This window comes from Gymnoscopelus microlampas (genome assembly GCF_963454915.1).
Source record: "Gymnoscopelus microlampas genome assembly, chromosome: 20".
Taxonomy (NCBI): Eukaryota; Metazoa; Chordata; class Actinopteri; order Myctophiformes; family Myctophidae; genus Gymnoscopelus; species Gymnoscopelus microlampas.
Genome location: NC_139957.1, coordinates 26857357 through 26929445, shown reverse-complemented (window position 1 = coordinate 26929445; position 72089 = coordinate 26857357). Strand labels below are relative to the sequence as shown.

Sequence of the window (72089 nt, the reverse complement as noted above, 5' to 3'; positions counted from 1 at the left end):
CCCACAATGTATATTATTATGTATATGTAATGAAACATGTACCTAAATATTTCTGTTGCTGTTAGATTAGATTAGAGTACCTACTACATTAAGTAGAAACATGTCTAGGTTTGCAGGATGAAGGATTAATTTAACTGTAAAAGTAAACAGTACATTTAGAAACTTCATCCACCCCATACAATACATCCGTCTGCAAACATTTGTTAATACCTATGCACATAATGATGAACCAACACGTAAAGATCCATGTGCCAAAACATGTGCTCTCCACAAACAAGTGTATGGCCAACCCAGCAGTGCAGAAACTACATTATACGAGTGATCATATTCTACAGATGGCTGCTCCTGCTGGCTAGAAATAGATGAGCGGAAAGTAGACTGTGGAAAACAAATTAATTAATTCTGTTACCCAGGATGCTCCAAGGTAAACAATTAGCTTGCTTTGACGATAATGCTTTTCACACAATGCATAACAATTTCATACCAACAGATGCAGTTATTTTTGTAGACTCTGTTGTGCAATTAAATGAAGCTACGGTAAAGTAAAATAAACCCTGCTAATGGTATTAATTTAGATATATTGAATGATAAACTATATATAATGTGGTTTTGTGAGGACAACTCGCATATTGATATAATAGGTTTACTGATGGTTGTGACATGGCAACAGGTTTGGTTTTACAGGACTAAATCTGTTTTTATGGCTCACCGCTGCATGTGTGTGCATAGACTAGGTCAGGAATAACAGAATCCCCCAATGGTACATAAAAGCAGATCTAAGTAGGGGGAGTTGGGGAAGAGGTGGGTGTATAAAAGCAGCAAAACTGGGGTTGAGTATGGCATAGAAAATGCTTGTGAATGATGATTAGTTTTTGCTCTCTAAATGTGAGCTACAGTAGTGGTCCAATGAGCTTAAGCCATTCAGCTTTTCCTGAACAAAATTGCATTGCTAATTTCTGCACTGCTGGGTTAAGATTAAGATTAATTTAAATACAATAACATTTAAAGTATTCATGCCTTAGTATTAGTATTCAAGACCCAGATTTTGCAATCACTGTGAAATTACTGTGTAAGATGATTTTACAAATGAGCTCTCCTAAACCATAGCTTTTTGGCATCAAGATCAACCTTCATAAATCACCCTTCTGTTTTGGATTGTGTTATTAGCTTAAGATATGTGTTATTAGCTAAATAAAATCTATGTTATTATAAATATGTGCAACCAACACAGGATTTATGCAAAATATGTTTTTTTTTAAAAGGATCTGCTACAATTGATTGATGACAAAAATACAATATTAGAAAAATTTTCAATCTCAGTCTACCCAGATGCAGTCAGCCTGAGCAGAGTTGGCATTTGAAAACAATATTGTATCTACTTGAGATTCCTGTCACAGTGTTCTCATCCCTCCTCATCTCTGTCATTCTCTGTCATGTGAATAAAGCTGTGAATGACTTACAGTGATATGAATTCATATGTATGAGCCCCCCTAGAAATATCAATACCACCATCTTACAGTATGCTCTGCATGCACCATTTGCAGCCTCACCATACATCACATCTTTCTCAATGATTGTCTCCTTCGTATGCAACACAACTGGCTATTTTTCACATGTGTGTGCTTGTATGTGAACACGGGTGTCCTTGTTTTACAATGTTGTTTGATGTTCATCGTCTGTGTGTGTGTGTGTGTGTGTGTGTGTGTGTGTGTGTGTGTGTGTGTGTGTGTGTGTGTGTGTGTGTGTGTGTGTGTGTGTGTGTGTGCGCGCGCGCGTGTGTGCACGTATATGTCTGCTCATTTGTATTGACGCGAAAAGCCAATGGGACTTTTAAAAGCAACTCTAAAAGTACTGCGTTGTCTGAGAGATCTACGCTGCAGTGAGAGCCACTACTGGAAAGAAGTAAAGAGAGAGCATTGATTTACTAAGAGAGTGAGGAGGGGGGCGGCGGCACAGAGGGATGAATGAAGATGGGAAGTGGAAAGTTTTAAGAGCAAAGGCGAGAAAGTGAGAGAAAAAATAGAACCAGGTGATATGGATAGAATATAACAGGCTGGGAGAGCAGCAGAGCGCCTCAAACTGCACCACTCAAATCCTCCCTTCTAGAACACACTCACACACACACACACACACACACACACACACACATATATAGTTATTTAGTATGCACGCACACTCAAACACCATCTTAGTTACATACTAATACTGTAGTCTTTCTCTCTCTCTCTCTCTCTCTCTCACACACACACGTTTCTTCATGGTGACCTACATATACTGTAGGAAACACACGCAAGCACCCGCAAGCACGCGCACGCGCACGCACGCACACACACACACACACACACACACACACACACACACACACACACACACACACACACACACACACACACACACACACACACACACACACACACACACAACATTCAGTTCCCTACATTAACCACATCATAAGGTCTATTAGTGGAGAAATAAACAGTGTCTCTCAGAGTTAAGTTTGATGATATCATTATCACTTATTTGCTCCCAGCTGTCCCTGCTGGTCTTTCACTGTCTGCATATTATCAAAACACCGTAGGTGGGACATTTGGGTGGGCAGAGATGAGATGATATGAAATGCCTCACAATAGAACTAATGACTCACAGAGTTTTACCATAATGTGACCACTGGAGGACACTGTTGTACACACAAACAATTCTCTCTGTACTAGTTCAATGAGAGAGAAAAATAAATAAAAATATAGCTGCAAGCAGCGATAATACGGGGCCAGTGAATAGAGAGAGAGAGAGAGACATGGAAACGGAATAGATTGAAGAGAGAGAGAGTGACATGGAAACAATAGATTGATGAGAGAGAGAGAGATGGAAACATAATGGTTTGATTGGACATCTCAACCTATTGCCATTAACAGGATTCAAACTCTCAACCTTCAGACTAATAGGCTGCAACACTACCTATAGTGCTATAGCTTTGTCCAGGCTGATATTGTCTGTTGAAGATCATACACTCTTGCCTTCTTTCATGAACCAAGCCCCTGTTTCACTAACACTAAGATCACTCGTTCACAAACCATTTACCAATGAAGAAATTGTACATCTCCTCAGAACCAAAACTAGTGAAAGTAGCCGATCTACAAGCTCACAAACCATGAAAAGTTGTGAGATTGTAGATCAGCTATTTTCAGAATGAAGTATGTCATACGTTGAAAAAACGTACTCTCAAATAAGCATTTCAGGTTATCTTTACCATTTGCACATGTATTCATTGATACAGTCATGTTGTTTGCAATTTTAAGTCTGCATCAAGTGAGGCTTGAACTGGCGACCTTGAGATTGTGAGGCATTCATTTAAGGGAGACGCCATTGGCCCAACAGACAAGTAACTGTGAAAAAGGAGATCACACAGATGATACAGTTTCACGCAAATAGCTGAAAAATCCTGGGTTTAAGTGTTTTTCAAACTGCTCAAAATTGCGGACAATCTAAGGGCGGAGCTTACTGGTCAAAGCGATAGATGTGTTCCTCATGAGTCAAGGCACAAGTGTAAGCAAGTTTCACGACTTTCGGCCAAACGAGGCATGACTTTTGCCTGTTTAAAGTTTGCATTTTCAAAAAATTGCTAAAGCGCCCCCCTTTGGCCAATTGGAGTGAGATTGGTTTCAGTGATATTTGGAATGACCCTGTACATTTCTGCAAAGTTTCAAAGAAATGTGAGTCTGCATGTATGTTTTAGGCACAGATGAATAATTTTCATAAAACTGTAATAGTTAAAATCTATCTCCTCCTGGGATTTTTGAGCAATCTGCACGAAACGTTTAACACTTGAACTTTGGACCACTGCCTACAAAAATTTCCAACAGATTTTCCATAAGTGAAAAAATGCAGAAGTTAGGAGCCAATGACTGTTTTTCATATAATTCAAAATGGTGGGAGATCTAAAGGTCAGAGGTCAAAAGTCAAACCACGAAAGTTGTCGGGCATGAAGAGACGCATGTGTGTATCGAAGTTTCATGGCTGTAGGTCATACAGGGCATGAGTTGTACCTGTTCAAAGTTGGCATTTTCAATTGAGTGCTATAGCGCCACCTTTTGACGAAAGATTGTGAGAATTATTTTTTGATCGTTTTTCATGACCATCTACCATATGGCCGAGTTTCGTAAAAAGCGTATGCACGGTTCAGCCAGAACTAAGATTAGCCTTGAATTGAGAGGGAGCGAAAAACAATTCGTAATATAGCTGCAAGCAGCGATAATACGGGGCCAGTGAATAGAGAGAGAGAGAGAGACATGGAAACGGAATAGATTGAAGAGAGAGAGAGTGACATGGAAACAATAGATTGATGAGAGAGAGAGAGATGGAAACATAAAGGTTTGATTGGACATCTCAACCTATTGCCATTAACAGGATTCAAACTCTCAACCTTCAGACTAATAGGCTGCAACACTACCTATAGTGCTATAGCTTTGTCCAGGCTGATATTGTCTGTTGAAGATCATAAACTCTTGCCTTCTTTCATGAACCAAGCCCCTGTTTCACTAACACTAAGATCACTCGTTCACAAACCATTTACCAATGAAGAAATTGTACATCTCCTCAGAACCAAAACTAGTGAAAGTAGCCGATCTACAAGCTCACAAACCATGAAAAGTTGTGAGATTGTAGATCAGCTATTATGTCATACGTTAAAAAAACGTACTCTCAAATAAGCATTTCAGGTTATCTTTACCATTTGCACATGTATTCATTGATACAGTCATGTTGTTTGCAATTCAACTTAAAATATAGCTGCAAGCAGCGATAATACGGGGCCAGTGAATAGAGAGAGAGAGACATGGAAATGGAATAGATTGAAGAGAGAGAGAGTGACATGGAAACAATAGATTGATGAGAGAGAGAGATGGAAACATAATGGTTTGATTGGACATCTCAACCTATTGCCATTAACAGGATTCGAACTCTCAACCTTCAGACTAATAGGCTGCAACACTACCTATAGTGCTATAGCTTTGTCCAGGCTGATATTGTCTGTTGAAGATCATAAACTCTTGCCTTATTTCATGAACCAAGCCCCTGTTTCACTAACACTAAGATCACTCGTTCACAAACCATTTACCAATGAAGAAATTGTACCAAACCATGAAAAGTTGTGAGATTGTATCAGCTATTTTCAGAATGAAGTATGTCATACGTTGAAAAAACGTACTCTCAAATAAGCATGTCAGGTTATCTTTACCATTTGCAGATGTATTCATTGATACAGTCATGTTGTTTGCAATTCAACTTAAATGAAGTCTGCATCAAGTGAGGCTTGAACTGGCGACCTTGAGATTGTGAGGCATTCATTTAAGGGAGACGCCATTGGCCCAACAGACAAGTAACTGTGAAAAAGGAGATCACACAGATGATACAGTTCCACGCAAATAGCTGAGAAATCCTGGGTTTAAGTGTTTTTCAAACTGCTCAAAATTGCGGACAATCTAAGGGCGGAGCTTACTTGTCAAAGCGATACGTGTGTTCCTCATGAGTCAAGGCACATGTGTAAGCAAGTTTCACGACTTTCGGCCAAATGAGGCATGACTTATGCCTGTTTAAAGTCTGCCTTTTCAAAAAATTGCTATAGCGCCCCCTTTTGGCCAATTGGAGTGAGATTGGTTTCAGTGATATTTGGAATGACCCTGTACATTTCTGCCAAGTTTCAAAGAAATGTGAGTCTGCATGTATGTTTTAGGCACAGATGAATAATTTTCATAAAACTGTAATAGTTAAAATCTATCTCCTCCTGGGATTTTTGAGCAATCTGCACGAAACATTTTACACATGAACTTTGGACCACTGCCTACAAAAATTTCCAACGGATTTTCCATAAGTGAAAAAATGCAGAAGTTAGGAGCCAATGACTGTTTTTCATATAATTCAAAATGGTGGGCGATCTAAAGGTCAGAGGTCAAAAGTCAGACCACGAAAGTTGTTGGGCATGAAGAGACGCATGTGTGTATCGAAGTTTCATGGTTGTAGGTCAAACAGGGCATGAGTTGTACCTGTTCAAAGTTGGCACTTTCAATTGAGTGCTATAGCGCCACCCTTTGACGAATGAGTGTGAGAATTATTTCTTGGTAGTTTTTCATGAGCATCTACCATATGGCCGAGTTTCGTAAAAAGCGTATGCACGGTTAAGCCAGAACTGGCAAAAACAAGTATTTTTCAAACTGCTCAAAATTGCGGAAAGTCTAAGGGCGGAGCTTAATGGTCAAATCGATACGTGTGTTCCTCATGAGTCAAGGCACATGTGTAAGCAAGTTTCACGACTTTCGGCCAAACGAGGCATGACTTATGCCTGTTTAAAGTCTGCCTTTTCAAAAAATTGCTATAGCGCCCCCTTTTGGCCAATTGGAGTAAGATTGTTTTCAGTGATATTTGGAATGACCCTCTACATTTCTGCAAAGTTTCAAAGAAATGTGAGTCTGCATGTATGTTTTAGGCACAGATGAATAATTTTCATAAAACTGTAATAGTTAAAATCTATCTCCTCCTGGGATTTTTGAGCAATCTGCACGAAACGTTTCACACTTGAACTTTGGACCACTTTCTACAAAAATTTCCAACGGATTTTCCATAAGTGAAAAAATGCAGAAGTTAGGAGCCAATGACTGTTTTTCATATAATTCAAAATGGTGGGAGATCTAAAGGTCAGAGGTCAAAAGTCAGAGTGTGAAAGTTGTTCAGCGTGAGGAGACGCATATGTGTATCCAAGTTTCATGGCTGTAGGTCAAACAGGGCATGAGTTGTACCTGTTCAAAGTTGGCATTTTTCAATTGAGTGCTATAGCGCCACCTTTTGACGAATGAGTGTGAGAATTATTTCTTGATCGTTTTTCATGACCATCTACCATATGGCCGAGTTTCGTAAAAAGCGACTGCACGGTTCAGCCAGAACTGCGAAAAGTGGCAGAAGAAGAAGTGACAGAATAATGCGAATAACAATACGTGTCCAGAGCAGAGCTCTGGCCCCGTAATGAAGTCTGCATCAAGTGAGGCTTGAACTGGCGACCTTGAGATTGTGAGGCATTCATTTAAGGGAGACGCCATTGGCCCAACAGACAAGTAACTGTGAAAAAGGAGATCACACAGATGATACAGTTTCACGCAAATAGCTGAAAAATCCTGGGTTTAAGTGTTTTTCAAACTGCTCAAAATTGCGGACAATCTAAGGGCGGAGCTTACTGGTCAAAGCGATAGATGTGTTCCTCATGAGTCAAGGCACAAGTGTAAGCAAGTTTCACGACTTTCGGCCAAACGAGGCATGACTTTTGCCTGTTTAAAGTTTGCATTTTCAAAAAATTGCTATAGCGCCCCCCTTTGGCCAATTGGAGTGAGATTGGTTTCAGTGATATTTGGAATGACCTTGTACATTTCTGCAAAGTTTCAAAGAAATGTGAGTCTGCATGTATGTTTTAGGCACAGATGAATAATTCTCATAAAACTGTAATAGTTAAAATCTATCTCCTCCTGGGATTTTTGAGCAATCTGCACGAAACGTTTAACACTTGAACTTTGGACCACTGCCTACAAAAATTTCCAACGGATTTTCCATAAGTGAAAAAATGCAGAAGTTAGGAGCCAATGACTGTTTTTCATATAATTCAAAATGGTGGGAGATCTAAAGGTCAGAGGTCAAAAGTCAAACCACGAAAGTTGTCGGGCATGAAGAGACGCATGTGTGTATCGAAGTTTCATGGCTGTAGGTCATACAGGGCATGAGTTGTACCTGTTCAAAGTTGGCATTTTCAATTGAGTGCTATAGCGCCACCTTTTGACGAAAGATTGTGAGAATTATTTTTTGATCGTTTTTCATGACCATCTACCATATGGCCGAGTTTCGTAAAAAGCGTATGCACGGTTCAGCCAGAACTAAGATTAGCCTTGAATTGAGAGGGAGCGAAAAACAATTTGTAATATAGCTGCAAGCAGCGATAATACGGGGCCAGTGAATAGAGAGAGAAAGAGAGACATGGAAACGGAATAGATTGAAGAGAGAGAGAGTGACATGGAAACAATAGATTGAAGAGAGAGAGAGATGGAAACATAATGGTTTGATTGGACATCTCAACCTACTGCCATTAACAGGATTCGAACTCTCAACTTCGACTAATAGGCTGCAACACTACCTATAGTGCTATAGCTTTGTCCAGGCTGATATTGTCTGTTGAAGATCATAAACTCTTGCCTTCTTTCATGAACCAAGCCCCTGTTTCACTAACACTAAGATCACTCGTTCACAAACCATTTACCAATGAAGAAATTGTACATCTCCTCAGAACCAAAACTAGTGAAAGTAGCCGATCTACAAGCTCACAAACCATGAAAAGTTGTGAGATTGTAGATCAGCTATTTTCAGAATGAAGTATGTCATACGTTGAAAAAACGTACTCTCAAATAAGCATTTCAGGTTATCTTTACCATTTGCACATGTATTCATTGATACAGTCATGTTGTTTGCAATTCAACTTAAATTAAGTCTGCATCAAGTGAGGCTTGAATTGGCAACCTTGAGATTGTGAGGCATTCATTTAAGGGAGACGCCATTGGACCAACACACAAGGAACTATGAAAAAGGAGATCACACAGATGATACAGTTTCACGCAAATAGCTGAAAAATCCTGGGTTTAAGTGTTTTTCAAACTGCTCAAAATTGCGGACAATCTAAGGGCGGAGCTTACTGGTCAAAGCGATAGATGTGTTCCTCATGAGTCAAGGCACAAGTGTAAGCAAGTTTCACGACTTTCGGCCAAACAAGGCATGACTTTTGCCTGTTTAAAGTTTGCATTTTCAAAAAATTGCTATAGCGCCCCCCTTTGGCCAATCGGAGTGAGATTGGTTTCAGTGATATTTGGAATGACTCTCTACATTACTCTAACGTTTCAAAGAAATGTGAGTCTTGCATGTATGTGTTAGGGGCAGATGAATAATTTTCATAAAACGGCAATAGTTAAAATCTATTTCCTCCTAGGATTTTTGAGTAATCTGCACGAAACATTTTACACATGAACTTAGGACCTTTGCCGACAAAACAAAAGCGGCGGATTTTCCATAAGTGAAAAAATGCAGAAGTTATGAGCCAATGGCTGTTTTTCATATAATTCAAAATGGTGGGCAATCTTAAGGTCAGAGGTCAAAAGTCAGACCACGAAAGTTGTCGGGCATGAAGAGACGCATGTGTGCATCGAAGTTTCATGGTTGTAGGTCAAACAGGTCATGAGTTGTACCTGTTCAAAGTGGCCACTTTCAATTGAGTGCTATAGCGCCACCCTTTGACGAATGAGTGTGAGAATTATTTCTTGATAGTTTTTCATGTGCATCTACCATATGGCCGAGTTTTGTAAAAAGCGTATGCACGGTTAAGCCAGAACTGCCAAAAACAAGTATTTTTCAAACTGCTCAAAATTGCGGACAATCTAAGGGCGGAGCTTACTGGTCAAAGCGATACATGTGTTCCTCATGAGTCAAGGCACAAGTGTAAGCAAGTTTCACGACTTTCGGCCAAACGAGGCATGACTTATGCCTGTTTAAAGTTTGCATTTTCGAAAAATTGCTATAGCGCCCCCCTTTGGCCAATTGGAGTAAGATTGGTTTCAGTGATATTTGGAATGACCCTCTACATTTCTGCAAAGTTTCAAAGAAATGTGAGTCTGCATGTATGTTTTAGGCGCAGATGAATAATTTTCAAGAAACTGTAATAGTTAAAATCTATCTCCTCCTGGGATTTTTGAGCAATCTGCACGAAACGTTTAACACTTGAACTTTGGACCTCTACCTACAAAAATTTCCAACGTATTTTCCATAAGTGAAAAAATGCAGAAGTTAGGAGCCAATGACTGTTTTTCATATAATTCAAAATGGTGGGAGATCTAAAGGTCAGAGGTCAAAAGTCAGAGGGTGAAAGTTGTTCAGCATGAGGAGACGCATATGTGTATCCAAGTTTCATGGCTCTAGGTCAAACAGGGCATGAGTTGTACCTGTTAAAAATTGCCATTTTCAATTGAGTGCTATAGCGCCACCTTTGGACGAAAGATTGTGAGAATTATTTCTTGATCGTTTTTCATGACCATCTACCATATGGCCGAGTTTCGTAAAAAGCGACAGCACGGTTAAGCCAGAACTAAGATTAGCCTTGAATTGAGAGGGAGCGAAAAACAATTCGTAATATAGCTGCAAGCAGCGATAATACGGGGCCAGTGAGAGAGAGACAGACAGACATGGAAACTGGAGAGAGAGAGAGAGAGAGAGAGAGAGAGAGAGAGAGATGGAAACTGGAGAGAGAGAGAGAGAGAGAGAGAGAGAGAGAGAGAGAGAGAGAGAGAGAGACATGGAAACGGAATAGATTGAAGAGAGACATGGAAACGGAATAGATTGATGAGAGAGAGAGAGATGGAAACAGAATGGATAGATTGGACATCTCAACCTATTGCCATTAACAGGAATCGAACTCTCAACCTTCGGACTAGGATAAGGATAATTCCTTTTAACAGGTCGTTCATGAAAGTCCTTGTGGTCTTGTTATCAATGAGAACTTGTGAGCAATTAGGGGTTAAGAGTCTTGCTCAGGGACAAATTTCATTTCATCGACGCATATGCTGGGATGGCCTGGAATCGAACCTGGGGCAACCAGGGCCTCTGGTTCCCTAGGCGTGCTCACTAACCACCCAGCTATGGCCGCCCCATGATAGGCTAATAGGCTGCAACACTACCTATAGTGCTATAGCTTTGTCCAGGCTGATGTTGTCTGTTGAAGATCATAAACTCTTGCCTTCTGTCATGAACCAAGCCAACACTAAGATCACTCGTTCACAAACCATTTACCAATAGAGAAATTGTATGTCTCCTCGCTACCGAAAACAGTGAAAGCAGCCGATCTACAAGCTCAGAAACACGTTGCTATCTGAAAAGTTTTGAGATTGTAGATCGGCTATTTTCAGAATGAAGTACGTCATACATTGAGAAATCGTACTGGCTGAGCTCTGGCCCCGTAATAATAGCACAATAAGACATGTATTCAATGATACAGTCATGTTGTTTGCAATTCAACTTAAATTAAGTCTGCATCAAGTGAGGCTTGAACTGGCGACCCTGAGATTGTGAGGCCTTCATTTAAGGGAGACGCCATTGGCCCAACAGATAAGTAACTGTGAAAAAGGAGATCACACAGATGATACAGTTTCACGCAAATAGCTGAAAAATCCTGGGTTTAAGTGTTTTTCAAACTGCTCAAAATTGCGGACAATCTAAGGGCGGAGCTTACTGGTCAAAGAGATAGATGTGTTCCTCATGAGTCAAGGCACATGTGTAAGCAAGTTTCACGACTTTCGGCCAAACGAGGCATGACTTATGCCCGTTTAAAGTCTGCCTTTTCAAAAAATTGCTATAGCGCCCCCTTTTGGCCAATTGGAGTGAGATTGGTTTCAGTGATATTTGGAATGACCCTGTACATTTCTGCCAAGTTTCAAAGAAATGTGAGTCTGCATGTATGTTTTAGGCACAGATGAATAATTTTCATAAAACTGTAATAGTTAAAATCTATCTCCTCCTGGGATTTTTGAGCAATCTGCACGAAACATTTTACACATGAACTTTGGACCACTGCCTACAAAAATTTCCAACGGATTTTCCATAAGTGAAAAAATGCAGAAGTTAGGAGCCAATGACTGTTTTTCATATAATTCAAAATGGTGGGCGATCTAAAGGTCAGAGGTCAAAAGTCAGACCACGAAAGTTGTCGGGCATGAAGAGACGCATGTGTGTATCGAAGTTTCATGGTTGTAGGTCAAACAGGGCATGAGTTGTACCTGTTCAAAGTTGGCACTTTCAATTGAGTGCTATAGCGCCACCCTTTGACGAATGAGTGTGAGAATTATTTCTTGGTAGTTTTTCATGAGCATCTACCATATGGCCGAGTTTCGTAAAAAGCGTATGCACGGTTAAGCCAGAACTGGCAAAAACAAGTATTTTTCAAACTGCTCAAAATTGCGGAAAATCTAAGGGCGGAGCTTAATGGTCAAATCGATACGTGTGTTCCTCATGAGTCAAGGCACATGTGTAAGCAAGTTTCACGACTTTCGGCCAAACGAGGCATGACTTATGCCTGTTTAAAGTCTGCCTTTTCAAAAAATTGCTATAGCGCCCCCTTTTGGCCAATTGGAGTAAGATTGGTTTCAGTGATATTTGGAATGACCCTGTACATTTCTGCAAAGTTTCAAAGAAATGTGAGTCTGCATGTATGTTTTAGGCACAGATGAATAATTTTCATAAAACTGTAATAGTTAAAATCTATCTCCTCCTGGGATTTTTGAGCAATCTGCACGAAACATTTTACACATGAACTTTGGACCACTGCCTACAAAAATTTCCAACGGATTTTCCATAAGTGAAAAAATGCAGAAGTTAGGAGCCAATGACTGTTTTTCATATAATTCAAAATGGTGGGCGATCTAAAGGTCAGAGGTCAAAAGTCAGACCACGAAAGTTGTCGGGCATGAAGAGACGCATGTGTGTATCGAAGTTTCATGGTTGTAGGTCAAACAGGGCATGAGTTGTACCTGTTCAAAGTTGGCACTTTCAATTGAGTGCTATAGCGCCACCCTTTGACGAATGAGTGTGAGAATTATTTCTTGGTAGTTTTTCATGAGCATCTACCATATGGCCGAGTTTCGTAAAAAGCGTATGCACGGTTAAGCCAGAACTGGCAAAAACAAGTATTTTTCAAACTGCTCAAAATTGCGGAAAATCTAAGGGCGGAGCTTAATGGTCAAATCGATACGTGTGTTCCTCATGAGTCAAGGCACATGTGTAAGCAAGTTTCACGACTTTCGGCCAAACGAGGCATGACTTATGCCTGTTTAAAGTCTGCCTTTTAAAAAAATTGCTATAGCGCCCCCTTTTGGCCAATTGGAGTAAGATTGGTTTCAGTGATATTTGGAATGACCCTGTACATTTCTGCAAAGTTTCAAAGAAATGTGAGTCTGCATGTATGTTTTAGGCACAGATGAATAATTTTCATAAAACTGTAATAGTTAAAATCTATCTCCTCCTGGGATTTTTGAGCAATCTGCACGAAACGTTTCGTACTTGAACTTTGGACCACTTTCTACAAAAATTTCCAACGGATTTTCCATAAGTGAAAAAATGCAGAAGTTAGGAGCCAATGACTGTTTTTCATATAATTCAAAATGGTGGGAGATCTAAAGGTCAGAGGTCAAAAGTCAGAGTGTGAAAGTTGTTAAGCATGAGGAGACGCATATGTGTATCCAAGTTTCATGGCTGTAGGTCAAACAGGGCATGAATTGTACCTGGTCAAAGTTGGCATTTTCAATTGAGTGCTATAGCGCCACCTTTGGACGAAAGATTGTGAGAATTATTTTTTGATCGTTTTTCATGACCATCTACCATATGGCCGAGTTTCGTAAAAACCGACAGCGCGGTTCAGCCAGAACTGCGAAAAGTGGCAGAAGAAGAAGTGACAGAATAATGCGAATAACAATACGTGTCCAGAGCAGAGCTCTGGCCCCGTAAATATAGCTGCAAGCAGCGATAATACGGGGCCAGTGAATAGAGAGAGAGAGAGACATGGAAACAGAATAGATTGAAGAGAGAGAGAGTGACATGGAAACAATAGATTGATGAGAGAGAGAGAGATGGAAACATAATGGTTTGATTGGACATCTCAACCTACTGCCATTAACAGGATTCGAACTCTCAACCTTCAGACTAATAGGCTGCAACACTACCTATAGTGCTATAGCTTTGTCCGGGCTGATATTGTCTGTTGAAGATCATAAACTCTTGCCTTCTTTCATGAACCAAGCCCCTGTTTCTCTAACACTAAGATCACTCGTTCACAAACCATTTACCAATGAAGAAATTGTACATCTCCTCAGAACCAAAACTAGTGAAAGTAGCCGATCTACAAGCTCACAAACCATGAAAAGTTGTGAGATTGTAGATCAGCTATTTTCAGAATGAAGTATGTCATACGTTGAAAAAACATACTCTCAAATAAGCATTTCAGGTTATTTTTACCATTTGCACATGTATTCATTGATACAGTCATGTTGTTTGCAATTCAACTTAAATTAAGTCTGCATCAAGTGAGGCTTGAACTGGCGACCTTGAGATTGTGAGGCATTCATTTAAGGGAGACGCCATTGGCCCAACAGACAAGTAACTGTGAAAAAGGAGATCAGACAGATGATACAGTTTCACACAAATAGCTGAAAAATCCTGGGTTTAAGTGTTTTTCAAACTGCTCAAAATTGCGGACAATCTAAGGGCGGAGCTTAATGGTCAAATCGATACGTGTGTTCCTCATGAGTCAAGGCACATGTGTAAGCAAGTTTCACGACTTTCGGCCAAACGAGGCATGACTTATGCCTGTTTAAAGTCTGCCTTTTCAAAAAATTGCTATAGCGCCCCCTTTTGGCCAATTGGAGTGAGATTGGTTTCAGTGATATTTGGAATGACCCTGTACATTTCTGCCAAGTTTCAAAGAAATGTGAGTCTGCATGAATGTTTTAGGCACAGATGAATAATTTTCATAAAACTGTAATAGTTAAAATCTATCTCCTCCTGGGAGTTTTGAGCAATCTGCACGAAACATTTTACACATGAACTTTGGACCACTGCCTACAAAAATTTCCAACGGATTTTCCATAAGTGAAAAAATGCAGAAGTTAGGAGCCAATGACTGTTTTTCATATAATTCAAAATGGTGGGCGATCTAAAGGTCAGAGGTCAAAAGTCAGACCACGAAAGTTGTCGGGCATGAAGAGACGCATGTGTGTATCGAAGTTTCATGGTTGTAGGTCAAACAGGGCATGAGTTGTACCTGTTCAAAGTTGGCACTTTCAATTGAGTGCTATAGCGCCACCCTTTGACGAATGAGTGTGAGAATTATTTCTTGGTAGTTTTTCATGAGCATCTACCATATGGCCGCGTTTCGTAAAAAGCGTATGCACGGTTAAGCCAGAACTGGCAAAAACAAGTATTTTTCAAACTGCTCAAAATTGCGGAAAATCTAAGGGCGGAGCTTAATGGTCAAATCGATACGTGTGTTCCTCATGAGTCAAGGCACATATGTAAGCAAGTTTCACGACTTTCGGCCAAACGAGGCATGACTTATGCCTGTTTAAAGTCTGCCTTTTCAAAAAATTGCTATAGCGCCCCCTTTTGGCCAATTGGAGTAAGATTGGTTTCAGTGATATTTGGAATGACCCTCTACATTTCTGCAAAGTTTCAAAGAAATGTGAGTCTGCATGTATGTTTTAGGCACAGATGAATAATTTTCATAAAACTGTAATAGTTAAAATCTATCTCCTCCTGGGATTTTTGAGCAATCTGCACGAAACGTTTCACACTTGAACTTTGGACCACTTTCTACAAAAATTTCCAACGGATTTTCCATAAGTGAAAAAATGCAGAAGTTAGGAGCCAATGACTGTTTTTCATATAATTCAAAATGGTGGGAGATCTAAAGGTCAGAGGTCAAAAGTCAGAGTGTGAAAGTTGTTCAGCATGAGGAGACGCATATGTGTATCCAAGTTTCATGGCTGTAGGTCAAACAGGGCATGAGTTGTACCTGGTCAAAGTTGGCATTTTCAATTGAGTGCTATAGCGCCACCTTTGGACGAAAGATTGTGAGAATTATTTTTTGATCGTTTTTCATGACCATCTACCATATGGCCGAGTTTCGTAAAAACCGACTGCACGGTTCAGCCAGAACTGCGAAAAGTGGCAGAAGAAGAAGAAGAAGAAGAAGAAGTGACAGAATAATGCGAATAACAATACGTGTCCAGAGCAGAGCTCTGGCCCCGTAATAACTTAACTATGGATGTACCTCTCCAACCACCTCTGCCTCTCTCTATCTCTTATTGTTTCTCATTGTGTGTGTGTGTGTGTGTGTGTGTGTGTGTGTGTGTGTGTGTGTGTGTGTGTGTGGTGCGTGCGTGCGTGGCGTGGCGTGTGTGCGTGCCTGCGTGTGCGTGCACACACACACACACGTGTGTGTGCACATTCGAGTGACTGCACGTCTGCATATTCATGTGTTTCTGTGGATGCGTTTCTGAGTAGCATGTGTCTGTCTGGTGTGGGTATGCACATGAATGTACAGTAATAAATGAATAAATGTGTCCAATGTGTGTTGGCTTTTAATTTGAGTAAATCAACCAGCAATCCTCATATTCAGCCCTCACTGAGAGCTCCTGTATGTTCATTTTCTCAATTTCCTGGTGGCATATACACTTTCTGCCGCTTAAATGAAAAGAGCCTGCCATTGCCTGACTCCCCCCTTGTCATGGAAATGAAAAATATTGCTTGCCATGGCTGTCGAGCTCCATATCCTTGGTCAGACAATGCTGCTGACATTTCCTATAGGTGTTGTAATGCCCTGGCATTTAGAGAGACCGTTGTACAGCTCACTGCACTCTCCACACAGGAAAATCCTGAGTGTTAATTTAACTCATTAACCATTTCTAAACACTCAGAGCTACATCAGCACCATAGATTTTACTGTGCATGGTGCACGTATACTGTAGCAAAAGACTGAATGAAATTAAACCAAATCACAATCACTGTTTCCTTGACAACATCAATGTTGTTGACACCAGCGGGAATTGCGGTCTGGCATTTGTTTGACTGCTCATTAATAAGATACAACAAAAAAAAATACAACATGAGAGTAGTGACTGAATGGTGGCGGCCCAAATGATATTGGAGTGGAGTGTATTGTTTGTCACTTGCTGTGGGCTATTTATGCTGGTAGCCGATTGTATTATATTGAGTTAAACGGCTGGGCTCACAAGTCAGTGTTTCCCAATTATGGATCCGGGCACATTTTTCAATCACGGAACAGTTTTTATGGGTCACGACTCGTGACAATATTATGTTTTTATGTTATATATATGTGTATAATTTTTTTAAAGGATTTAATTTGTTTATCACTTTTTCCTGAAGTTTAAAATAATCTACATTTTCTTTTTTTTCCTTTTTTTTTAATCATTTTTATCCCGCGATTTTTGTAACCCATTTTTTTCACCCGGTGCCAATTTCCTAAGTGATCCTGGGCGCTACACCAGCCCTACACCAGCCCTACACCAGTCCCCCACAGCCAGGGAGGCCAGTTGCCGAGCTCATGCTTCCTTCAGTGCATGAGAGCCAACTGACCTTCTTGTCACCTGACAGGGGGAGTTTCCCTGGTTGGACGTAGCGCGTGGAAGGAACACGTTATTCCAACCAGTTCCCTTCCCCTCCATCAGGCGCCCCGGCTGTCATGGGGGAGGCGGTATAGCGACCAGGATTACTACATGTTTTTGTGAGGGTATTAACTACCCTAGGAGACATGGGGAGAACATGCAAACTCCACACAGAGTAGGCCCTTTCGCCAACCCCACCCTGGGTATGGGCGCTGATGACGCGGAGGAGAAGACACGCCCCCAGCGCCCACAGCGTCCCCGGCGGGAATCAAACCCAGGACCTTCTAGCTGTGAGGCGACAGCGCTACCGACTGCGCCACCGTGCCCCTTTATAATAATCTACATTTTCAAAAGAATTTCAGAAGAATAAAAAATGGGACAACTAAAAAACAAAAAATAAACTTGCTGACGTGGCATATATTTATAAATTCCTTTCACGTTTTGAAGTAGAAGTGATTGCTAATTACGAAGGCGATTTGTCTCACACATTGAACAATTGTATTTGTCTTGTTTGTTAACAATCAGCCAGACAAAGAAGCTTGTGACACACAGAGAATATCAAACACGCTTTTCAATTCATCAGTCAAGATTTCTTTTTTTGTGACTCAGCGTCCCTGTGCGGATTAGAGCAGTAGGATTCTTGAAGGGATGATGTTTGAGTGTTCTTTTGTTTTGAAAACTTGGGGGGAATGACAAAGCATGGTATCCGCACAGGACATGGTGAATCAGAAGAGATCTTATTAGCCTGCATCGATGTGGGTTCTTCCAACATTGTGGGTTCCCAGAAACACTGGAAATCATGCAAGTGCTATAACCATCAATTATCATCATGAGCTTAATTTTGGCTCTTGACAGTCAAAGCCCCTCTTCGGCGCTAGATATTAAATGCAAGGAAACTTCGGTTTCGGTCTCATAGAAGAGTTGCAGTGTGATCTTTTGTGGCAGTTTGCACAAAACCTTAGATGTTCTGCTTAAGATCTTACTTATGGTTAAATTGAATATAAGCAATACATTTCTTCTAAGGAAATCTTCTTATGTGCATTTTGAAGGAAAGTCTCAAGGTGCTTCATGTAACCAGCTTGCGTCATGTCTCCTGGGAATTTCTTGTCCAGGTTTCTTGGTTCGATTTGTACACTCTTTGGGGTTAAATGAACACTGAGGATTTTACTGTGTACTGAAAAGGAAATGTGTCTTCATTCCATTTAATGTAATGATAGGTTGTTCCATCATATTTGTGTTCTAGCAGCCTATGATGTCTAGTGCCGTTAGTAAGAAATCACAGGTAAAAGTCTCTCTCTAGTACCTCAGGTCTGCAATCATTTACCCTATCTTTTAGCATTTAGCACATGAACCCCAGTGTGGGGTTATTCTTAATTGGATGTACTGTAGAACAGCCTGTTCCTATTTGTGGTAGGCTACTTTTCAACTGAGACCAACGGTGTGCTATCCTCATCTTGCTGAAAGCAAGTGTATGGTAGAGCAATTTTTCCCAAACTTGGGGTTGGGACCGCCAGGGGGGTCCCCAAATAATTGTGGGGGGGTCCCCAGCTGATTAGCTTAATTTGCAACATTGTTTTCTCACACAACAGTAAAGAAACCAACATACAGTATACAAGTGTACAGTATACAGGCTATCTGCACATTTCTAAAGTTACAATTCAATGACTTTTAAGAACTTTTGAATACCAAATTGGCCGAATTGTCAAATATTACATAAGAAAGAGGCAAACATGAAACGTGAAAATAGCCAAGCTTGTAGTTTAGCTATGTTCACAATATTTATCTGTGGAACCGAGTCAAACTAAATGTAATGCCTACAATTCCAAGTGCTTGTCAGGGTGGGGGTCCCCAATTCAAATATGATTCTTTTGGCGGGTCACGGCCTGACAAGTTTGGGAAACCTTAGTAAGATTGGTTTGTTCAGGCTAACAACTGACTCCCTATTGCACTAGTTCACATATTTGTAAACTCAAATCATTAATGATTATGACAGACATTATTACAGTAGAAAGACATCATTTGAGGCAAAACGTGCTGTCTTTATGATTTGGTAAGTACTGTACAATAAATTATACATTCCACTCTAACATGCAATAACATGGTAAAGGAGAGTAATATAAAATAATATAATTGCTGAATGCTCATTGTTGAAAGACAACAGGAAAGACATTTTAAATGACAATGAGGCAGTCACTCATTTACTGTACTGTACTAGGTCATAGGGAATCTTAGTAGGATGGAATGGAAGTCAATCTCCCAGCTGCCCCCATGTATTTAATAGGTTGGATTTTAATCTTCCCATTGAGAGTTTAAGTGGCAAAGACATGGTTTCATCTGAACACTGGCTATGCAATTAATTGCAGTTTGGTCACTGAGGGCAGGATCAATGCGAAGGGCGCTATTGACGTCCCACTGCCATGGCCTGTATGTGCTTGCTTCATAAGTGGAGTCAAAGAAACCACCCACAATACTCTCTTCTCATCTTCTCCTCTTCTCTTCTCACACTCAATGTTCATATTGGTGTCATCTGTGGTTATGTTGGGCTTGTTTGGCTTGCACATCTTAGATGTGCAAGAAGTGAGGAAAAAGAGCTTTGGCAAGAGAATGCATTTGTTGTCTTTCTCCGCAGTTGCGTCATTTTGTTCTTAGGACCTTCTTGTGGAAAACCTTGTTTTCCACAAGAAGTATGCTGCAGCCTTTACACCACTAGAAGTCATCTGCAGTATGCATACTTGATGTTATTAAGTTCTCTTTTCTTCTCTTCTCACTTACACCGCTTTAAGTTGGTCTCTAAGACATCTGCAGTATGCATATTTTATATCATTAAGTCCTGGATGTCTCACAGTGAATGCAAATCAATTTTATCTACACATAGGGCATCTCTATGAAGGTGTACTGTGGAGCCAGCATCTGTTGCCTCCAGCAGGGATAAAAAGGTTCCTCCACAGCAGATGTAACCTTGTCCAGGCACCTGGCCATTATACAGTATATGAAGTTTATATCAGCATCAGTTCTCTTGCTGAAAATACAGTCTGAACAGTTTCTAGATATTATTTGTGGTATAGCCTACTAAGTCAGATAATAGCCACGTTTTTAAATGTACAAATACAGCTCATTCCATTATAACTATAGCACATCTGCCGTGGTTGGAGGCAGTCTCCCTACTGTTCTACTGAGAACATTCTTTTTTGAGACACTGGTGTCTCTAAAAACTCAACCTAATTTAATAGACTAATGGAGTGTCTTATAACCAAAGTTTATTTTCCACTTCATCTCTTCATCTCTTATGAATTTCATTTTTCGAAGTTAGTGTCAACCAAATATGATTTAAAAGGTACCATAAAGTATTTGGTCATTCGGTGTGTGTGTGTGTGTGTGTGTGTGTGTGTGTGTGTGTGTGTGTGTGTGTGTGTGTGTGTGTGTGTGTGTGCGTGTGCGCACGCGTGTGCGCGTTTGAGAGAGAACAGAATGGTTTGAACAAAACTGTTCAACTGTTCTTCCCCACTGTCACTAATATCATAATGTCACTAATGTCACTTGATATACTGTAACATTGTTGATGTACAACATAACCACTTACTGTAAACCCTATTATTAGTTGACTGGGGGCCCTGAAGGCTCTATACTTGGTCCGCTCCTTTTTAGGGTAATATTTGATCCAATGCAGGGATAAACTGGCAAGAAGATACTGGATAACATTATGAATGCTATTGAGTAGGCGAGATTTTTTTTTTTGCAAAATTGCATTTTGCACATTTATTGTTTGCGTATAAGAGAACCGTTATTGTACAAAAACAAAAAATCGAATATGTGTTTATTGAAGACAATAGAAGCTGTTACTTAGTAACCATTTAATTGTACCACAGTAAAATGAACACAAAAACAAACACTTCTACAAACACAATACTGAGTGATTGATTTGTGGCCACTTTGCTGTCCAATCTGCCTTGTGGAAAACATTTCCACAAAGCATGTTTCACGTGGTATCTCTGGTCAATATCTGTGACCTGGATATCCAGCTGATGTTGAACAACCTCCGTGTCAATAAACAGATTCATTACAAATAACGCCCACAGTCATAGTGCGCTAGTTTATCTATAATGCCATTGTAAAATCAGTTGACAATGTTACTGCGTGAATGTCAGGGAAAGTAGGTTGATGACTATCAGACTCTGACCTCTGCAACCGCATTTTGCACTGAGATGGAGCATTGAAACTGTTAGCTAAGCCCACTGCAAGAGCCAGGAAGCATTGTGGGTGGTGTTAACAAATAGGACAGACGACGGGAAAAAAATCCACCCATTTGAAATCTGTTCCAGTCAGCTTACCATGGTTCACTTGTGTGTGTCTATTTCTGATCAGGGTCCCAGGTTGGAGTCTGTACAGACACATTCACCAAAGCCAGTACGAGCAAAGAAAAAGAAGACTAATGATATGGCTAATCTACGACACCAGCCAAGTTCCAGAAATGCCTCATCCCGGCAGGACCGCGGCTCCTGCTCTTCCACTGCCTCTTGCCCTGTCTTCTCTGGCCCGTGCAGTGACCAGGAAGATGAGCCTCCACCACGACGGCAGTCTTCACCTACACTCCGTTGTTCACTTTCTAGTCTACAAAATTCTACCACCTCCAGCGCCAGGGGATCTCTTCCCTGCCTCCAAGGGTCAGCCCCTTGCCTCCAGGGATCTCTCCAGAGTCTTGAGGGATCTATGCCCAGCCTCCCAGGATCTCTGCCCAGCCCCCCAGGATCTCTGCCCAGCCTCCCAGGATCTATACCTAGTCTCCAAGGATATCTTCCCAGCCTCCAAGGATCTATACCCAGTCTCCAAGGATGTCAGCCCTGTCTCAAAGGATCTCTGCCCAGCATTCAAGGATCTCTGCCCAACATCCAAGACCTTCTGACCAGCCTCCAAGGATATATACCCAGTCTCCAAGAATCTCTGCTCAGTTTCCAAGAATCTATACCCTGTCGGAAAGGATCGCTGTCCAGCTTCCAAGGATCTCTGCCCAGCCTCCAAGGATCACTGTCCAGCCTCCAAGGATCTCTACCCAGTTTTCAAGGATCTATACCCAGTCCCAAAGAATCTCTGCCCAGTCTCCAAGGATCTCTGACCAGCCTCCAAGGATCTCTGCCCAGTTTTCAAGGATCTATACCCAGTCCCAAAGGATCTCTGCCCAGTCTCAAAGGATCTCTGCCCAGTTTCCAAGGATCTATACCCAGTCTCCAAGGATCTATACCCAGCGTCCAAGGATCCCTGCCCAGCCTCCAGGGATCTCTGCCCAGCCTCCAAGGATCTCTGTCCAGTCTCCAAGAATCTATACCCAGTCTCCATGGATCTATACCCAGTCTCCAAGGATCTATACCCAGTCTCCAAGGATCTATGCCCAGCCTCCAAGGATCTATGCCCTGCCTCCAAGGATCTATGCCCAGCCTCCAAGGATCTCTACCCAGTCTCCAAGGATCGCTGTCCAGTCTCCAAGGATCTATACCCAGTCTCAAAGGATCTATACCCAGTCTCCAAGGATTGCTGTCCAGCCTTCAAGGATCGCTGTCCAGCCTCCAAGGATCTATACCCAGTCTCCAAGGATCTCTGCCCAGTCTCCAAGGATCTATACCCGGTCTCAAAGGATCTCAGCCCAGTCTTCACAGATCTTTGCCCAGCCTTCAAGGATCTCTGCCCAACCTCGAAGAAGTTGTGCCCAGCATCCAAGGATCTCTGCCCAACCTCCAATACTCCTTACTTAGCCTGAAAGGCTCAAAGCGGAGGTCATTGGGCAGCTCGGACACACCCGACCCCAGTGAGCGAAGCTCCAGCCCAAGCCTACGCAGTGTAAGTGGCAGCTCCAGTGAAGATGACAGTAGTTGGGACACCAGTAGCTGGAGCTCAGGAGCCACCTGTCTCCTGAGGGTACCAATTAAACAGCACAACAATGAGGTATTGCCAGTCGACTCTGATTCAGATGGAAAAAATGGTGATCAAACTGTTCAAACCACTACGACCAAGGCTGAACCCGAAGTAATTTACCAAAATCTTATCTTTTCACAATCTTGGACTGAAGCTGGTGTCAAAGGAGATGGTGGTCCACATAGTACCTCCACAATACCAAGGAAGGAGAGTGGAGCCAAGATGTTGTCCTCATCTTGCCAGACCATAAATACAGCTCCATCCCATCCATGGGATCAGAGGGTAGAGAATAGTCTCAAGTTCTCTAAGTTTCTGGATGAGGTGACGTGTAGAGTAATGAAGTCCAGTCCAGGTGCTACTCAACCATTGTCTTCCAACCGACACCTCCGTTACCCATCTCCAGGAGCACCATCAAGGTGCCACCAAGTACAAAGTGCATCTACAACCCCATCAGGTCCAGTGCCTCTACCAGCACAACCAGGCTCCTGGAGCAGTCCACCAAGCTCGATTCTCAAGGCAATGAAGGAGTACAATTCAGGTGATTTTATCGGCTCCAGGCACCAGTGGAGCCAGACAATGCCCAGTTGCAAGGTACTAGAGCCTGGGGAGTTTTCAAGGAAGGTGAAGGGAGTGGTCAATTCTTACTCAGAGCGCAATCTGGAACTATGTACAAAGATCCAGACACAGTCATCCACCGGGAGGCTTTATCTGGAGACAGACATTGACAGGGTTAGACAACTGGATGAACTGGTAGCTAATGGTACTCTGGGGAATGACCGGAGGGAAAGAACACCAGAGAAGGACATGGAGAGAGGAAAGGAGAGAAAGAACAAGAGGGAGAGCATGCCTTTGGAGAGAGATCAGGGAACAGGGGTGGAAGAGAGGAGAAAGGAGAAGGAGAAGGAGAAAAGAGAAGAAAGCCACAGGGAGAGGGAGAGAGACAGGGGGACAGATAAAGGGAGGGCAAATGACAAAGGTAAAGAAAGGCCCAGTGGGAGAGACAGAGGCATGGAAAGAGGGAGAGAGAAGGAGAAGAGAGCGGTGCGGGGAATTCATGAGCCTCCCAATCCCAGAGGGACTTCCAATGGGAGGAGCAGTCCCCACCCCATCTTCAGCTGCACAGACGGATTGCCTAGAATGTCCTACAGGTCTACATCACTGCCCAGACCTCTTATATACCCTGTGAGTATACTACATGTCTGTGCAGATTTCCTCCTTTGATGGTCTTTAATGATTGGCAGCAGGTCCTTGCATTCTCATGTGGGATTACCTGGTTCAAAATGTCTGTTAATTGAGTTGTCTGTCTGTCTGTCTGTCTGTCTGTCTGTCTGTCTATCAAAACAAAGTGCGCCGAGCATTCATAACTGTGACTTAATGTGATTTCATTTATTGTCTTATTCTCTCACATTCCGCCGTTATAGCAGGCTTTGGCAACCTGACAGCCATTCTGTGTACATTCTAATATCACTGTTATGATCATAATAATAATCCTATCAAAAAGAACCACAGTACTATTACTGTAGCTGCACAGAAGCCATCAGCCTAGTCCTTCACATTTCATCATCAAGCAGTTAGTATATTGCTGGAAACTAGGTGCAGATTACACACATCCCTAATGGCTTCACTTGATCCTATCCAAACCAAGATATATTGCATCATATGCTTCCCTGTTAGCAAGAATATTATATTTTACGGATTTATAAAAAAATGCAAGCCTTTATAGTTCATCTGTTGCTTAATTGCATCTGACAGATTGCCCCCTTAAGACTTGCAAAACTGCATCCTCAAGAAGCAGACATGCTTATTCATTATGTTTATGTGTGGATTAATAGGGATGATGTAATCAAGAATAATAGCGAATGAACATAAAAAGAGATGTATGATGATTGCACACCAACAAACTTATACATGCCTGCAGTGCAGAATTAATCTTTTCTTGTATGCATTTCTACTGCCTGAATTTACTAGTTCTCAGAGGAATGCTACACTAAAAGTCTTCATTCCCTCTCATTTAAATGCATTTGCATTTTCTTCCCCTCTAAACATCCAGCAGAGAGATAGAAAAAAGAAAGAATTGGTCTCCTTGGCACATGACATTAAAAATACATTCACCCTTATTTACTACTTATTTACCCAGTGCCTAGAGTAAAAGAGAGAACGATAGCCTGGGTTTCAATACATTTCACTTTCCTGCCTACCTGTGTGAAGGCAGCTTATACATCAATAATTTAAACACCTCCATCATTTTGCGCTTTTGGGCTTCAGGCGTAGACATGCCACTCACTACCATGTAGCATGTACTATGGCCTCTCACACCCTGCTAAAGGGCTTGATATACTTTGTTGCACATGGTGTCGCGCACCAAAATTATTAGATCTACAAGCTCACAACACGTCGATGTGCGGCGTGTTGTGAGCTTGGGGACCTGCTATTTCCGGCACATGCACAAAACTAAGTGTACACACCCAGCTTAAGGGCACAGCACAGTTGCACCGATATATTGTTGCTGAATATGGAGTCAGGCAGACCTTGGCCAATATCAAACAGTAAGGAAACACTGCAATCATGGGGTGTAGCTTCCTGATTAGAATTCATTCAGTGGCTGGCAGCTCCCTAGCAACTGTTCGGTCCATGAGTGGGTGTATGCAATGAAGGAATACATTCTGTATCAAGGGAGAAAATTGCTTTACTGTAGCTTTTCACACAATTGAAGACTTGAGTGTGGATGAGTGAATTTACAAAGACGGTCTACTGCATAAATGATAAAATGATGGAGGGGGACAGGGGGCATTGGAGGGAGGGAATGAAGGAAAGAGGAAAGGAAGGACAAGCACAGTATGAATAGAAACATGGGCAGAATTCTCTCTACAGTCAGTGATTGTAATATATTCCACACACGTAATCAATAGGGGTCAATCTGTAGTACTATTATTTTCCAGTGTTAATCTAACTCTGATAAAATGGACCCAAATGGACATGTAACACTGAGGATTTTGCTGTGTAGACACTAACACCGTTGTAACTGATGTTACAGGGAGTACTGTGCATGTCATACATATGAGAAAGTAATGTCATGCAGCGAGTATTAACCATAGCGATATTGAGTCGGGGTTCCTTTTTTGAATAATAAATGCCACTAAACAGCGTGTCTCTCTCCAGAAGGAACCTATATCTGTGTTAACCACATATACTTCTATAATCTCGCAACATATTGTGACCTTCTAGATCTGCTATTTTTTTAATGTTTTCAATTTCAATTTGTGAAATCTTTTGAAAGTGTGTGAATTTCTCTTTATTTAAATTTAAAATTGTGAAAGATCTTGCCTATAATTAATAACATGCCCAAAAGGGACGCTAGGGTTAACATGGTTAACCACTTAAGCCCTCTATTCTTAGTTAAACTGACCCGGTTACAATTGCACTTGGACCGTTTTTTTCCCCACATACACTAAATCTCTTCGCCAAAAATAGTTCACAACGTGTCACGTTGTGAGCTTGTATTTGTAGATTGCTAATTTTGGAGAATGTTCCCCCCCAGAATAAGCAAGCTGGGGTTCGAGCGGCTAAATTAGGTTGCACATAAGCATTCAGTCATGCCTGGCAGGAACGCCTTTCCATCTCTCTAGGCTCTCCCTCCATACACATGGGTGGGGGGGTTTAGACGAATGGAGGGTGGGAGAGGGGATTACCGAGCGAGCATTGTCTCATTCAGTAGCTGTGGTGTGAGTCATCCTGCTGTATCACTCACTCTGTTTACAACGCCCCCACACAAGCACAAACCATATGTTGAGCAGACTGTGTACCTATGCCTCATATCACACCTCATTGAATCCTTGATTAGAACCCCCCTGGAGCTACGTGCACCGTCGTGCTCCTTCTCGAGCTTCTCGTTAACCCCCACACAACCCCAGGGTGTTGTGCACAAGTTGTGATGACGCAACATTGACTGCTGGTTTCCTTGTGTAGGAACACTAGGATCCTAAACTGCGTAACACAAGCCTAGAGTCTGGTCCAGGGGATCCATTGGGTAATTGGTTCTGCACCAAGAACTGCACCAAGAACTGTGTAATCTGTGTAATGCATAATGCATGTGCAAAAAGACAGATGTGCGAAAGGCAACAGACCGATTCTCACATTCATCTCCATTCCAGTGTAGCCTCATAAAGACATACACAGTACAGTACTGTAACTGTATACATCATGGAGTGGAGGTTGGACAGCAACTCCCCTGTGTGTGATAGTTTAGCCCTAAATACCCCCGCGACTCCAATCTCACTCTCTTACTTTACCCCATCAAACTTTCCACTTCATCTCTTCATTCATTCATCCTGTGTTTTCTCTCCTCCTCTCTCATGCTCTAGTGCTCCTTCCATACTGAGTCTGTCTCTCACCCGAGGGCACACTTTCTCTCCATTTCTGCAGCACACAGCATTTTCCCTTTTTTTTTTTTTACTGTTAATCTGTCATCGCCCCGTCCCACCCCAGTGTCTCTCCATTTACCAACTCTCTCCATTTCTTGCTTCTTCTTAATGCTCTCAATACTGATATAGTAATTTGGGGTGAGAGTGAGAGACCAGATTGTATTTGTTTGCAGAGCCACACAGCCACTCGGAGTGCTCGTTAAACAGCAGATAAGAGACACTAAACAGCGTGCAGGTGGCGGCTGGCGGCCCTGAAGAATCTGCTTGATAAATCTTTGATTCTCTCTTCTCTTCTTACCAGGAAGCTGATGGGGGGATGCAGTATGACACAAGGTTAGACACTTTCACTTTTCCTCCCTTTCTCCTGGCATTGACACCATACCCCCCCCCCCCCCTCTCTCTCTCTCTCTCTCTCTCTCTCTCTCTCCTGTTCTGCCTCGCTCTCCTATCACACGCACGCACACGGGGGAACACACACACACACACACACACACACACACACACACACACACACACACACACACACACACACACACACACACACACACAGTCTCTCTCTATCACTTTCTCTCCCCCCTTTACCACACGCCCCCTCCTGTTTCATTCAGCTCTCAGCTCCATCTCTCTCTCTCGGTCTCTCGGTCTCTCTCTCTCTCTGCCTACCAGCCTCTCTCCACTCAGAATCGGTGAAGGCTTTTTTTTCTAAATGCATGCCGCTCTGAAGGGATGCACAGGCACATGAATATTGTGATTTTATCTGCCGAAGATGAGGCGCAAAACACATAAACGGTAAGGCAAGTGAGACTGTGGAGAGGGAAGTGTGCATGTTTGGCTGTTACGAGGTGTACAGAGATAAGAGTGGATAGATGCCTTGCCACACTTGAGGATCTAAAGCCTGACTTATACTTAGTAACGCATCAGTGTCGCGCACCAAATAATCTGCTATTGTCAGCGTGCGACACCGGCGCGCAACTAAGTATAATCACCCTTTAACGATTGTTGGTGAGTGATCTCATACAGCTTTACAGTATCTGTTGTGCCATTCGGTCAATGTGTTGTGTAGTTGTGTGTCAATGATACAGGAAAGCCAAACTGCCACACATTAAGTGATATATAGACCAGAATAGTATGTTTGGAGCACATGATGACAGCTTTTTGCAGCACTTGTTTTTAACACAATAAGTACTTCATTGAGGTGTGTGATCGTGTCACAGGGTTGAGGTTCAGCATGTGAAAGGAAGATGGCATATTCAATACTATCCCATTGTACGTAGTTACAGTATACTGTATGAGCTTTGGCAAATACTGCTCAAATGCATATTTTGAGAATAACGAGGCACCAATTGTTTTGACAGCTTTCAATTAACTCTCATATTCATTCAGTGAGTGTGGCGATACCACTGAGATGCAATTATGGCAGAACAAGGGCACCATGAGTGCAAAAGTTGTTCTCATTAAAACAAACTCCCCACTTTATATGGAGAGAGGAAGGATTGAAAATCCATAATGAGAATGTAAGCAGAGAAGATTTGTATTACAGTTCAGAAAGGAATTAATCCCATTTGTAAATATGTATTTTGACAACAAAATGTCTTTAGAATGCTTTATAATATGCACAACGGTGAAATGTGACCATTACAGGTATGGGTTAATTGCTTTCACCTCCAGTCTTAACGTCCAGGTGGTGGGGAGAAATTGATTTAGGAAATGATGCCCATTTACTATTACAAATTTAAAGCAAACAGCACCTCTAATATAAGGTGCTGTCCAGAGGGAGACATTAGCTGGGGAATATTATGGACTGTAAGTGAGGTTCAAACTTTTGGAGTGTAGAAAAGCTTTTTAATTAACCTGGCCTAGAAACATAGAGAAAATGAGACCCATGGTGTCAAAGCTTTTTCACCTATGCAATGTTACTTTTCAGGCCTCTAATTAACATAATAACAGTATAGGTCAAAATGAATGGAAACATAGTCATTAAAAATAGGACTTGATTGAAATGGGACATTTACACTACATTAACGGTTTGCCTATTTAGAAATGCACACACAATTTCTACTGCTATTGATGTAGCAATGTAAAAGCTTGTTAGTTGTAATTGGTTATCATGTTTTGTGACAATACAACTCAGACATTTTAATCTATAGTTTGTCATTTTATATATAATAAAGAATAATTCTGGCCGCGCAGCGTAAAAATAAATAGTTGAGTATTTAGATAATTCAAATGATAGTATTAAGTTTCTGAGATGTCTTTTGATAATCCAAAGACTATGAATAAATCTGTTATATTCAACATCATTCCAGATCCTTCCTGAATATTGGATATTTATTTATAAGTTAATAAGCTTACCATAATTGCTCTAATAGTTTTACTTTCTCTACTGGTCATTTATTGTTAATGTCCATAGTGTCAATGTCTGTAGATTATGTTGCTTGTTTTGACAATTAGTTAATGATTAAGAGAATCAGAAGGAACAAATTGTTGAATTTGTTGTTCCAACTGCTTGCTAAGTCAGAAAGAGATACTGCAACCTTCCACGGTACATTCATTTAAAACTAAACACCAAAAGGGGTGTGGCCCCATGATAAAAAAAAATAACTAACTGCTATCTATGAAACCAAAAAAATAGACTCTGATGTCTTTGGTGAACTGTTTGGATCAGAAAATGAAACATATATCTCACCAAAAACTGACATAAACAAAACTATCTTTATGCAATCCCACCATGTGATTCAAATAAGTAGTTGCAATTACTGTTGAATAATCAAGGGATAAATACCTGTAAATATATACTATATGATTTACAGGACAATAATCTCTGCAACGGCTGCACTGGTAGAAAAAGTTATAAGTTATTCCACTTGACTTATCTCAACTTTTAATTGGGTTACTAGCCATGTTTCAACTAACCTTCATCAACTGCAGATCTAGCCATGATCCTCTTTGCCTCCAGCATTAATCCCTGTGAGACAAAAAACTCCCCTCTCTCTACTTCATTCAGTCTTTGAGGAACACACGCGAAGAGGCATTGTTTGTTCATCTCTCATCTACTGCCTAAGCTCGTCTCGTACTAGCAGAATGCTCCCTTCAGTTTAGCAACTTTAGCCTGTAGCAGTTTACCATCACCTCACTCTCTTGCTTCTCTGTTTAATTACTTCCAAGAGGGTGAGATCAAGATCTGAGATTTTTTTAAAAAGATGCTTGTGAGGATGGACGAAAGATTGTAGCATCTAGAGGTGCTTCATGAGGAACCCGCCTAGGAGCCTATACCCATGGTTTTCAGGGGAGCCCCCAGAGGGTGCAAGGGGGGCAATTGGAAAGGATACAGATCATAACTTATGCTATTTCAAGTCAAATTACATTCACAAGATTATTGTGCCAATTTAACCACTTTCAACATGGTGTCCCTATTGGGCATGTCATTATTGTCAAAATGTTCCCAAACTTCCCCCCAAATCTTCCTACAAGCTTAGCAATTGTTTGTCTTTTTTTCTTTCTTTTTCCGTTTTTCGTCATAGTGGTTGTTCTTGTTGTTTTCTCCACAAGCCATTTCACAATAGGGGCCCTGCAGTCATATGCTATGGTTATTTGGGGGAACCCATGGTCTACACAGTGAAATCTGCTGTTAATTCAACTCCAAAACATACAAATGGGTCGATGTTTACACTCTCAGTTAATGTACATTAGCACTGTGAATATTACTGTATACCAAGGGGTTTGGCTCTGCATGTTCGTATGTACAACTCTCTCTCTCTCTCTCTCTCTCTCTCTCTCTCTCTCTCTCTCTCTCTCTCTCTCTCTCTCTCTCTCTCTCTCTCTCTCTCTCTCTCTCTCTCTCTCTCTCTCTCTCTCTCTCTCTCTCTCCCTCCCTCCCTCCCTCCCTCCCTTAATGCCTTGGTCAGTTCCTGGACTATTGGAATGCCTGTCTGCCACAGGGCCTATTATACTGCTCTGTCGGAGCCAGCTGGACAGAGGCAGCTGAACAGTTCAAGAGTCAAGATTCAAGAGGTTTTATTTGCCACATGTGCTTACAAGTACAGTACTGTATGTGCGGTGACATGTTGGTCAGTGTAAGCCCCTGAAGCCCCTGTTCACAAAGAATGTTATGTCATACGCACAGAAAGATTGTTAAAGTCCCAGAATTCGTTCTCAGCGAACCTCCCCTGGGTAAATAAAGGTCACAGATTAATATAGTCAACATACTGTAGGAGAAGAAAGTCTTCACAACAGAGGCTTTTAGTTTTTTGTACGTACGTATTTTATACACAAAAAGTGAGCTGAATAGAAAGCTTTGTTTGTCTTTTGTCTCTTTCAGTAATTACATTACAGATGGTGTTCTTGTTTGTTTAGCGCTAACACCACCAAAGTTCAGGAACTGCCTCCATTAGATCAAGTTTGATAGTTTGTGGAAAGCTGATGAGGCTGCAAAACACACTGTGTTTGCATTTGGTATGCAAACGGCACGCACACATACATGTACACCCAGATTCACGCATGCACACACACACACACCACACACACACCACACACACACACACACACACACACACACACACACACACACACACACACACACACACACACACACACACACACACACACACACACACACACACACACACACACACACACACACACAGGCAAAATGGACTAGGTATCCTACAGTAAGTACCAATTGTACCGCACTGAATACTTACTCCTTGCAACCCTTATTAACCATCCATCCCCTTGCATCCCTTGTGCTCATGCATGGTGGATTTCCAGATGTTCAATCTGGATTGTGATGATAAAGAGGAAAGGCTTGGAGGTGAAAAGAGAGGAGTCATTCTTCAGGGGCTCAAACTGGTTGGCATGCCTTCTTCTGCTTTGCGACAGTAACAGTATAGCGTGTCTGTCTGTCTGTGGTGTGCAACGTATACTGCTGTACAGGTTTTTAAAAGAGGGGGCTGCCAGAGGAGTCATTCTTCAGGGGCTCAAACTGGTTGGCATGCCTTCTTCTGCTTTGCGACAGTAACAGTATAGCGTGTCTGTCTGTCTGTGGTGTGCAACGTATACTGCTGTACAGGTTTTTAAAAGAGGGGGCTGCCAGGGAGTCCAACTAGAATATGTATTGTATAGTATGTGTGTGTATATATATATATATATATATATATATATATATATATATGCACCTCCACGCCGCTTCGCGTCATAGAGTTGTTTCACATTGACAGTAGTGTCACCTCCGTGCGCAACCCGGTGCACATGCCCGAGATTGGGTGTACTGGCCCACCCAATCGATTTTGCAAAAAAAAACTAAAGAAAATGGTAAAATCAGGCAAAAATAAGAATTAAATAACATAACCCTAACCCAACCCTAAACCTAACCCTAAAACCGAAATAAAGTAACAAAAAAACGCCCAATAACCGCCCAATAACCGCAAATTGTGACGTTGCGGAGGTCCTCCGCGCCACTTTGCGTCATAGAGTTGTTTCACATTGACAGTAGTGTCACCTCCGTGTGCAACCCGGTGCACAAGCCCGAGAGTTGAGCCCATTGATCGAAACTACTTTCGCTCTTCATGTACAGTATCTGGCCCCAGCTGTGATAAGCTGCACTTCCAGAGTCGGCCACCAGGAGAGCTGAGAATCACTTTTCCCTCTCAGTTCTAGGGGCTTGTTGTCACACCGTCAGTCGGATAGGTGCTTGTCAAGAGCCACTGATCTGACCGTTATGCCCTTAATAATAGGCATATATGGAGATCCAGTTGTCCAGAACCACCAATCCGACCGATATGCCCATATATGGCCATATACTGATGACATCAGGGATCCCCATATATGGGCATAAAAAGGACAAGGACAGACAGAATAAGAGATCTCCATATATGGGCATACAAGGGATACAGACAGACAGGTACAACGGGTATCGCATAACTGGTTGGAAGCCAAAGATATGTCTAAGAGAGATCCTCTTTGTTCTGGTTTGGGAGAACAGAACAGGTATGTCACGACTGTGTTGTCTTGGCAACCTAAGTGAGGACTGATCTCTTTCTCCATCAAAAGGAGGTTGATTCCAGTGGCTGAGAAACTGAGAAACCCTGTAACCTAAAAGTTCATACTGTATATAAATTGACTGAAGCAATGCATCCTTTCTGTCAATGTCACCGTCTCTTTCTCTCTGTGCATGCACATGTGCGTGTGCGTGTGTGTGTGTGTGTGTGTGTGTGTGTGTGTGTGTGTGTGTGTGTGTGTGTGTGTGTGTGTGTGTGTGTGTGTGTGTGTGTGTGTGTATACAGCTTGCTTGAGTGAATATGAAGGGGTAAGGAGGGCAGAACTCAATGAACTACCGGGTCACAATTTTGCTCTGCAGACACATTCTGCACTTTTATGTAGGAGTAGCACTCAGGTGAGGAAAGAGCAAGAAGTCCCTGAGTCAGGAGAGAGCGAGAGAGATAGAGAGAGAGCGAGAGAGAAAGAGAGAGAGAGAGAGAGAGAGAGAGAGAAACACAGAGTTGATGATCGATTATGTAAGCAGCATGGCAAATTGAGATGTGATAACTCAAATCAACACTGCAGACTTGATAAGAAGTCAAACATTTATTTGTTGCACTGCTGAGCTTTAACTAATTATACGTACATCACTTTCATACTATAATTTCTGCACTGGCTCTGCATGTGTATACTATACAGCAGCTGGAAGTGAACTTATCCTGTCATAAAGTACTTACTTACTGTTGCAGTCTTGTCACTTCCACAGTACCAACCAAAAAATACAACTTTACGTTTTGAGTTATGAATGAATTCTGGCAAAATTAGGGAAAAATATCGGAAGAAATACCTTGCTATGTACAGGTTCTGTGCTTGAGATATCTTGTTCGTACACACACTGTCAAATTGACTAATAAGTATTTAGTTGCGTTTTGAAAGTTATCTAGTCAGTCAAATCAATCATAAACAAACCAAAAGAGATAGATAAAAATGCATGTAATATACAAACAATATTTTCTTTTTGTTATTATGATAACTTTACAATTAAATTATGCTCTAAGTTGAATGATTTAGGGTGATGTTAGAGACAAGAGTCAGTCCCATTGGCTTACAGTATGTACTGTATATTAGCCTACTGTAGCCTACATGTATTAACAATTACACTAAGCTAACAATGCAAGTTGAAATCAGTGATGTGACGTGTACTTTATGTTACTGCGTTACTCCCCAGGAATGCATCCACTCCTGAAAATGACTTCAATGGATTTCAAAGCAAATTTTCAGAGTACATTATGCTGTTGAAGGACACACCTTAACTTCTGCAAAGTCTTTCTACTACAGCATACTCTATCCTGTCACCACAACAAACTGCTCATCCAAAGTGACATAAATATTGACAGCTTTAACAAAGGTGCTATCTCATACACTGTATTTCACACAGTTTGTATTTGCTTTAAGTGTTTGTACCGTAGATCTCTTGAGTTTTGACACAACTGCCTGTATTGAAGAGTTCTACTGCATGTCCAAATGGCTTCACTAAACATCAAAACAGTGTTTTAGAATGCCAAACTCTACTATATTTATTAGGTGATTCAGGAGTAGTATCATAAATTAGTAACATAGTCATCGCATCCTAAGGTATCATCAATTATTGGTATCATAAAATAAAGGACACAAAACATGCACACTAGTCTGACAACAACTATTGCTGTCTCCAGTAAATATACACAAGACTTGTCAGAAAAGAAAATGTCATGACCAAAAGAAATGTGACCTGGAAAGTGGAATGCTAAGGCAGTTGAATATTAAACCAGTTGTTTGACTTCTCTCATGTCTGACTAATGAGATCCCAATCCTCATCCTATCCCGGGACAAACAGATGCTTGTCCACCGAAGAAAGTATATATAATTTATATTGCTGACTAGACACAGCATGACAAAGTGGTTTTAAATTAGGCTGTGTGGACCCTGAGCTGTTGGTACCATGCCATACTGACTGTGCTTTGGCAGGAACGAATTACTGACGGGCCTGCAATTTACACCCATTTAAAGTTACAGCACAATGCCTAAAGCTTGTCATTCTCTATTGACTGGCTAACACAAAGCCGGGTGGTAATGGTGTCATACAGTAACTTACGCTGAAGATACTGTGCCGTGAATTGATGTAACTGACAAGCTTATTGGGGACCATACATTTACAATATTGGCCACAGATTTTGCATAAATCTGAAAGTGAAAGTTAATTAGTTTTCACAAGGGTGAAGTAGGACTTATGTATGCTTAGCAACTTCCAAGTCTCACTGTGTTTTTCCACAGTTTCTGAACATGAATGGCAGTGAATGTTATTTAGCAGGGACCAAACTACAATACTCATAACATACAGTATGACAATAAAATTCAGCTAATCAGTATGGACAATGACAACATAGTGACACCAATATAGTGTCACTTAACCACATGAATGAACCCTAGCGTCCCTATTCTGGGGTGAACATTCAGAGGAAATAGCAGATCTACATCCTCACACAGTGTACATTGTTGCAACGCATGGTGAGCTTGTAGATTGGCTATTTTCAAGCAAAGATATCTGGTGTTGAAGGGGGAAAAAAAGGAAAGGGCATAATATAGACTCTTGTCAATGAAGTATAGAGGGTTTAGTTAAGCCCTACAACAAATAGTGAAAATATCTGGTATTTTCTCTATTTTTGAAAATGTTGATATGCCAGGGACATCAGGTTGAAAGTGGTTAAGGAGCTAAGCACTTCTATACCATGCAATATTGATTTCCTATTAGTAGAGGGTCACTCTTAATTAACCGAAAATGAATTTATCGATATTTAGAACCAATAACAGACTATAACTGAATATCGAGAAGCAAGTTATTTTAGTTTTTTTTTCTATCAACAAATAGCTTTTATAATTGACTAATCGATCAGTGTGATTAACCACATAACCCTGTACTCGTTGTACAATGGTGGCGTGTAAAAATAGGGAAAATAGCCGATCCACAAGCTCACAATGTGTTGCACCGCGACGCGTTGTGAGCATGTAGATCTGCTATTTTCAGAACTTTTCTTTTAATAATTGTTCATTAATTGTAATCGACGCAAAAGTTTGAAATTAATCGTGATATTGATTTGAAGTCATGTTGCCCAGCCCTACAGCACACAAGTGCAGAGTGACTATACTGTACAATAATGGCTATTTTGATCAGAGCTTCACGGTTATCTTTATACAGTAACAACAGGACTGTACTGCACAGAGACAGTATAGGAATTCTGAACCAACTGATAGACCATATCAGACCAAATCATGTGTCAATAATAATAATGTCCTCAGATTGGGGTCCCAGAGATAAAATATCTTTTCAAATGGCCTAATGTATATTAAATTGGGGTCTTCCATTAAAAGGGATAGAATTGTTACTGTACATAGTGCTCTATAAGATGGAAGTCACACACAAGTGCACACGCACGCACGCACGCACGCACACACACACACACAAACACACACACACACACACACACACACACACACACACACACACACACACACACACACACACACACACACACACACGTACGTACGTCATGGAAATGCTCACATGCATAAAAGTATTACTGTTGTGATTGACATGCTGCTTTAGGGCCAAGGACACATGAGGGAGCTAGAGAGGGTTTGGTGAGTCATAACTCAGCAGGGGGCTATTCATTGCCAGTATAGCGTAGTTTTTTTCTTTAGTTAATTCAAGGATAGAAGTCGTCTATCCATGAACTATATATGACCTCCTAAGAGGGGGTAGCAAATATTTGCTCATTAAAACTTTACATTCGTGAACACAGGGCTGTCCATGTGTTTATTTAAACTTTCAGCTTAGCTATTAAAACGAAAGTTACATGGGCACTTCAAAATAGATTACCCAAATGTATTACTGTAATTGTCTCCGCCAGGCCGAAAGGCATGGCGAGAGAGTATGTTTTGCCCCCTGTCCGTCCGTCCGTGTGTCCGTCCGTCCGTCCGTCCGCCCTTCTGTCTGTGACCAGTTAATCTCCGCCACCGTTGGCCCGGTCGCTGTGAAAGTGCACACACACACTCCCTGGATGCCACAGCAGAACCTCTGCCCCACATGTTTCAGATCAGCCTGTCATAGCGCCACCATGAGGCCGACTTTTGCTAAACACATTTTTTGATATTAGTCCCACAGATTTTGTCCAAAAACACGCAAATCAGTACACAGTATCTCTATAGTCATGTGATCAAGATGGATGTGTCCGATATTTCATATTCCATCCTACTTGGCTAACATTGGTTTCCAAAGTTTGCTGGATAGATCAGTTTTTAACAAAATTCCTCAAATCATGAACGCAGTGTGCGATTTCTGTGAAATTTTGCACACACATTCCCACTAGGCAGAGGAAGAAATGGCACCCTTTTCACATTGGCCTATTATAGCGCCACCAGGAGGTCATAATAACCTACCTGACCTGGCGGAGACTTGTGCTCTGTTTGTATTATTAAATCGTCTTACCCCCTACCCACAACTTGGCTGAAACGTATTGGACTTTTCTTTGATAGGCCTACACATCTAACACAATTCCCCCACGTTTTGGCAGATCAAGGGAAGTTGCATTTGAAGCTATTTATGATACGGGCAACAATATTTAACCTCAAGGGAACTCGCAGAGACATATTGTAGTCATGTTAACCCATTAAGACCTGAGGCCGATTCTACAAATGTCTTCTAAATCCTAGCAATTTTCTGAAAATCTTATGTTGCTATATCAGTAGTTCAGTCAGACAACTCTTGGATTGGATTAGAATATATATTTATTAAGCAAGCTTGAGCATGGATATAGAAGCATGAGGAAGCATAGTTTGGCGTCAGGCATCTGAATCCATTCATTCCCTGTAAGAATAACATTTTAATGAATGTTACATGCCAAATAGCATTTACAGGGAATTAATTAAACCCCCGTGGGGATCTAGAAACAGAGCCTACAGGTGGATGCCGGGGAGGCGGGTGGGATGACTCTCATGGGCAGCAGCATATAGGTAAGCAGTGAGCAGATAAAAGCAGCAGTAAGCAGCGAGCAGATAACAGCAGCAGCAGCAGTAGCAGCGAGCAGCAGCAGTAGCAGCGAGCAGATAGCAGCAGCAGTAGCAGCGAGAGCGAGCAGATAGCAGCAGCAGCAGCGGTAGCAAGCACGTCGGCTCTGCTAGACAGGGAAGCCAGAATGCGCAGGTAACAGCGCAGTACCTTTAACCACCCGATCAGGAGAAAAGAGCATGTGACTATAGTCACCTGATCGGATGGCCCAATCCCTTGAGCTGCCTGGCCTGAACTAGCTCCGTAGACTGCGCATAATTTCTCAAACTTTTTCATGTCAAGGACCCCCAAAATTATACGTATTTGGCCGTCGACCCCCATCTCAAAATATTTTGTTCCATGGACCCCCAGAAGCAAAGATTGGAGTTAGAAATGTTTGCTTTAAAAGAAAAATAGCTCGTAGCGCGGCACACGCTATGAGCTTGTATATCTGGTATTTTTTGAAAAGCCAAAGTATAAAATAATAGTTAAAGTGTTTAAAATCTAAAATGGCACTTACTTTCCTGGTTTTAATGGGTTAAGCATGATTTAACCATTAAGCGTTGCGGTGTGAGCGTTTAGATCTGCCATTTGCGGTGCGTGACACCCACATGCAACTAAGTATAACTCAGGCTTTACCCACCGGAGGTTGGGCGTGTATCTCCTTTGAAAAAGGCAAAAACTTTGGGGCAAAATAAAGAGCGTGGGGGTGCCAGTTGCAGTTCCAGTCTTAAGGCGGAACACTGTGTTGACTGCTCACCATCATTACTCTAGTTATTACATCCACACAGTTGTCTTCTGGCTGCTGGTGGTGCAACATACAGTACACAAGAGACAGTGTTTTGCATGTCTTGCATCAGAAGCTGCTACATACCACACATAGTCTTTCTTGTCTTGTTTTTGTGGCTCTGGCAGATGATAAAAAAAAAAACTAAGTTAGAGAGTTCAAATAATGTGTTAAGAAGAAACTAAATCACCCATGGGCTGCTGAAAGTGTATTTTCACACATCGGGTGAACTGCACAGTACAACAGATTCAGAAATACTTTATTTAAAAAGTGCAATTAATTTGTCTGGGTGACACTAAAGCTGCGATACAGTATATCGTAACTCAGCAACAAATACATGCAGCCACATTATGCTACTATGTGATTTAACATATAGTCTCTACAATTATTAGCATTACCTTTGTGTTAGCTTTCATTGTTCAGTGTTTGAATCCTGTCCTCTTGATAAGATAGTTACAGTATAACATACTGTAATAGAGATGTTAAACTGGTTCCTGCAGTCACATTGAACAGTCTTCATAGTACATACTGTAATATAGTAACTACTGTACATGGTAAAGTCCTCTGTGATGTAGCTATTCTCTTCCTACTAGCTCTGAACTTAATAGCAGTGTCAGGAAGGATGACACTGTGGGCATTAAAATTTCATGCTCTCATTTGGCCACTAACTGTGCATAGTATATCTGCCAGGCAGTAGCTCTTTACCTTACTTCCATGACTCATTGCTACTAAATCAACCTGCTGCTGCCATAACGGCTCTTGCTGCCGATCCCAGATGGATTTTGCTTGGCAGTGACCTTTAGTGTGTGTCGAGTTGCTTTAAAGACCATTTATTTTGAATTAAATCAGAGATACATGCTACGGAAGCTATTCAGAAGAGAGAGAGGGCTAGGATTACTTCAGTAGAGACGTCAAACTGAGGATTCCTATTAGTCTAGAAAGTGTAACATTTGTTTATTGCTTTTGTCTCTGCATTGTGAGCAGTCCTGTGATTATGACAACTCGTAACATTTGTAGACAGGTCTTCAGGTGAAAGAGGGCTGTGTATCTGTGAACAGAAGCTGCTTAATAGTAACAATGAGTAAAAAAGGACTGCAGGGAAATACTTTTTTGCTGTGTTGCCAGCTTAACCCTAACCCATCCTGCCAGGTGCAGCGGTAAGCCTGTCACAAAGTGCTCTGAGGAGGGAGAATGGTTTCCGATACTGCTTAGAATATGCCAGTCATCACCTGAGGCATCAGGCCTCGTTGTTTATGATCCAGGGAGAGAGAGGTATTATGATACAGGTGGTGTATAGTAATACATATAGAGAGGAGGGAGGAGCCTGTACTGTATGTATGAATGATGAGTGTATGAATGGAACCGCGTGCTTCCTTGTGTACATCTGCATTTGTGTGCGTGTAGGGATGTTCTATAAGGCAAACATTCCTCCCAATTCAGCAAATTCTGAATCCTTTCTCCCTCTCCCTCTGCGACTTGCAGATAAGGAAATAACTATGGCAACAGCATTAACAGTGTTTCCAGAATCTCCATTGTTTCCTGTGCCAGTGTAGTAGAGAGATTAAAAATAAGAATAACTAGTAGAGCCATTAGAAATGGAAGCAGCCGACAAAACATTCATTCCAGTCCGTTGTTGAGCTCCTACTCTGCCACTCTGCAGGGAGCGATAAAGTTAGCTTGTGGCAGCCCCCATGGTATTCATGCACTGACTTGGCTCTTTGGGAGAAGAGATAGCACTTTTCATTGGGATTATATGGATGTTTTGAAATGTTTGTGCTTGAGGTTAATAGTTGCCAACGGTTGGTAGAGATCATTTGTTGACTAAATTGCTTGACACTAAATGCATCCCATATTTGCAAGACAAAATGTATATTTTTTGCTTTAATTTTCTCATTTAGAGAATGTGGTTAAATATACACAGTCTTCATTATTGCAAAGATATCTCCATGGCCTATCAAGTAAACATATGGATAGAGTTACTATACCTACAGTACAGTATGGCCTCTCTGAAATGATTTGGGTCTTGAAAGTCTGCAACCCCTCAGTAACCCATTAACCAAATTAACCCTGGCATCTGTCGTGGAATTCAAGAGGAGACAAGAGGAGTCTAAAACAATATTCAAGGTTGTTGGTGATGGATATGCTTTAATGGCCATGATATCATGGGGAGAAGCACAATAACACTCATGTAGGTGGTACGGTAGTTCTGCCAACAAGCACAGAGATCAGACCATAGTTATACTAGCTGCTACAAGGACAAGCTGAACCATAACAGGACTATCAGGCCAAAATTCTTCCTCACATCCCTATTTTGGACAAAATTTCAAATTTGTTTTGATTTTTGTATACAACAATGTAGTATATCAAACAATATAGATTGTTTGTAGATTGGCTATTTTCGCTATTTGTCGTACAATGACGTATATAGAGCTACATAAGTGGTTACAGTTGTGCAGTACAGTGATCCTGAGGTCATGCTGGACTAATGACAAAACTCACACCCAGTGTGAAGTAAGCGGTGCCTTTGATGAGTTTATTTTTCTCCCTTATTACTGAATCCCTACTAGCTTAGTACTCCCTATTGCCTTATGATCCTTTTTTACTGACTCCCTAATTCCTTATGCTACCTTATTACTGACTCCCTACTGCCTTATGCTCCCTTATTACCAGTGTTGGGTAACGTTACTTTCAAAAGTAACTCGCTACATTACAGGATTATAGTAACGGCGTTACTTTGCTTTTTACTGACTCCCAACTACTTATGTTCCCTGTATTGTCTATTTAAGTGGTGCTGCAGTCCTGTTTGTGTTGTAACAGTTGCTAATCAGTTGCAGGTGTTCATGCTACATACATGCATAGACGCAAAGTAACTTGTAGAAGCGGCTAGTACCACATGAAAATCAGGAAAAGACACCCACTCCACATGCACACAAACACACCAACATATACCATACACACTGATCTATTGAGGGATAACTATAGTGGTCAGGCAGTCAATAACTCAATATTGCATAGAGTCCAGCTGTTTGTGGAAGCTCAATTCTATTGTTAATAACAGAAGCAGATAATGAAAGGCCGGCTGAAGTGGCCCAATGGGGACTGTGGTGGAAGCATCAATCACTGTGCACAGTTATAGAAACGTTGTCGATTCTATAACAGGGGCAGGATCGATTACCTTTTGGGAATTTAGGAGGTGTTTATTATTTGAAATTAGAAAATGAAGAGGGCAAGTGAAAACAGATTAGAAACTCTTTGTGCATAGCTCACTCAATTACAAGTGCAAAAATTCAGGGTAATACATTACAATTTTGTTTGTTCTTCCAAATTGATTGCCCCATATGCTGGCTCATTTTCCAAATGCAGAATGCAGGGTTTTCCTCTGGAGTCATCAGAGCTGTGCTGAAATGTGCTGCTAAATCTGTGGGACTTCAAAGCTGTTTTTCTCTGCTCTCTTGTCAGGATCATCGCAGATAGCCAACTCCTATCTGCCTCCCCAGGCAAGACTTAGAGCTCTCTATGTTGGTTTGTGGTTAAGGTTCTCACAACCAGCAGCAGCCAGAGTCAACAGCACCAGCTATACACACATGAGAGCCGGGCAGAGAGAAAAATATGAAAAAGATATATATAGGCAAAACTGCCCTGAAATCCCAAAGAAATGGTTGCAAGCATCAGAAAAGAAGGTAAGATGAGGCTGTGTGGAGTGGGCTTTAACATTCTGAATGTCACCAGCGTCATTCATCCTGCATCTTTCCAATGGTGAATCCATTTCATTCAGTTTCACCAAAACTCAAACTAGATCCTCAGAAATGGCATATTGCCATGAACCATTAAGACAATCATTTGACACCCATTACTTTTAATAACTCATCTTAAAACACCTTCATTTGAGTTGGATTTCTTCTCTGATGTTCATTTTGCACTCAACAATCTTGCTGTTAATCATCAAGATTAATAAATAAAAAAAGGAGGCTGCACAGCCCGTAGCCACGATGCAATATAGTTTATTTATCAGGATTTAAAGAACAATAATAATAATCTGATGTCATTAAAAAGGAATGGCTGTGCTCAGACTTAATTAAACTGTGATAAGAGCCTAGAGCACATTTCCATGTGCTTTGGTTGTCTGGCGCAATGCCATGTAATTTACAACATCACTTGCAGCTTGTTAGACAGAGGAGAGGCTGTTAAAGTTTTGTTTTCTAGTAATGTCAAGAAAGCAAGTTTTAAGCCCACAAGACCCACACAATCTTTAGCAAGAGTCATAAGAGTTTTATTTATTTATATAATATATAAATAATATATATATATATAATCTATTAATACAAAATGGTACTGTAACATCTAGGAGAGGAAGGTGTGGGTTTGTTACACACATCTATTCAGTAGAGTTCATACCAAAAACTGATACCAAAACAATAGTAAACTTTTCTTTCTATAGCTGCTTTGATTGAATTAAGACATTCACGTTAAGGTAGCAGCATATTAGACAGCTCATTAGCGGGGAACCCACCCCTTCTCTCTCTCACAACTTAAATGAGTCATGCCCTCTGACAGGCAGGCCATTGTTCATTGTCCTATATTCTCACAAAGCACAGTCAATAAGTCTTTCTATGGACATCCTATTCACCTCCTCTCCTTCCCAAGTTCACTAATTGAGGTTGTGCACTGAGGTGAACTCTGAGACCTGTCAGTTGGCAGTAACATGGTATTGAATTGCACCAGGAGCCAACCATCCATCAGTCTGGCAAAATGCTAAATCCCTCATCTCCGAGCTCTCATTAGCCCATCCGTCCCGTCACGGCTAATTTATACTTTGTCACACGACTGCGACGTATGACAAATGTGACGTATTGTCAGGTCTGTCACAGATACTGTATTTTCAGTTGAAAATAATTAGTTTTTGACCTATGAACATCGCTTCTCTGAGCATGTGTTCATACCCACACTCATGACTACTCACATGCTTGCATTGATTTGTGGCTTTTTGCTTCATTGTCACACTCTTACTTACTGCAATACTTAAATCGCAACGCACGCACGCACGCACTCACACATGCGCACACAAGCACTGTGCATACTTAGCCCGATCACTCCCAAAGCCTATGATACCATTCATACAGTATTTCACCAGCATTCATGAATCATCCATGGACGTGAGTCTGGGGCTGGGGAATCCCTCTCAGGTCTTTCTGAGATTTTGACAGTGGAGTGGTGTGGTTGTGGAATTCACCATTATGGTAATGGGAGCTCCTTTCCCGGCTCTGCTTGTCAATGGGAAATCATTAGTATTCCTCCTTCATCCATCGCTTCCAGGATGGTGGCCTGCATGCCCACCTTCCTCCTGCCTGTGACAAGACCTTTCCTTCCCAGGATTGAATTACACTCTAGCTCAGTGGTCTTCAACAGGGGGTCCGGGACCCCTAGGGGGTCCTCAGAGTTACTACAGGGGGTCCGCCTTTGTGTGATGGGGAACATTAGCCGAAAATAGCAGATCTACAAGGTCACAACGCCCCCCCGCTGCGAGGAGTTGTAGATCTGCTATTTTTGGTGTAGAGGGGAAAATAGCAGTAGAGCCAACGGTCAAATTGACTAAATATAGAGGGTTTAAAAGGTTAACTGTCTGAAAATACACATTAATGTGAATCCAAAATATGAATAGAAAAGATAATGTATGTCAAACAAGTCTATGAAGCTATCTATGAAATCTATGAAAAGGTTTAATCTGCAACACAATTATATACAATATGTAGTTCGGAGTCTCTGCTTCATCTCTCTCTCAGCTAAGCTAAAAAAAAAAAAAAAAAAAACGTTAAAGACCCCTGCTCTAGCTGCACTTCGTTCTTTTATTTCTCCTTCTCCCTGTCTCTATCTGCTCTATCTGCTCTCTTCTTCTCCAAACTATTCTTGTGAAGCTGAAAGTACGGCATGTCTTTGTGATTGTGTTCCATTGGAACGCTCCTGAACATTCTTAACTTCTGTCCCCTGACTCTGTACTGTACTATATCTCCCCACCGTTTTGTCTGTCCAGTTCATTCCATGACCAGAAGGATGACATCCGCAAGCGCTTGCAGTACACTACCCACAAACTAGAGATGGTGGAGACGGAGTTCGATTCCACCCGGCAGTACCTGGAGACAGAGCTCCGTCGTGCTCAGGAAGAGCTGGAGAAATTTACAGATAAGCTACGCAGGTTTGTGTAATATTATTGTTGTCTCCGTCAAGCCGAAGGCGTGGCCAAGACTATGTTTTGCCCCGTCTGTCTGTCCGTCCGTCCGTCCGTCCGTCCGTCCGTGTGTGTGGTGTCCGTCCGTCCATGTGTCCGTCTGTGAACAGCTCATCTCCGGCACCGTTGGCCTGATCGACGTGAAACTGTGCACACACACTACCTGGGTGCCAGAGCAGAACCTCTACCCCAATTATTTCACACCGGTCAGTTATAGCGCTACCAGGATGCTGATGACTTGACATCACGCAAATAGGTACACAGTATCTATAGTCTAGCCATGTGATCAAGATGTATCTGTCCGGTTTTTCATATTCCATCCTGATTGGCTGACATCCAGTTCCAAAGTTTGCAGGAGTGGTCAGTTTTGAACAAAATGCCTCAAATCATGAACGCAGGGTGCGATTTGCCGTAAAACTTTGCACGCACATTCCCACTAGGCCAAGGAAGAAAAGCCACCCTAAATTTTTCAAATCAGCCTCATGGTGGTGCTATAACAGGCCGATGTTCACGTTTTTACCTACAACTGCACCAATCGGCGTGAAACTTTGCACGCACACTGACTAGAGGACAAGGGAAAACCTCTGCCCTGCATTTTTCACATCAGCCTTTTAGAGCACCACCAGGAAGCCGTCTTTTTATATTACTCTAACATATTTTGTCCAAACATCATGCGAATCGGTAAACGATACACATTATCTCTATAGTAATGTGATCAATATGGATCTATCCGATTTTCCATCCTGATTGGCTAAGATTGTCATCTAAAGTTTGCAGGAGTGGCTCGTTTTGGACGAAATGCCTCATGAACTTTTGATTGCCATAAAACGCACATTCCCACTAGGTTGAGGAAGAAATGCCACCCATTTCACATTGGCCTGTATTATAGCGCCACCAGCAGGCCGATTTTTCAGATTTTTTTTTTTTTATAATACTCCGACAGATTTTGTCCAAACATCACGCAAATCCTGCAAAAGCGTAATCAACATTGATCCCTCAACTTCTACAGATTCCACAAACCTCTATAATGACTGAATTCCGAATATTGCTGGCCCACAACAACCCACCACCTGGCGGAGACCTGTGCTCCGAGGAGCACTTTTTCTAGTTAGACATGATTTGGTCTGATATGATCTGTCATTTGGTTAACTTTATGTGCTATCGGCGATAGAGATAACAGCGAACCTCTGATCAAAGTAGCCATTCTTTTAAAGTTTACACTGTCAAGTTGAATTTACTGGTAACAAAAATGTACTGGTGAAGATGACCTATTCATTATTTAGCTGGGAACCCCCTGGAACCCCTCAAGGAGCCCAGAAAGAACCACTGTTTTGACCGGCCATTCCGGACTCATATCTCCCTCAGGTCTTTGTTTTATGATATGTCTTTGTTTTAGGTCTCTGCTGCCTTCTTTCCATATCTGTCTTGTTAATGGGACTATAAAGGCCAGAGTTTATCCACACCCTCTGAGGCCTGGTAAAAAGTGATAATACCACATTGGACAGAGAGCTGGAGAAGATAGAATGCCTGTAATAATTCCACTAATAGAAAGTCAAGGTGCAGGAACAGCTTATCCCATTAAGCTTGCTAATGCATTGGAAGCCAACCAGACAAAGATGGTGGGGGTGGGGCGGCAGAGAGAGAACAGAAAAAAAGAAAGAAAGAAAGACATCATCTTGTTTGGTTGAATCCAGAACGATTTGAATAACCATGATGTGTTCTTTCTTATAGGATACAGAGCAGCTATTCAACTCTGCAGAGGATCAACCAGGACTTGGAGGACAAGATGCAGAGGACGGTGAGAGGCAACCTGCACAACTGTTTACAACAGTGACACCAACATTTATGTCTCACAAAAGAAAAATCAAACAATTTTCAAAACAATTTCAGAAAAAATAAAAAAAAAATATATATATTCATGGATTTTTATAAAAGTATCAAAATAGTTAAAATAGCAGACGATGCATTGTGAGCTTGTAGATCTGCAATGTTCTGTATTTTTTAAATAGGGCTTAAGTGATAAACGTAATTTTGTACGTTTGGGTCCCTGGGACACACTAAATGTATATTTTGGGTCTCCAGCTGAAACAGTTTGGGAACCCCTGGTTTACACTTTCAAGACCAAAAATCTCTCTCTGATTGGGAACTACTGTATTTCAGAAATGTCTGTGTGAAGCAGATTCCAGTTACAAGGTTTGCCGCTGCTCATTCAATTACTGTACTTCTTCTCACAGTAAGCTCTCTCTTAAGGCCAGTCCACACCAATGCAACTGGTGCATTGGTGACACCAACTAAGTGAGTGACAAATTAATTTAGTTGAGAAGATATACGTTTATAATCAACATAGATTTCAATAAGTAACCACCTATCCTTCATCAAAACCTTGATCAGAATGAACTAATATGCATTACAGGAAGGTTTTCGCACCGCAAGACAAAATGTCACCAGTTAGCAACTTGACTACTACAGTACATCACTACAGTACATCACACTAAAGGTCCACTGGGTTACTGGCACCCCAACCCCTATCCTCATGCCAGCGACGAGTCTGACGACACATCTACAGTAGATGCACCAGACGCCCTGCTGCAGTGTGCTGTATGCAGTTACGTACAGCGAGTTGGGCAGTGCTTGGTTTTTCATCTGCCATTTCCAACATGGCAGCCAAGTAACAAACAATCTCATTTTAAAGCTAAACAGTACACTAAAGTATGTCTCTGAAAACATTTGATGTGATAAATTGAGATATTTTAGGTGATACTGTAGAAGGCAATGCATTGACATAATCATATTTAATTAGCTCTGCCTATAGTTTGACAGAAGTTTCACTGTGTTGAGCTGCATGGACCTCATTTGCATCAAGTTGAAATCGACCTTATGTAAATAGTTGATTCATCAACTCACCGTGTTGTATCCATCATGCACCACTGGCACTCGCTCACATCGGAAGCACACCATAGAAAATTAATTGGATTTATCGACTTGACATCAGTCAATGGATCCATCCTCTCTTTTTATGGAGCGAGGCCTGCAAGCTGGCTGAGGCAGTAACCTCAAGTGATACTGTTACACCAGGGATATTCAGCTACAGTACATTAGGGAGGGGGCCAAAACAGAACTAGTCCATACCCGGTCGACGCATCCGTGGGGGGATATGCACACATGATCTGGCAACCCGGGAGCCATTCATCACATATATAGCTCGCGGGGCCATCCCACAGCTGGGCAGCCGTAACCATGGCGACATTCTTTTTACATAAAACGCGAATAAACAGCTGACAGTTGGGGAATTCGAAAAACGGGCTTCGCAGTTCCGTGCACATGGTAATGGTCAATGGCTGTGTGCAATTTCAGATCAATTGCTCCAGCCACTGAGGAGAACCGGGCAGAACAGATTTGGGCTCACCACCGTCGCTCACACCACCCTCACAGAGCTTTGTGAAATTATAGGAGGATGTTCTTGGCTAATGGGCTTCAACGGTAACCGTTAAAAAAATTGTGAATGGTGAATAATAATTTCTTCTAAATATACAAATGAAATGTAATTAATATTGATTAATTAACCATCAACAACTTTCAGCTGTGAAAAGCATTCAAAATGGGCATCGCTATGACATTGTTATTGTACAACCAATCATCCAATAATATTTTTTTTCCATTTATTTTTCCATTGGAATATGGAATGTGTTCCAGGGGACACAACAAAACTCCCCAAGGGCTGGGGCTTTGGCCAGCAGGCCATCAGTTGAATATCACTGCTGTACACTCTTCTCACAAGACACATCCAACTATGACACTATTTATGCTCTGAAATGCACTATGCTCATGGATTAAAGCAAACGAAAATCGCACGACTGCCAATGTTTTGTTAGGCCAAGTCCTAATTGTGAAACAGCGTGAAAGGAGCATCCCCACACACTAACGCAGTGTTTCATAAACAGTTAGCACAATGTATGTAGAATTATGATGTTTTGCTAGCCATACAGCCAACCAGTTGAAGAATTTGCAGATGGGTGCTAAAGTCGGCCATACCAGCCCTGACAAAAAAGGATAGTCACTTTGTTGTACACTGTATTTTAAAACAAAACAAAATGCCAGACGCCAGAGGGTTAGCCTTTGCTTTTATGAAATATCTGAGAACATTAGGGGTTTCTGGTAGATTGAATACTCTTTCAATTTAAAATAACGAATAACCAAAAATAGGCCAACAACACGTCGCATTGCGATTTGCGACGTGTTTAAGCTTGTAGATGGCCTATTTTCGGTGCATGGCATGCTTTCATAGAAGACATGCTGACTTCTATGGAATCCAAATGACTGAAATCAGTCGTGGCGACTGCGAACTTTAATCCATGTATGCTGCCGCAGCGCCGCTCCACAGCTCAGATTGTAACTATTGCTGCTTCAATTATTGTTGCTGCTTATCATTGCTGCATTTCATCACCCCAGCCTCCACCTGTAAGCTCTGATTCTAGATTTGCCCTGGCTGAACTTTACTATCGTCACTTCCCACTCTCTTGTTTGTTAAGCTTTAAGGTGCATGCTTACAGGGAGTGACATGTTCAGAGCCTATAGATGTGAAAATCAACTCTGTATACACAGTATACTGCCATTCAATACATCTTTTTCACATGAGTTGTCTGACTGACCTCTCTTTCCCATTGTTTACTTACCTCCACCACTCCCACTCAACCTCGTCCTATTTCTTTACTCTTTCTGGGGTCTTCATCTCTGACTGTCAAGTTGACTGGAGTTCGTGTTGCTTGCACACACACATACAGATTTGTATTGACGTTAACAGGAACCGGCGTAACGAAATCTGATGCTGAATGGCCAAATAGTTTGTATGTTGTTATATTAGTTACGGACAGACGCATACACAGACAGACAGACAGACAGACAGACAGACAGACAGACAGACTGTACGATTTTCCAACCCGGCACACTACATGTGCGACTGGTCGGCTACGGCCCTCGTAAGGCTCGGAGTCCCAGGAAATAGGAAAGTAGATGATAATACTCAGACCTACTTAAACCTGTGTCTTTGATGGTTTTTATTCAATACAAATACAAACATACATTAACACATCTAGCTGGGTCAGTCTGACTAGTAAGCTCACATCCCCCTAGCAAGATCTTAACCAGGTCGGGTCAGGTCAGGTTCTAAACCAAAAAAGTTCAAACACAGAAACAACTAGAAAAAGTGCTCCTCGGAGCACAGGTCTCCGCCAGGTCAGGTAGGCTATTTTGGCCTCCTGGTGGCGCTATAATAGGCCAATGTGAAAAGGGTGCCATTTCTTCTTAGGCCTTGCACGACAATCGGACACTGACTGCATTCATGATTTGAGGCATTTTGTTAAAAACATGTGTTTTGCTAAATTAGACCTGTTGGTGGGGCTATAACAGGCCAATGTTAAAAGGGTGGCATTTTTTCCTCAACATAGTGTGAATGTGCGTGCAAAGTTTGAGCGCAATTGGACGGTGCGTTCATGATTTGCGGAATTTTGTTCAGAACAAGCCAATAATGCAAACTTTAGATGTCAATCTTAGCCAATCAGTATGGAATATGAAAAATCAAACACATTCGTCATGATCACATGACCAGAGATCATGTGTACCGATTTGTGTGAAATTTGGATGAAATTGGAAGGAGTAGTATAAAATAATGTGTTTTACATAAGTCAGCCTCCTGGTGGCGCTATAAAAGGCAGATGTGAAAAATGCAGGACAAAGGTTTTTCCTTGACCTCTAGGGAGTGTGAATACAAAGTTTTACACAGATCGGTGCAATTATAGGTAAAAACACGAATCGGCCTGTTATAGCGCCACCATGAGGCTGATTTGAAAAAAATCAAATGGTTCTTCCTCGGCCTAATGGGAATGTGCGTGCAAAATTTCACGGAAATTGCATGCTGTGTTCATGATTTGAGGCATTTTGTTCAAAACGGAGCACTCCTGCAAACTTTGGAAGCCATTTTTAGCCAAACAGAATGGAATATGAGAAATCTGAAAGACTCGTTTTGTGTAATGACTATAGAGATACTGTGTACCGATTTGCGGGATTTTTGGACAAAATCTGTAGGAGTACTGTCAAAAAATATGTTTTACACAAATCGGCCTCCTGGTGGCGCTATAAAAGGCCCATGAGAACATTTTGGGGCAAAGGTTCTGAATTGGCATCCAGGGAGTGTGTGTGCACAGTGGCGCTGTGATCAAGCCAACGGTGGCAGAGATTAGCTGGTGACAGACGGACGGACGGACGGACGGACGGACGGGGTAGAAAACATACTCTCTCGCCATGCCTTTCGGCCTGGCGGAGACAACAATGACAATATTACTGACATGAATTCACACAATATCAATTCAAACAATAAACATATCTGACAATTAATCGGCATGCATCAAGTTCTTTTCTACTCACTACTGATCTCTCGAGGGTCTCCTTGCAACTAAACTTTCTCCCAAAATTTCGATGCCACTACCCCCCGGATGTCATGTGACTTTCTCCTCAAATAGCATGCTTCGACTACCTCTCATCCCCCATAACATAGGCATGAGGCATTTGAGCCTCTCTCTCTCTCTCTCTCTCCTCTTTGAGATAAGGGAATGGTAAGGAATTTACAACCTACAGTCCTCCAACAAGCAGATGTATGTATCTACCCCTTTCTGTCTATGTTGGCCTACCTCTCTGGTAAAATCCTAAATAAGCAGGAAATACACACATAATAATAATCATAATAATTCCACAGGCGTTGGAGGCGTGGAATAACTACACACAGACAGACAGACAGACAGGCAGGCAGACAGACATGACTGAATGCAAGGTCTCTTCCTGGCGGAAATGAAATAGGGTATATACAAAAATACAGGTTAGGCTGAACTTTGGAAAAGGTTGGAAGAGTGTGTGACAGAGATTAAGCTCAAGGGTGTGGGTACTCAACATTGCGTGCACAGCAGTGCACACACACAGACATCATACGTGCCATACATATAGCATGCATGCATTCATGCTCTCTCTCTCTCTCTCTCAAACACACACACACACACACACACACACACACACACACACACACACACACACACACACACACACACACACACACACACACACACACACACACACACACACACACACACACACACACACACACACACACACAGTATGCATGCTCTCACTCACACACACACACACACACACACACACACACACACACACACACACACACACACACACACACACACACACACACACACACACTCGTATACACTAGTGTGTTAACACATTATATTCAGACACACACAATCCGCTGATCTGATTAAGTGTTTGGAACCATGCTGTGACCCTTGGCCTCTGTTGAAAGGGAGCATAATTGGAGCCGTGCCAGGTTGCAGTCTGAAGCAGTGTGGGAGAGCGTGTGAGACAAAATATCAATATTTTATATATAAGCTTGCTTTTCATAAATACAGTGAACAGAGTTAATTGCGTCACAGTAGTAGTCGTTATCATAATAACAACACAACATTTACCAGTGATTGTGCAATTATAACACCCCTTTGTTTCTCCTTTTGATCTCTACCTCCATGTGATCATGCTCTAACCAGTAATAGCATTTGAACATGCCTGCCTAGCAGCACAGCCTCTCTCAAAGCAATTACATGATCAAAGAAGGGAGAGAAATCAATGTCTAAAGTGATTGGCCCTACCTGCCATGCAACCTTGTTACGTCTGATTTATGCTTTGTCGTACTACACAACGGTGCCCCGTGACGAAAATCGCCGACCCACAAGCTCACAGCGTGTCGCGAATGTGACGCATTGTGGACTTGTAGATCGTCTATTTTCGATGTGCGACACCATGGTATGATGGGAGCATAAATCAAGCATTAGAAAACGATTACAGGCCGACTGCTGCTCTGTCCACCTCAGCAGCAGCGAGTCCAATCACTTTGGGTAGAGAGGTCCCATTTTGTCCTGACCACTAGCTTCAGGCGATCATCAAAGCTGAAGACGAGCCGCCTGCGCAGAAAGGCCCAGATTTAGGACTTGATTGAACTGGACCCTAATCTCATCACAAGTTTGATCCATGTGGTTCGGCTACTCGCCAGCCACACTAATCGAAGGAGACTGTGTGAAATTATAACTCAACCTGAAGCTACAGTAGTTGCGAACATTACAGAGAAGAAGTGATTGCCCCACGTTCAATTTGTGGCTATAAGTGCTCATACTGTAGCATAGCATGTACTGTACTGTCTAATGTTATATGTGTATGTCTCTGGCAGTCAACTGCTGGCTTTGCAAGTCATCAATTCACATTTTTCTCCCGACTTTCCTGTACCACTATACAAAAACACATAAAAAAATATGTCAATCAATGTTAAGACTAAAAAATAACCTCCTCTCCAGAATATATACTTGACTGCTACTGTATGCATAACAAATTTGAATGTATTTTTTGTGGAAAATGCATGATGTGTGGATTCTTCCTTTGTGGTGAACAAAATGGAACTTGACAAGTTGAATAATTCAACACATATGAAATATCTTCAGGCGACAGCCATTTAAAACAATGGTTGTCTTGCAGCGCTTGTTTTAACCTATCATCTGTAGTATTCCAGTGTAATCTTTCTCGCCATGTCATGCGGTGAATAGACGGCAAGCGTAAAATACCTTCTCATCATGGATCATTCCTTTCAACACAAATACACACACATGCACACACATCACTAAATATTCTTGTCATGTGGAATGACTTTGAAAACTGTTGGCTTTTCAAAGGAATTGTCTGTCTAGCACAGAGCCTTGGTGCAGCTAATCGGTTTTCATGGCAGGGGACGTTATGGGATTTCTTTAGAGGCGGGCCTCATTGGGATTGCCATTCCTTTTGATGTCATGTCATGCAATGGTATTTCATGGGGGGGTATGTTCCTTTGTAGAGCACAGTTTGGGCCAGCCAGGCAGTGACAAAGGCAGCTCCAATCAAATCATGCTTGTAATTAAAAGTTCTGAGATACCTACACTGACAAGGTCACAAGAACAAAAGAAATGAAATGGTCAGGTTTCATGAGCAAGAAAATGAGGGATTAGCACCTGGAAGCGGTACAGTCTAGTAACATTGGAGTGATTGTATTCAACGTGGCATGAAGGGCTAATTTATACATCACTGCCATCATAAAACACAGCAAACAAAGATAATAATAAACCAGCCTTTACAAGTTAAAGTCCATCTGCAGGTAAATTCCCAAAGCAGGTGATCCTGCTGCTGGGTGTCGGGAGGGTGAGTGTCCCATTAGATCATCACAGAGTAACAGTGTATACCACATAAATAAGGTTATACTATTCGCCCTATCAAAATAAAGCAAAAAAGCCAAAATCTAGAAAAATCTAGATTTTTTTTTTTAAGTTTCCACCAAGGATAATCTGTTTAAAGGGATTCTAGGTAACTTGTGTGTGAAGGGGCGGTGTTTGACAACAGTTTTATATTATCTCGGAAGTTGCCTAGAATCCCTTTAATTACAAAGTTTGTCGATGGGAACAATTAAGAGCTCAACTTCATCTTGGGCAGCTTGAGACAGTGCTGAGGAGCTGTCCGTGGTGCTGAATATCACAGACTATGAATAGAATACTTGCATACAAAGAAATGTTGCTCAAAGTCCTTTACATCCATAAATTAAAGAAGACATTTCAACAAACACATTAAAATAAACAATTTAGAATAGGTAATGTGAAGCATAGCCAGGATAACATCAATGTAAGACAGTCAAAGGCAATGATAACGTATAAAATACAAAGCGATAATACAGGGCCAGACATGGAAACTAGAGAGAGAGAGAGAGAGAGAGAGAGAGAGAGAGAGAGAGAGAGAGAGAGAGAGAGAGAGAGAGAGAGAGAGAGAGAGAGAAACGGAATAGATGAGAGAGAGAGAGAGAGAGAGAGAGAGAGAGAGAGAGAGAGAGAGAAGAGAGACATGATACTGGAGAGAGAGAGAGACATGGATACTGGAGAGAGAGAGAGAGAGAGAGAGAGATGGAAACTGGAGAGAGAGAGAGAGAGAGAGAGAGAGAGAGAGAGAGAGAGAGAGAGAGAGAAACGGAATAGATGAGAGAGAGAGAGAGAGAGAGAGAGAGAGAGAGAGAGAGAGAGAGAGAGAGAGAGAGAGAAACGGAATAGATGAGAGAGAGAGAGAGAGAGAGAGAGAGAGAGAGAGAGAGAGAGAGAGAGAGAGAGAGAGAGAGAGAGAGAGAGAGAGAGAGAGAGACATGATACTGGAGAGAGAGAGAGACATGGATACTGGAGAGAGAGAGAGAGAGAGATGGAAACTGGAGAGAGAGAGAGAGATGGAAACTGGAGAGAGAGAGAGAGAGAGAGAGAGAGAGAGAGAGAGAGAGAGAGAGAGAGAGAGAGAGAGAGAGAGAGAGAGAGAGACATGGAAACTGGAGAGAGAGAGAGAGAGAGATAGAAACGGAATAGATGAGAGAGAGAGAGAGAGAGAGAGAGAGAGAGAGAGAGAGAGAGAGAGAGAGAGAGAGAGACATGGAAACGGAATAGATTGAAGAGAGACATGGAAACGGAATAGATTGATATGAGAGAGAGAGAGAGAGAGAGAGAGCGCCATGGAAACGGAATAGATTGAAGAGAGACATGGAAACGGAATAGATTGATGAGAGAGAGAGATGAAAACAGAATGGATTGATTAGACATCTCAACCTATTGCCATTAACAGGAATCGAACTCTCAACCTTCGGACTAATAGGCTGTAACACTACCTATAGTGCTATAGTTTTGTCCAGGCTGGTGTTGTCTGTTGAAGATCATAAACTCTTGCCTTCTGTCATGAACCTAGCCAACACTAAGATCACTCGTTCACAAACCATTTACCAATAGAGAAATTGTATGTCTCCTCGCAACCGTGAAACAGTGAAAGCATCCCATCTACAAGCTCAGAAACACGTTGCTATCTGAAAGGTTTTGAGATTGTAGATCGGCTATTTTCAGAATTAAGTATGTCATACGTTGAAAAACGTACTCTCAAATATGCATTTCAGGTTATCTTTACCATTTGCACATGTATTCATTGATACAGTCATGTTGTTTGCAATTCAACTTAAATGAAGTCTGCAAGTGAGGCTTGAACTGGCGACCTTGAGATTGTGAGGCACTTAATTAAGGGAGACGCCATTGGACCAACAGACAAGGAACTGTGAAAAAAGAGATCACACAGATGATACAGTTTCACGCAAATAGCTGAAAAATCCTTTTTCAAACTGCTCAAAATTGCGGACAATCTAAGGGCGGAGCTTACTGGTCAAAGCGATAGATGTGTTCCTCATGAGTCAAGGCACAAGTGTAAGCAAGTTTCACGACTTTCGGTCAAACGAGGCATGACTTTTGCCTGTTTAAAGTTTGCATTTTCAAAAAATTGCTATAGCGCCCCCCTTTGGCCAATTGGAGTGAGATTGGTTTCAGTGATATTTGGAATGACTCTCTACATTACTGCAACGTTTCAAAGAAATGTGAGTCTTGCATGTATGTGTTATGGGCAGATGAATAATTTTCATAAAACTGCAATAGTTAAAATCTATGGAATCCTGGGATTTTGGAGCAATCTGCACGAAACGTTTAACACTTGAACTTTGGACCTCTGCCGACATAATGATGGGAGCGGATTTTCCATAAGTGAAAAAGTGCAGAAGTCAGGAGCCAATGACTGTTTTTCATATAATTCAAAATGGTGGGCGATCTAAAGGTCAGAGGTCAAAAGTCAGACCACAAAAGTTGTCGGGCATGAAGAGACGCATGTGTGTATTGAAGTTTCATGGCTGTAGGTCAAACAGGGCATGAGTTGTACCTGTTCAAAGTTGGCACTTTCAATTGAGTGCTATAGCGCCACCCTTTGACGAATGAGTGTGACAATTATTTCTTGGTAGTTTTTCATGAGCATCTACCATATGGCCGAGTTTCGTAAAAAGCGTATGCGCGGTTAAGCCAGAACTGGCAAAAACAAGTATTTTTCAAACTGCTCAAAATTGCGGAAAATCTAAGGGCGGAGCTTAATGGTCAAATGGATACGTGTGTTCCTCATGAGTCAAGGCACATGTGTAAGCAAGTTTCACGACTTTCGGCCAAACGAGGCATGACTTATGCCTGTTTAAAGTCTGCATTTTCAAAAAATTGCTATAGCGCCCCCCTTTGGCCAATTGGAGTAAGATTGCTTTCAGTGATATTTGGAATGACCCTGTACATTTCTGCAAAGTTTCAAAGAAATGTGAGTCTGCATGTATGTTTTAGGCGCAGATGAATAATTTTCATAAAACTGCAATAGTTAAAATCTATGGAATCCTAGGATTTTGGCGCAATCTGCACGAAACGTTTAACACTTGAACTTTGGACCTATGCCGACAACTTCTAGGCGGCGGAATTTCCATAAGTGAAAAAATGCAGAAGTTAGGAGCCAATGACTGTTTTTCATATAATTCAAAATGGTGGGAGATCTAAAGGTCAGAGGTCAAAAGTCAGAGTGTGAAAGTTGTTCAGCATGAGGAGACGCATATGTGTATCCAAGTTTCATGGCTGTAGGTCAAACAGGGCATGAGTTGTACCTGTTCAAAGTTGGCATTTTCAATTGAGTGCTATAGCGCCACCTTTGGACGAAAGATCGTGAGAATTATTTTTTGATCGTTTTTCATGACCATCTACCATATGGCCGAGTTTCGTAAAAAGCGACAGCACGGTTCAGCCAGAACTGCGAAAAGTGGCAGAAGAAGAAGTGACAGAATACTGCCAATAATAAAACAGGTACAGAGCTGAGAGCTCTGTCCCTGTAAATATATTTATATATATATCAATGTAATAAATCAATGTACATAAATACCACCTCTAAAACAAAGTACAACAACAAAGAAACAAAGAAATCCCAGTAAAATAGAATAGTGGTTCTAAATGGACCCTTACAGGGTCAAAATGGACCCTCCCAGGTCTGTAACTCTGGGAGTGTACCAATGGAACCAAATGCACCCTTGCAGGTCCATTTGGTTCACTCTCAGAGTTATGGGGTCTCCAGAACCACTGGAATAGAATAGAATAGAATAGAACAGAATAGAATAGAATAGAATAGAAAACAAAGGAGTTACCAAATAAATTGGCATGGCTCAGTGCAGAAGTTGGATGGTTTCCCAGCAACACCAGTGAACGAAATAATTACGGAGACCTGAGGCCCTGCAGCATTTGTTATTGTTGTTCTGAAGTCACAGACATCCACAAGGACTAAACTAACAGCCAAATAGCAGATAATAACTTCCTCATACATGGCCATTGGTGTGAAAGGTGTAAGACGGATAATGTCCCTAGTGAATCGAGGACCTGTGTTGGGAAAGGAATGTGTGTGTGTGTGTGTGTGTGTGTGTGTGTGTGTGTGTGTGTGTGTGTGTGTGTGTGTGTGTGTGTGTGTGTGTGTGTGTGTGTGTGTGTGTGTGTGTGTGTGTGTGTGTGTGTGAGAGAGAAGCATCATTGTGATTCATTTACTTTGGCCATGCTGGGAACTTGAGGATGAAGTCTGTGAATATTTTATTAACCACATTCAACCTGGCGTCCCTATTTTGGGCATGTCATTAAAGCACACACATTTTTCTTATCTCGGAATACACATGCACAGCGTGGCTTCAACGTAGATCTCAGACCACAGAGTTATATAAAAACTAGAGGACGGATGGCCCCGCCTCCACCTATTAGTTTCAATGAAAGTTGCTCACCCAGCGCATGCTCCCCAAGGAACCTTTCGAAAGGAAAAGTCATGCTGGACGCCTGGGATGCGCCATGACACTCATGGGTGGCAAACATCACACCGGAAGTTCGATGAATTACAATTACGAATCTGCCGGCTGGAATTGCAGGATAGACAAAATGACGTTGGCGTCGCTTCCTTTTAAAAATAAATCCTTAATGCTCCCCCGGAAGTACACTCTACTACAGAATTTGGTGCCCAAATGCGGAAGATTTGAGCACCAGCATTGTGGCAGTGTGCATAACTCTGACCGGTCCAGCAGTTTGCAAGATTACCTCCGGACACACAGACTGACACACACACAGACCCTCTCATAGATGCCTAGAATCGTTCAGAGCCACGGCATGAAAAATTCAAAATGTTCAAAAAATAGTTAAAATAACTGATCTACAAGCTGTCGGGGCTTAAGTGGTTAACTTCCACTTGTATTTGGATCACTATAGAGATAAGTATAATCCACAATAGGGTTATCAATAATAATAGTTTGATAAAGATATTAGGGATTACTTGTATGATATGGACGGAAATTGGATGTGTTTGCTAGAGCTAACACTCTCTCTAAACTCTATGAAGTTCAATTAAAGTGAAACATTGTAAAAACTGGGTGAGAAGCTGTGACCCATTTGGAGCCTATACATTTCTCCTAGTTTAGTTTGGTTTCCACTTTTCATATCGCCATCTTTTTCTAAAGACTGTAATAGATTCCACAAGATTTAGAAATCAACATTGTGCAGGCCAGGGTGGTGGTTATCTCCGGAGTGCTAGGTTAAACATCTAACATTTTGGGACTGTTTTTACCCCAACAGAAGACTGTCATCTGGAGTTTTCTGCTTTTTCCTCTGTGAACCAACGTTCAGTAATTGGATCTTATGGGATTTAGGCTCCATTTGTTGTCCAGTGAAGAGGCAGCACCTCCAGCAGCCTAAATTAAACAGTTTTGGCATTTCTTAGAAATATTCTCACATACACACTGCTCACATAACTGAGTCTCCTCCAAATCAATGAATGACAGCCTTAACAAGTAAAACTTTTTTTCCCCCTAGTTTTATTCCATCACACTTCTGAATAATTCAACAAGGCGATCGATCAAGCCTTTGCTGGTTGAGCCGAGATACAAAGGTTTGATCTTGGGCCATGACTAATGCTAGTAGTACATAGTACTACATGGCAATTACAGCAACTTCTGATTCTCTGATTCTGTGTTTCTGTGAGTAATAGTTGGATGAAAAAACAAGCAGAGAGACACTAATGGACACAAATGGAGGACACAGAAACCGGAGTTCTGTGTTGTGAAATCAATAGCCCTTAATTCTCATTCATTGGATCCAACTATGAACAATTGATAGCATGATAAAATCCCTGCATATCAATTTCCCCTGCTGCCTTTCCCATTATGCATGGCACTAAGTGATAACAATATCTTAATGACAACCTGTGCACCCAGTACAGTATGAGTGAGATGATGGTAAAGATTTGTGTGCTTAGCAATGACTCATCCCTCTTAACACTTTAATTAAAATCAGAGCTCCCTCCCTCTTTTTTAAATACATAACATGATAATGCTCAACATTACAATCCTATCTAGATTGACCGCTGCTCATTTTAGACAGTGTTTCAAGACAGTGTTTCCAATTTGGCCCTTAATCATGTCCTGGAGAGGGGTGATCAGTAAGTGAAAAAAGCTTTAACTTTGTAGATTTGTCCAAGAACTAGAATCTTTATAGATAAGATTGTAGTTCTTGTAGACATAGAGTGTAACTTATTAATTCAAAGTACACTTAATTTCTTAGAATTCATCATAACAAATTGGAATTTCAAGTCCATTTTACATGACTGTTTACGGGCATAGTAAGCAAACACGTGATACATCACGTGACGTGATGTATCAAAATGATACAGTAAATTTGACAAAGAAATGTCTTTAATCCAATACATTATCATGTAAACAAAACTTGTGGTGAACTGATGACTGAGTTAGAGACTGGATCATAATGTAGTCACACCCACCTTCAGCACTGCCAAATATGAGCGAAGGTTTCAGAGTAATGGGCCAGGGAAAGATTGCCAAGGACTGGCTTGCCTTGAGAGCTGATTAATGAGTCCCTTACATAATTAGATTTGAATATCAATGTTAGCCTATTGCTTAAACTGACATTAATTGCCACGTATTATATTGGCCCTGCGCTCCCTGTATTTCAAAACAATCACTGCCATTGAAAGATTATAGAGAAGAGAGGTGGGAGGCTGAGCATGCATGGACGCTGTGCCGTATCATTTGTCAGCTGGTGCTTTGTGACTGACTGAGAGTGGTAGAAGGAGTCTGTGTGAGAGAGAGAGAGAGAGAGAGAGAGAGAGAGAGAGAGAGCGAGAGCTACGGAAATGGTGCCACTTCATCTTCTTAGTTATCTTTCATTTGTTTCATGAACATTGAAAATGACATGAATTTTTATCTTCGCTACCATATGATTTTCTCCCTCTCACTCGCGTGTGCAGGGCGCACGCGCGCACACACGCGCACACACACACACACACACACACACACACACACACACACACACACACACACACACACACACACACACACACACACACACACACACACACACACACACACACACACACACACACACACACACACACACACACACACACACACACACACACACACACACACACTTAAATTCTTTCTGCCAGAGCAATTGATTTGATATGAGCTCTGTCAACTGTAATCATTTTTTAATTAAGACCTGCTGCTGGCACAGGCCTCAAAATGATATTGACCGACTGTCTTTCTCTTTCTTGCTTGTTTTCCCTCCTCCCCATCTCATTTTCTTGTATTGCTCCTCCAACTTTTCCCTCCCTCATCCTTCTCTCTTCATCTCGACACTTCCTCTCCTCACCCTGTACCTCCAAAAACGCTTATCGCCTGCTCTCCTCTTCCTCACCCACCTCCTTGTCCTCATTGATTCTTTTGCCTACTCCCCACCACTTCCCATGCGGCAGTCGCAGCACCATGACGAGGAGAAGAGGGCCCTCAGCCGAGAGATCATTGTCCTTAACAACCACCTCATGGAGGCCAAGATCACCATTGATAAACTCAGAGAGGACAACGTGAGTATGAGCCAAGTCAAGTCTCATGTCACTTGAGACAAGTCCAAGTCAAGTCAAGTCCAAGTCAATGCACCCTTGGTGACATTTGACCGTCTACCTGTACTAGAATCTCAAAATAAAAACTTGGTGGTAATACAGTAAATTATCCATGGGAGCATGATCCAATATGCAGACTCAATTTTTCTGTTTGACCTTGAGTACCTTGAAATCAATGGGCATCCTCAGGGCCACCACACGATTGATGGGTCCTCGTTTCAGGGGCCTATGGGAACCTGCTAGTGCTACCCCACTTTCCTTGGTGTGATTTCACTTCTATAGTTCACAACAGTGCGGGCAGCCACATTCAATTCCCTGTCATTTTGCTTTCACTACAGATATTTGATTAAAATATGACAAGCTCGCCTTTTGACACAACCAGAAAAAAAAAAAAAGAAAAAAAAAAAATCCCAAGGGGGGAGGGGGCACAACTGACGTGACAATGACAAAGTCATCAATGAGGGCCAGCAGTTCTATTTGTGTTTGTCTTCAAAAGGCCTCGGGGGTCTCAGATGTCCCTTGGCAAAAAAAGAAAAGAGAAAGAAAAAGAAAATAAATGAAGTGAATGGAAAGCAGTCACTGTTACCTAGCAGGGGAAATGAGCCCGTCGAAGAGAAGGCTTTGATGTCTTGTCAAGAGTAACAGTGATAGCAGAGAATAGAGGGAACAGGGCTGTCCGGGCAAATTCATATTACATATGAAGAGGAGAAAGAGAGGACCTTAACAAAGCACCATACACAAATAGTTATAGGAGGTCCATCATTTATTTCAGGATATTCATTAATGTAATAAAATACCATCCTTTACAGAAATTGTATATTGTACCTGTTGATACACAGAGGCAATCCTTTTCAACAATACCCCAGACATACAGTATTTCTGCAGGTCAAACGGCCAAACATTAGTGATGTTTACAGGCCCCATTGTACAACGAAGACCACTACAAAATTATCCAGTCCAGTCTATCAAATATAGCATTCAAAACATTAAAAAGCAATCCACTGGCAAAACTCTCCACCATCATCCTGATGTTCTTGACCTCAAGACATGCTACATAGTAGAGCCTCGCTCACTGCATGTCCACACTGCCTCCTTCCTATGGATTCTAGTTTCTACAAACAATTCGATTTCAATTCAAAGGAGCTTTATTGGCATGAGAAAACGATTACAATGCCAAAGCAAGTGTCAAAATAAAAACAGTTTAAGAAAATGGGGAAAGTATATACAGTTGGAGGGGGTACAGCATTGAAACGCCTTGAATTACCAGAGAATGAGAGAGAAAGAGAGAAAAGGATAGAGAGAGAGAGAGAGAGAGAGAGAGAGAGAGAGAGAGAGAGAGAGAGAGAGAGAGAGGAGAAAGAGAAAGACATGGGCTTATTAGCCTGGAGGCTGCAGATAAGAGGAAGGCCTGTTTGAGACAACTGTAATGACATTAGCATAGATTGTATGAGGCAACTAGGAGACAAAATACAAGTGAAGAAGTTGTGTGGAGTTAATAAGACACTGCATACCATTACTGCCATCTCCAGAGGGCCCAAGGGAGCTTAAAGAGTGAAAAGAAGCTGTTTGATGGATTTATATCGCCTTCAACAGATGAGTTTGTTCCTTTGATTATGGACTATGCTGTCCTTAAGTGGTCTTAGCTTCATGGAGTATCTGCTCAAGTGTGTACGCGCGCACACACACACACACACACACACACGCACACGCACACACACACACACACACACACAAAACTGTTTACCAGACGGCCTCTCTACCCACTAAGCTACGGCCGCCCTAGCCTGTCACACTGAACTTTTTTCTTGACTTAATTTAAACGTATTTGCTAAGAGACGTTCACACTAACCTACTGGTAGTTACAAATTAATATCTCTCTACCCGGGTCCGTTAGGGGTTAATACTGTAAGTGCCTTACACACGGGCACCTTGAGGGCGGCTGTTGATGGCAAGGATACTTTTTTTTTGACCAGTCGGGATTCAAGCCATCAAGGTTTCTTACTCTGACCAATAGGCTATCATCACAGCCCCACTTTGACATACAAGTTTGAAGTGAACTTGGTGATGGATGATTTTTCTTGCTCTTCCAGGACCTGTACAGGAAGGACTGCAACCTGGCAGCCCAGCTGCTACAATGCTCCAAGTCTCAATACAGAGCGCACAAAATGTCTGAGGTGAGTTCTCCTAAAGGATGATTTATACTTAGTTGTATGCCGGTGTCATGCACCACAAATAGACCTTTTCAGTGCAGGACACGGTGTGCGAACAAGTATAAGTCGGCCATAACACTGCTGCAGTGAAGGCATCAGTGGTGGAAAAAGTACTCACATTTCTCACTTAAGTAAAAGTATCAATAGTGCAATGTAGAAATACAAGTAAAAGTCCGGATTAAAAAAATTACTTGAGTAAAATTACATAAGTATTGGCATCAAAATGTACCAAAAGTAGAAAGCACTCATTATGCAGAATGTCCCATTTCACACGTTTTCGAATGTATATACATCTTTTGAAAATAACAGATCCACGATCGGCCATTTTCAAATGGCCGAAATGTATAAGTGGTTAATGTATGTTTTGTAATGATAATCAAAATCTACAAAGTAACTAGTAACTAAAGTTGTCAAATAATTGTAGTGGAGTAAAAGTACAATATTTGCCTCTGAGATAGAAGTAGAAGTAAAAGTAACTGAAAATTGGAAATACTCCAGTGAAGAATACCTCAAAATTGTACTACATGTACTTAGTTACTTTCCCCCGCTGGAAGGCATCAATGTAATGATATGGTACAGAAACGAACGAATCAAGCACTATCCCAGACTAAGTCTTGGAGATTGTGTTGCAAATTACTGTACCACTTGTAACAGACAATGATGATGATGATTATTAAATGTTCTTATGTTGTACAGTTAAAACAATTATGTTCCTTACAGGAACTAAGCTATTGGAAAGAGGCTCCATTTTGAGGTTGCTGGAGACAATATTCCTTTATTGCAAGGGCGCCCGCTGGCCTAGCGGTCCAGGCGCATACCACATATAGGCTCGTATATACGATCTTTGTTGTGTGTCACTCCCCGTCTCTCACTCCCTGTTTCCTGTCTGTCTCCACTGTATACTATGAATAAAGGCAGAAAACCCAAAGAATATGTATTTTTTTAAATCCTTGTCTGAGGGAGTTCTTAAAGGAGTAGTTCACCCAAAAAAAATGACTTATTTTCTATCAATTGCACACCCTATGAAGCCTTGAATTCATGGATTTATTTTTGTTTTTGTGGCATTCCTAAGCCAATAATTTGATGACTGGGTGTGTATCCGGTAGGAGACACAAATAATCTACTTTGTGTCTCCTACCGGATACATTAGCCGGTAGGAGACGGGAATCAAATTATTGGCTTAGGAATGCCACAAAAACAAAAATAAATCCATGGATTCAAGGCTTCATGGGGTGTGTAATTGATAGAAAATAAGTCATTTTTTGGGAGAACTACTCCTTTAAAGGGTGTCTTGCGTTCATTGACAGTCACAGTGTCTCTTATTTCAGACTAATGACTTTATCAAGTGCTGTCTGACTAGAGTCTTGACAGTACACATTCTGAATGGATGAAAGTGACTAATTAGGTTTTAGAGAACACACGTAAGAAGACAGGAGATGGGATGAGAAGAGATGAGGGACACAGCAATATCATTTTTGTCAATGTGTGGCCATAATGAATGGAGATATGTAAATATGTAAATTGTAGTTTGATATGTGGAGATTTCAAATTGTAGTAACAATACCAAGCACTTTGAATTAAGTGCTGCTAACACAATTATCAATATCCTGATCAACGTTGGCAAATCATGCATTAATTTAATAACCAAAGTGAGCACGCAGTATTGCTGTATGGCTTTCCATTAATGAATACAGCAGAGCTACAGAATATATGACGTATGTTAATTAAGATTCATGTTAGATATCAATCATTGCTGAGCTAGCTTGTTTCGGAGCACATAGATGGCGAAGCTGTCACGTGTTCTTACCCTGCAGCCGCAACTACTTTCCTCCTCTATTCCCTCTGGGAGATGCAATAGGATGCTAAAAATAGCTCTGACTTCAAACATGGTGGTTATTTTATGCCATGGCAAGCTTCTATTTCTTAACAAAGCTAAGTCAGTATTTTATCTTTTTCCATTCCCATCTGGCGGCCCAGAGCGCTGGTTTAATTTGAATCTAAGCCATTCCCTGTGGAGCTGATGTGTGTTTGATGGTAAAGAGAAGAAAGCAGAGAGAGAGAGAGAGAGAGAGAGAGAGAGAGAGAGAGAAAGAAAGAAAGAAAAGTGATAGATAAGGATAAAGTGAAACATTGAATGAGGGATGTGTTATTGTTGCAGAACCCCAAGGGTAGAAAAGGAGAGAGATGAGAGAGAAATGGGGATGACATAAAGAGAGAGAAAACTCAGTGTGAGTGAGGAACTGTTCTCCCCTGAACCTGCTATAAATAGACAAAGAGGAACCGGTATATAATTGACAAGAATACTTCCTCAGGCTAGTTTTATCAGTGGACATATTGTGTGCGTGTGTGTGCACGTGCGTGCATACTGTACGTGTGCGCATACGTGGGTAGGCAGAGAGAAAATGTATACATGCCAAAGTTATAATGAAGTCAACAGCTGATAAGCTCCATTGAGCTGTGAGCCTTGTTCAATTTTCAATTATGTTACTTCATGTGGCCTTTCAAATATTTTGAGTGTGGTGAATGCAGAATGTCTATGATAATGCATATACTGTACCACAGGTACAGGTAGGTGAACGTCAAAGTGTGTATTAACAATGTTTTTTGCAAGATAAGTAAACAAGCAATGTGGGAGAAGCAACCAGTAACAACAAATTAGTTAAAGAAGAATGCAAGAAAACTTTGACAAAAGCAAAGAAGAAAACAAGGAAAAAATAAAAATGTTGTGTTCAGCAATTTTCTGACAAGTTCATTAGGGAGGCCGAGCAGAGCAAGTCCCATGGGGTCCATGAACAGGTTTGGACTGAGGGCTGGGAGAATGAATTACTTCTCTAAACCAGAAGTATAGATTGGAATCTGTGAAGAATTGCACTAAAAATACCACCAACGCAGAGGAAGAAGGTACAAAAAAAGTGTGACGGAGACTGTAGCTGATTGTAGAAAAAACACTTTTCATGCATCGTTCTTCAGCTTATAAACAGAAGGCTCCACTGGTATAAGCTGGGGAATGTCTCAGTCAGCAGTTGCACTGAAACACCAAATAGCTTCAGTTAAAAGGATTTTTAATCTGCTAGAGTGACGTTTCGAGCAACAAGGCTCTTCCTCAGACTACTCAACAGACTACATTGTAGAAGTCTGAGGAAGAGCCTTAATGATCAAAACGTCACTCTAGCAGATTAAAAATCCTTTTAACAGGAGCTGTTTTGTGTGCAGATGTTTGTGTTTCAACTAGGTATTTCTTGATCCAGCACCCATCTGATTTGGTTTTGAGATGTGCATGTTTTTTTTTATTTAGTTTTGTCTCAGCACTTGCAACATTGTTGAACCTTTCACAATAGTTAGCTACTGTATATCCTTTGGTCCACACCTCAATCTTTAAAAACCATACTCATCTGTATCATCATCTCATCATTGTTTCACCTCTCTTTGCAAGTCTGTCCGTCCATCTGATTGCTTGTCTATTGTATCTCTCACCCTCTCAGCTCCCAGTGGATTTCCAAGAACGTGTCAGTTCTCATATGGAGAAACATAATTGTGTCAGTGGGGCCACCATGGCGATGTGCCACTCATACGCAGACGCCGTGCCCACATCTGTAATCGCCAAGGTGCTGGAAAAGCCTGAAGCAGGAAGCAGTTGTCCGGTGACGCGTTCTCCCAGCCCACAGCCGCAGGACGGGGACTTTCTGTCTGGAACGGGGAGCACTGACCACCTCAACCGCCGCATTTCATATAAGAGCTCCGACTTGTACAGCAGCGACACGGCCCTCTACTGCCCCGAACGGTGGCAGGACATCGAGCGCAGGCAGAGCGTAGACCTTCACGGTACCGGGCTGCTCCAGCTCCACGCCCAGAACTCCACCGATAGCAACCCCAACGAGGAGGCCTACCACTCGGGGAGTTTCTCCCCCCAAGAGCCTGCCTCCTCCTTCCACCACCAAGATGAGTTTGGCACCGGGTCCCTTCCTGCCTCCAGTTCCTATTCCAGCTTCAGTCTGGCATCAGATGAGAAAGGGGGAGTTAGTGGAGGTTGTGGCCGTACTGCCAGCAGTACCTTATCTTCTTCCCATCAGGCTCTATATATGGACTGGCGAGACAGTGGGAGCGGGGACTATGAGCATAAAAGCATGTCTTCTTATGATAAAGACAGCCCATGCTTCCCCAAGTCCCACAGCATCCAGCACATGGTTGCTCCCAGGAGCCCACAAAAGGGCAACTCTCCAGCGTACACACGGACGGCGTCCTGCTTCAGTGAGCCATACCATTCCAGCACCTCTCGTTTGGCCTCTTCTCACAGCATGGGGTCAACTTCAGGGTCATCCCAAGCACGTGGCGGAGCTGCGAACAGCGGAGGCAGCGTCCAGGTCCCCGAGGACGAGCTGAGCGGCCGCTGGAGACAGCTGAGTGTGGAAGACATCAACTCATTCTCGTCTTCCTACCGCAACGTCAGAGGTTGCGTCTCTCCCTACAGTTTCTCGGAGCGGCACTTCGCCATGGGCCCCTCCAGCAAGGCCAAAGTGGGGCCCCTCTACAGCAGCTTCCAGGAGGGAGATGACGTCTTCCACAGCCGCGTGCTTGACCAGTGTTTCGCCGTGGGCACTTCTTCACCTAATCTCAGCCCAAGTCCCAAGCACCCAGGTCTTGGGCTTCGTAAGCAGGAGAAAACCCTGGCGCTGTACAGAGCCAAGGCCGACAGCCAGGACTCAGAGTGCAGTCTTTTCCTCTCAGGAAGTTCGAAAGAGAAGGAGACTGGTGGGGCAGCAGCAGCAGGGGGGAGCAGCCAGAAGGACTATGTCAACCTGAGTGCAGACAGCTCAGCTGAGTCCTTACACCAAAGCTCACTAGAAGCCTCCAGTCTCCAACACTACCCCTGTCCCAGGCCAAGTTCCCGTCCTCGCCCAAGTTCCAGTTCTGCAGTCAGCATCGGACCCGCACTCCCAAAGAAGACCTCTCCAAGATACCAAAAATTTGGCAGCACGGGACTGACAAGGAAGGACAGTCTGACCAAGGCACAGCTGTATGGCACACTGCTGAACTAAGTGGATAAAACAGAGCTCTAAGTTTTATGCATGATGATAATGACTCCTTACCCTACTGTACTGTACTGTACTGTATGTCTCCAAAGTTCCCCTGCAGCAAACACATGATGGAGTGTCAAGATGTTGTTGTTTTATGTATACTAGCCAAGGCACGTTTTCGTTACAGTCTGCAATGCAACACTGTAGTTTTGTTTCTCTATTGAGGTATTTATGTCATGAGAAATTGTAGCTATCTGAGAGACCAGCTATTTAATTATGTGTTTTTTTTAAATATAATGTTAATTTATTGGGAGCCATTGGGATGACCCTACATTATATTCCCTAAATACACATTTAATGAACAATAGCTAATTAAACACAGCAACATAAATGTAATCTGCTCCATCTTTGGTGTAAGTATTGTCAGGTAAAACCAGCAAAAGACCATTAACCACTTCGCCAAATCGCCGATCTACAGGTTCTGGATGCAATGCGTTGCGAGCTAGTAGATCTGTTATTTTTGAAACATTCAAAATAATTGAATAAATCTGGCCTGTGCTCAAAATAAGCATGCAAGGTTGAAAGTGATTAATTCCTGCTCTAATGGATACAGTATGGATAATGGAATGGGTATGGTACAGTGTAATGGTGTGGCACAGAACCTCCCAAGCAAGTTCCCTTTCTACACACCCCACTATCTAGACTTAATTAACATGATGTACAGAGGACATTATGTGTAGAGGATCCTTCTGACTAGAGGCTGTTAAATACTAATTTCCACTCTTTTCTCTTGAACAGAAATGCATGCCGTGTCATGCATATAATATGAATACGCTGGAAAAAACACATATCCAGCTAAATTGTTTCTCAACTTGGTATGGTATGGTTTTCTCCTGTACTAAAGCTTCCAAACATTTCCACATCAGTAAATAAAATATGTCAGAAAATGCATATTTTATTGAAACACAGTAGAATATCTATAACAACCAGATACAACATTTATAATTGGTCTGCATCCAATAGCAGTGATCTCACACTGGGAAATCTGGCAAAAAAATCTCAGAAACAGACTGTGAAATTATTGCATTGAAGTCAAACATACAGTTCCAATTCTGATTAGATATTCTAATGGCAGAAACGTCAAATGATTATTCAGACAATGGCCAATTGACAAAATAGTCTACAGTACATTCAATAATGCCCTAATAAATGAAGCTGGAGTGTAAGGATGTTAAACAATACTGTTTGACATTCTCTTGTTGAAATCAATATAGAGCATGAGACGAGAGGCTATATTGTATACTTAAATCATACCAGGACACTTCTGCATTTGCCTTAACTGTGTTCACTGAATGGAACTGTCTTCTATTGAACATCTGATAATGGTGTGTACATCCTGTATTATCTACAGTAAGTGTTACTGTATATGAATGAACATACATTACACAGTACTACAGTCCATATGTTATTGCTGTCAGATGTGCAATCTGGGAACCCATTTGGTAAAGAAAAAGGAAAAACTATATTATTTCCCTTTATTTTTGCCTCTGTGGGCACCACCTCCTTTTTTGTGTAGAAACAGGAACTCAGTTTGGCTCCTCCCCTTTCTTAGTCCGCTTCCTCCCGGGTACTTCTGTGTTTATTCCTACTAACAACGACACTACTTGTTTAGGGCAGTGGTGCTGACAGATTCTGCTGTTAGCAGCAGAATCTGTCTTGAGAGATTATCAGATGTGACACACACACACACACACACACACACACACACACACACACACACACACACACACACACACACACACACACACACACACACACACACACACACACACACACACACACACACACACACACACACACACACACACACACACACACACACACACACACACACACACACACACTCTTTCAGCCAGATTTCTACATTGATATTTCACTTAAATACTGGTGGCACCGGCCACACGGCTGTAATAAACCAAAAACATCCATTTGTTCTCCTAATCTTTAGGTTAGTTAAATTGGACAATTATGTGCAAGCAAGGAGAAGCACAACATATGCACAATCAGGTTAAGGGGAAGTTATTCAAAGGGGGCAGCTCAAACTTAGTAACCAACTGCTCATGGAAGTCATTTCACCTAAGCTATCTTAAGGAAACCAGCGCATTCACAGAGAGAGGGGTCAATGTTGGTGAGCGGAGCAAACAAAACAATGTAATCCATATATGATTTATACTTCGTCATTTGGTGATGTCACATGCCGCAAATAGCCGATTCACAAGCTTACAATGTGTCGTGGATCTTGTGGTTCTC

The 72089-nt window shown here is 41.7% G+C and overlaps 1 protein-coding gene across 1 annotated transcript; it reads left to right on the top strand.

Annotated features, from left to right (window-relative positions):
- Positions 1-43017: 43017 nt before the first annotated feature.
- Positions 43018-69800, top strand: begain (brain-enriched guanylate kinase-associated; the record flags this gene model as incomplete). Its single annotated transcript, XM_084045500.1, has 6 exons — positions 43018-43088; positions 45437-45598; positions 47363-47429; positions 62411-62518; positions 64645-64728; positions 68247-69800. 6 exons carry the CDS (start codon positions 43018-43020, stop codon positions 69798-69800), a joined length of 2046 nt encoding a protein of 681 aa, XP_083901626.1.
- Between the last annotated feature and the right edge of the window lie 2289 nt (positions 69801-72089).